We start from the raw sequence: 68,919 nt of genomic DNA, 5'->3' as shown, positions 1-68,919 counted from the left end.
CTGGCACCAATCATATTTCATTGTGTAGTCAGCAGCATCCTTAAATAACGAAGGCCAGAAGAATCCACTTTGTAAAACTTTGGCTGCAGTACGTTGTCCTCCAAAGTGCCCTCCATAAGGTGAATCGTGGCATTGTGACAATATGCGTTGTTGAGCAGCATCTGGCATGCATAATCGAATGATTTGGTCTGCACCTCTTTTATACAGATTCGACTTATCCCAATAGTAGTGTCTGCATTCATTCTTGAGCTTCTTCCGTTGATGGTAGGTGTAATCTTCAGGAAATTGTTCACAGACCAAATAATTAACGATGTTCGCATACCATGGCATTTCTTCTATGCGAAGCAGCTGCTCGTCCGGGAACACGACACTCACTTCAGATTCATTGCAGTTAGCCTCGGGATTTTCCAATCTGGACAAGTGATCTACAACTTGATTCTCTGTCCCCTTTCGACTAATTATCTCGATATCAAATTCTTGAAGGAGGAGAACCCATCTGATCAATCTCGGCTTTGCGTCCTTCTTTGTCATCAAATATTTGATTGTCAAGTGATTAGTATGAATGAGTACCTTGGTTCCCAACAAGTATGCTAGAATTTTTCCAACGCAAAAATTACAGCCAGGAGCTCTTTTTCGGTGGTGGTATAATTAAGTTGAGCAGGGTTCAGGGTTTTACTCACATATGCGATAGGGTGTAAAGTTGTTTTCCTCTTTTACGCTAATGCAGCTCCTATCGCATACCCGCTTATGTCACACATGATTTCGAACGACAGTATCCAATCCGGCGCAATTAAGACAGGTGTGGTAATCAGCACATCCTTTAAAATTCGAAATGCGTCGAGGCAATTGTTGACAAATTTAAACTTTCTGTCTGCCTCTAGTAATGCACTCAATGGTCTTGCTATCTTAGAAAAGTCTTTAAAGAATCGTCTGTAGAATCTGGCATGCCCCAGGAAGCTTCGTACTACCTTCACATTGGTTGGAGGTGGAAGCTTTTCAATTGCGTCAATCTTTGCTTTGTCCACCTCCAACCCTTCTCGAGAGACTTTGTGCCCCAACACTATACCTTCTGTCACCATGAAGTGAAATTTTTCCCAGTTAAGCACCAGGTTCGTCTCTTCACATTTTTTCAGAATTTTCTCCAAATTGGCCAGACAGACTTCATAAGTGTTCCCATAAACGGAGAAGTCATCCATAAATATTTCTACTGAGTCCTCGAGATAATCTTAAACGATTACCATCATGCACCTCTGGAACGTGCTTGGCGCATTGCAGAGGTCGAATGGCATGCGGCGGAAAGCGAATGTCCCATATGGGCAGGTGATTGTGGTCTTGTCTTGGTCTTCAAGAACTATCATGATCTGGTTATACCCGGCGTATCCATCCAAGAAATAGTAAAAATCATTCCCTACCAATCTATCCAGCATTTGATCGATGAATGGCAGAGGGAAGTGATCCTTCTTTGTGGCTGCATTCAATTTGCGATAGTCCATACAAATGTGTCATCCAGTGATGGTCCTCTGCGGTATTAATTCATTGTTCTCATTGGGGACTACCATCATTCTGCCCTTCTTCGGCATATATTGCACGGGGCTTACCCACGTGGTATCTGCAATGGGATAGATAATGCCCGCATCCAGCCACTTGATAATCTTCTTTTTTACGACCTCCTTCATTGCAGGGTTAAGTCTGCTTTGATTCTTAATGGTTGTTTTGTGGTCGTCCTCAAGATGCATGCAGTACGCGGAGCTATTTCCTCTGATATTAGCGAGCGTCCAGCCGATTGCTCGCACATGCTTTTTGAGAATGCTAATCAACGCATTCTTTTGATCTGCGTTAAGTGCGGAGGAAATTATCACTGGCAGCTTCTCATTCTGCCCTAGAAATTCGTACTTCAAATGTATTGGTAGGGTTTTTAGTTCAAGGGTTGGTGGCACCATGAGAGAAGGTTGTGTTATTTTTCTTTCTTCTTTCAGCTCTTCTTCTTGCATTGTGATCGATCCTTCTTCTTTGTTTGTTTTTGCACGATTGCATTGCAGGCAGCTACAGATGCGTCGGCATCCTCTTCTTCATACTCTTCATCAGACTTTTCTTCTTCTATCAAATTCAAGTCATCTTCCGAATCTGGCAGGTCTTCCTTATCAGGAAATTTCATGGCACGAATTATATTAAATTTGAGCTTCTGTTCGTTTATGCTCAAAGTTATCTCGCCCTTGTGCACATCAATTTGAGCACGACCTGTTGATAGGAAAGGTCACCTCAAAATGATGGGCACATCTTTATCGGCCTCATAATCCAGGATGATGAAGTCAGTTGGCAAAATAAATTTATCAATTGTGATCAACACGTCCTTCACCTTACCCTCTGCAAAATTCTGTCGGCCAGTTGGAGAGTCACGAATGTGGGCACAAGTTGCCCCACATTTAGTTGTCGAAAGATTGACAACGACATCAAATTTATGTTGGCCCCCAAGTCACACAGGGCTTGCCCAATATAGAGTCCTCCTATGGAGCAAGGAATAGTGAAGTTCCCAGGATCGCTCATCTTTGGTGGGATAATAGATTTGGAACTTTACGTTAGTGCCACCATGGTAAATTTTTCAGCGCCTCTTTTCTTGGTTACCATGTCCATCAGAAACTTGGCATAGGCAGACATCCTCAATCGCTTCACTGAAAGGAATGTTAACATGTAATTTCTTTAACATAGATAGAAAGTGTTGGTACTGTACCTCTTCGTTTTTCTTCTTCTTTAGCCTCTGAAGGAAAGTGGTAACTAGACTTTCACAGTTTCCATTTCGTTTGACTTTGAGGTTAACGCAACCTCGGGTTCTACTGCTTCATTTTCTTTTTCTTCTTCTTGCGTTGCCGCAATCTCAGGCTCAGCTGAGATAGAGGTTGAACTGTTCTACTTCTTCTTTTCTCCCTCCACAGTCTTTCCACTGTGCAATGTCACAACCTGACATTGCTCCATACCTGAACCCCCTGGGTTGCATGAAAGCTCGGTTGAACGTGGCAGTGCCCCTTCCAGTCTACTTTTGAGCTCATTTGCAATCTGGCTCATTTGCAATTCAAGGTTGCGGATGGATGTAGCCTGACTTTGAAGCACCGTCTCATTTTTCTCTATATATTGCTTCAATAGGCCTTCTAGGCAATAAGGTTGCGGTGGTGAGCTACTTGCTTGGTTGCTCTGTTGACCGTTGTTGCATTGAAAGATCCCTGGTGGCCCTTCTTTTTGTGCCACAGATTGAAAATTTTGTTGTTGATTCTTCCAAGCAAAGTTTGGGTGATTTTTCTACCCGGGGTTGTAGGTATTGGAAAAGGGGTTGTTCTTTACAAAATATACAGACTGTGGGTTTTGTGGACAATCTTCCATCGCATGCCCATCACCACAAGTCACACACCTTGCGGTGTTTTGACTTATTGCATTGATTTGCCCTCCTTGTGGTGTTGGGCTGCTGATCGTCATTCCTTGAATCAAATTCATCATTGCGGTCATTTGGTTTTACAATAAAACAATAGCACCATTATTTGCGTCATAATTTTTTAGTCTTAATCTCTAGTCACTCTCCCTTCAGTCTTCATGATTCTTGGAGATGCGATCCAGGATATTCTTCGCCTCATCATAAGTCTTGTCAAGCAGACCACCAACTGCTGCCGCATTGGCAACGGTCTGCGAAGCAGGATTCAAACCGTGGTAGAAAATTTCCATTTAAAGGCAGTCTAGCAGCCCATTATGCGGCCGATCTCAAACCAACCTTTTAAACCTCGCCCAGGAATCGTTGAGCGATTCATCCATATCTTGTTCAAAATTAGTCCATATCTCGTGTTCTCGTGTTCAAAATACTTCTTCATAAACTTCTCCACCACCTGCTCCCAAGAAGTTATCTCTCCTGGTTTGAGCAAGTAGGCCCATTTCCTAGCCTAATCATAGAGAGAAAATAGAAATAGCGTTAGTCGAACCTCTTCAGCAGAGATATTCGGGAACACAAAAGTATTACAGATTTAAATAAAACTTCGGAGGTGGGCATGTGGATCCTCGCTATGCCTTCCTACGAATTGACCTGCAGCTTGGATCATCTGCAGCATCACCGGTTTCATTTCAAATCTACTTCCGTCTAAGGCAGGCCTCATGATTCCCGGAGAGAAATCATAGAGGTTTGGCGATGCATAGTCCCTAATGGGCCTATTGCGATCGTTGGCCAAAAGAATTGGATTTGCCATGACATTGTTGTTGTTTGGTGCTTCATTCCTAGGTTGCTCTGCCATCTCTTCTTTATCGGATTGTGGTTGCTGTTGGCGGTTCCTTAGTCTCCTTTGAAATGTTCTCTCAATCTCCGGGTCGTAGTTCGCCAAAGATTGAGAGTTATGCAAAGAATTCACAAAAATTACCGTTAACAACTATTTTGCCGAAGTCCCCGGAAACGGTGCCAAAAACTTGATGCGTTATTTTATTAAGTGTAGAATATGGATGATATGTGTTGATGGATAGTGTTGTGCACTCAAATTTCCCCAGTGGAATCCAAGTATAAATTTCTCTGAGTTTCCTAGTAAGTCCAGGGTCGATCACAAGGACTTGTGAAAAGAGTTTGCGTTGATAATTTTCTTATGAAAAATTTGTGGTAACCGGTAAAATAAATAACGTGGTTGGTTTGTTGTTGCGTTAATGAAAACAATAATAAATGCGGCAGAGTTTGAAAAGAGTTGACAACGGAAAATACGATGAACATGCGGTGAATGGGTTAAGAAGAGTTCGGCTAACACTCCCTAGGTTACGTTCATGCCTTGCGATCATGCAACATGCATACAATAGTAAACCACCTCTCAACGTGAATGCCACAGCTTCTAAGGCTAGAACGCATGTGATAAATATGCAATAAGTCTACAGGGTTTACATATAAACCTTTATTTCTATTTATTTCAAATCCTATATACTAGAATTATGCAATGACAACCTGACATTCACACAAATATGCGATCGCATAATATCATTCCTATTCCTAGGATGCATGCGATGCAAGTTGACAAATAGAGCTTATCTCTAAGTCCCTATTTCTTGTTTATGCAGGCCTAATCTTGCTCTTTCAAGTTAGAATCTAACCTAGCTCTCTCAAGATATTAGGTACTTTCTTTAGATTCTCTCTCGACAACTCTAAAGGGATGTTTCGCACAGCATAAAACAAGACAATCGCAAGAAATGAACTTCCTAGATCATGTTAGCTTAGTTCTTCTCAACCTATTCAACTAGTATAGTTACTCATGCATATTAAGAGAGTGAGCAGATGTAGAAATAGAACTTCCATTGAATAGATAAAAGATGAAGTACAAAATAACAATGCAAGTATAGTAAAGAGCCTGGAGCAATTTCTTGCCACCAGGTGTTACACTGTTCTACTCGTGCTCTAAAGATATTCTCGATTTCGCGAGAGTCAACCCGCTCTCTGCTCTTATGCCCCAAGGTTCTCTCTTGAGCCGCCTTGGATGATCTCCGGCATCACTACTCTTCTTTAGCTCCACCGTGAAATGGAAAAGAAAACTATGAACAGAGGTGTGAACTTGTAAAGTGATGAAGTAATCGACTGCTCAACCCCTTTTCTGAAGAATGCACTTGGCATTTATAGGGCATCAAAGGTGAACGGCGGCTTCTCTCTCCTGGTTGTACAGATGGGATAGCTTTAATTCCTGACTGATGTGCCGGATAGTTGTCACCGATAAAGCTAGATGTACTATGTGACCGTTATCGGCTGTCAACTTAATTTGGATCCGACTGCTGTCAGTTTTCTGTCCCATCGATCTTAATTGTCCTTTCGTCCGAATGCGCCCACCATGTTGCGGTGATTCTTCTTGGGTGGATTTTTGTGAGCATGATCAATGCAAAGTCTTGTAGTGAAGTTGCGCTCGATCGATGTATTCCTATGATCGCATTCTTTGCATTGCGTTAACGCATTATTCTGCACAAAAATATAGAGATCAACTGCCCTAATGCATTGGACGCATGCGACCGCAATATTGTAGAATTTAACACAATCCAACATTGTTTAAGAACTTAGTACTATGATAATATGCATTTTTTCCTGTTATCACTCATCAGGGTCGTGTTGGAGGAGGTTGTAGGAGCGAAAAAGCAGCTGGGGACGACCGATGGGAAGAAGAAAAGAAAAAGTAAAGAAAAATGGGTGGAAGGAGATGAAGCCGCCTGGCCGAAGAAGGAAAAGAAAGAAAAAGAGAAAAGTGAAAAGAAGCGCTTGAAGAAAGAGGAGAAAAGGAAGAGGGCGGAAAGCCCAGATCTTGACGGAGAATCAACCACCACAAAGGTGGAAGAGGAGATGTCAACGCAATTTAGAGCATTAGCACAACCATAAGTTTCATCAACGCATATCAGAATGGTTGCGACTAAAGATAGAGAAGATCCTGACATCACCCTCTTATGCGGCGTTGCAAGGAGAATGTGCCGCAAGGGTCTACCAGTGACCCATTATTCTTTCAACGCATAGTAGAAGAAGAGGAGAGAAGAAAAAAGAGAAGTAGAGGAGAAGCAAGAAAAGATGTCACGTGCATGCCAAATCATCGCATCAGGCAATTTGGCCAGGAAACTGCACGATGAGGAAGTGCGTCGTGACAATGTAAGGGTGGCAGAAGAAGAAAGGAGAAGGCTCGAGGATGAGCAATGCATTTTGCTTGCATCGAAGCAGTTTAAGAGAGAAATGAGAGAAGAAGAAGAAGAAGAAGAAGGAGAAAAGAAGAAAAAGGAGAAGAAGGAAAAATGACGCAAAGAAAATGTGCAGCGTGTCAGAGAGAGAAAGAGAAAAGAAGTGGAAAACTAGAAAAGGGAATAAGAAGAGCAACGCAAGGTAAGGGAATGCAAACAAAAACAAAAATCCCACCTTGTGTTCGCTCAAGACAAGGGCAAAGCTAAAGTTAAGAGTAATGAGCTTGCGTCGACCAGGAGGCGCCCATCAACAAAGAAAGAAAATGATGATATGATGATGGAAATGGGTTTCTTCCCTGCGTCGACACTACTACCAAATCTGATCACGAATGTAGTGTTGGAACATGGGTGGGAAACTTTCTGCCAATGTCCTTCCATTGTTATTCCTATGGTAGTGAGGGCCTTTTATCACGGCCAGCTCCATGACACCAAAGATACAGTGATCATTTAAAGGTGCACAGTGCCATTTAGCGTAAAGGACATCAATGAGCTCTACAAGTTGAAGAACATCTCGGAAGCACCGGGTAACAAGTTAATTGATGATCTTGAAGAAGAACACATGGAGGATGCGCTGAAGGTATTAACGCAACCGGGCACCAAGTGGTCAGTATCTTTAACAGGCATTAGGACCCTTGCCTCCAACAAGACCACTACTTCTTTTCGTGAACAATTTCGAGCATGTGCCTCTTTGTGAGCGTAGGCATTGACGAAGAGCCCATGCCTAAAGTCCACGGCATCATCCACAAGAAGATCCTGAGAATGCTTCTCAAGGATTCCCCACATTGCACCGAGCTTCCAACCAAAAGGCCCCTCATATATCTGAATGCGCCGCAACAACCCAAACCAAAGAAACAGCACCGCAATGATAAAGGAAAGGAAAAAGTCCAAGAACAATCATCGCAAAAGCAAACCCAACTACCCTTGGACCCTTTTCCTTTAATCATTTACCAACCAAGCCCTCCAATTAAGCCCCTTTCCTCTCTTCTAGAACAATTTACAAACCTCCTCCTTACTCCAGATTCTAACCCTGCATCTTCAGCAGTGTCCCCCAGCCATCCATCTCCACCTCACTTTTCACCACCATCGCTGCATGTTGATGACCCACACGATTTGGGAGCAGGCCCTTCCGCTCAACCTCAAACCGATGTTGGTGAAACATCGACGGCACAACCCACCATCGCATCCCTTACTACTGACTTAGCAGAAATGCAGTCCCTCTTTTCTCATCAGCTCAACTTCTTCCGCCAAGCAATAACGGAGTTGCAGGAGAACAACGCAGCAATACAATGGTGCGATAGGCGATGGCTAATATTCAACGCAATATCTTTACCATCCATCTGAACCAAAGACAGATGGTAGAGCACAACCATGAGTATTTCAATTTCCTAACAGCATATCTACATGGTCCCATGGTGCCTCCCCATCTACAGCAACCTCTACAATTTCAAGATGCGCCTCAATGAGCTCCTCTACAACATCCTCCTCAAAATCCTGTACCGCAACTCTAAATTTGAGGGTGTGCCATCTTCTCTGCAATTTTGCTATTTTTTCTTTACAGCCATTCATTCAATTTCTTTTATAGAAGCTATACCTTAAATTCTTTTGTACATACTTACAATTTTGTGTTGCGATATTTATAATTCTTTGTATACTTAGACAAATTTTATACAACTAAGTAATTATTCTTTCCATATGCATTAGTCTCTTTACTTTTATCATCCTTTGTCAATTATTGCGGTAATTCTTGTCTTTTATTTTGCATTGTTAATTGCACTGCCATGATGAGTAGTATGCATACCCTTAGCAAACTTTCTTTATACATTACATTTTCTGCCTAACACTTAGACAATTCATCGCAATAGCTCTACTTTACCTTCTCTATTTCAAGACTCTACTCAAACCTTCTTTTCAAAATTTTGACTAAGTGTTTTGTCTTTTATGTCCAAAACAACGAAATGAGGACCTTGTGTATCTCTAAATTTGGGGGTGGGGAAGGTCTAAGCAGATGCGATCAAGCGGATGTGGTAATATCAAGCAATGCATTCATTATCATTAAAAAAATCATCATAAAACTCCGATGTCAGCGCAAGGGAAAATCCCAACCTGATAAGAGTTTAGTCATGAAAGGAACCTGCTCGTAGTTAGATGTTCGCATGACACCCATGGGAGCAAGCCAAAACGAAGGTAGGTTTCCAGGATCGACGCAATAGAAAAAAAAAGAGAAAATAAGGATAAAAGAGACAACTCCTCTGACCAACAAAAGTAAAACTTGGCTGAGAATCAAGAGTTGAAGTTGAGATTGGTACACAACCGAAGTTGGATGCTCGCTTGACACCCGTGGGAGCAAGCCAAAACGAAGGATGTAACCATGATCAACATTCTTTATACGATGATGCAAACCAGGCCATCGCATAAAGATGCACTTCGTTGTTTTTACAAGAAGAGGTAAAATAATCTTCTCAAAACTAGAAGGGAAGTTTGGGTAGAGGTTTATTTTAGATAAGAATAAAGTAGAGCATGTGAAGAAATGTTAAAGGATAGAAGGAACTTGCGGTGTTGAGTAATTTTGTAGAGGTGGAGCATTCGGAGTAGCCGATCGACGCAAAGTTAGGATGGGAATTGAGCGAAATTGCCTTAGTCAAAGATATGCTTGAGGACAAACATATATCTAAATTTGGGGGTGTGATAATTTGTAGAAATACAAGTTATTTATATCGTTTTATTTAGATTATGCGGCAAAAAGAAAGAAAAATTGCATCGACAGTATAGAAATTGGCTTAGAAATACAAAAATTATAAAGTGTCGTGAACACACCCACTAACCCCATTGCGATGACGAAATGGAATGTCCAAGTCTTTGTTTTGCAAGAAATAGGTCACCGCATGCGTTAATTTCTTGAGGACAAAATGTACAATGCATCTACACAGCATGCGGTAATCGATCAAGAACAAAAAAGATCAACGCAATTGCAACACATGCGACGATCGATCATGGATTCAAACAATCAATGCATTTCCACCGCATGCGGTAATCAAAACAACTACACCGCATGCGGCGATCGATCAAAGATGTGAAGAGCAACGCATTCGCATGGACTTCTGACGTGTACAGCTTTTCTATTGTACGATTCTGACAAATTGATCGTGGAGCAAAGTGAACATTTCCACTATGCCATGGCAGGAATTATCAGAATTACAAAGTGGGACCACTGATACAGAAAGCCAAGGTCTATAAATAGCTTCCTTGAATTCAATGTAGAGGAGGCTGGTCTAAAGAGACAATACAGAGAAAATCTGGGAGAACGTCTAGACAAGGCTGAAAGGTGAGTCTCTGAGCAAGAAATTCTTTCCATTCTCGAAGAAGGAGCTCTGTGCAAGAGGTCATTTCTACCTGGAAAGCAAGCCTGAGAGGGAAGCTTTCCACTCCATTTCATCCACACGCCGGCAAGCACAACGTCTTCGATCGGGATCTATGTCAAGACATTGACACTCTTTTCGTATTTGTTTCTATACTTTCATTCATCTACTGTGTTCATCTTTCTTTAATCTTTCATTCACAATCATGTATCAAACGATGATCTTTAGATTTAAATATCATTATTGTAATCAGTATAATCTCTCTGCTCTTTTCCACACATTTATCATCCATTTTCTCCATCATGTGTAATTAATCCCCTGGGTAAAGGGGAGAGATTAAGCGAGTGAGTTAATCCTTGTTAAGGGAATCGACTGAGTTTAGCTAAAGCATGCTCGACGGCATCTTCACCTGTGAGAGTAGAAGTGAAGATGTCATTCTACCTATCGAGAGAAGGTTAGAAGAATGCGTTAACTAAAGCGACAAGTATTTCTAGAGATGGAAACAACCTTGCGTTCATTACGTTCATCTCTGTTTGATCATAGACATATGGGAACGCGGCCGATCACTAAAAGGTGTAAGCTAAGGGAAATCGGAACCTTAGTTGCATCCTTAACGAGATTGTTGCGATGTCCTTTCTCTCAACCCATTCTCTTTCTGATTCATTCATAAGACTTGCCACCACATTCATTAGATTCTTTTGTACAACTTCACAGCCAGTCCTCACCTTGTATCATTAGTAGTTTAATCATTTACTTATCACCGCAATTTACTTTCTCGCACTTTATTTACCATCACAATTTACTTTTCTACAAAAACAATTCATTATTCTTTATTTTAAACCGGTTTCTTATACCACATTAGTATCGCAAAAACAACAACAATCCCCGTGTTCGACCTCAGATCAATCTGAGAAACTTGCGTTGGAATTATACTTGGTTCCAGTGCAAGAAAACTTGTGACACGCACTACACGAACGCATACTACGAAGCATTTGCATCATCGCATACATTCAGAACGTAGTATCGTGCATATCTTTATTGCAAAGTACTTGAGTGCATAGAGCATCATCAATTTCATTCATTAGCGCATAATACATATAGATAAAGATAAAATACAAAACAAATTTAGTGATCAAGTTTTTGGCGCCGTTGCCGGGGACAAGAACTTGAATCATTCATTCATTCATCAGTAGTGCATAAAGCGATATAGCAAAACATTATATTTTTTTTGTTATCAAAGACCTTATGAACCTTAGCTTGAAGCTCCAACGGTATGTGAATAGCTAACTAAACTCTTGAGTCACGAGATCAACCATCTGTTAACTGTCAAGCACTCCACTAAAGACCAACAGTTGCACTCTTCTCACCACAGATATATTTTTGTATCCATCGGATATAACCAGTCAATAGTACGGTAACCCTTCACAGATGCTTGCAAGTACAGCTGGACCAATTTATCATTTTGCCCCTGTAGTTACATCTAACTTTTTAAGTACCACTGATCCCTCTAATGAATAATATATATATCATAGACATATTATGAGTGGACACCTCTCGGGCCATGAGAAGGTATGTGGCACCACATCATTTAAGCCCCGAAATTAGCCCTTAAGGGAGCAATCTATCTATTTACCCTTACTTCGGGGAATGAGAGAATTCCATCTTATGTAGCTGAGTTCCCAGCTCCTCAATCAGACGAATCCCCAAAGTGGGAGGTTTGAGTCGGCAATCTGGCCACTCGCACCTATGCAAAGAAAAGGACCGCCCTCATAGGCAGAAGTTTCCAACTCACTCAGGATTGAGGTCATGTTACCTATGGTCATCCTAGTGAAGTGAAGTCTCTATCATGAACAGCGTTATATAACGGGACTATACACTTCGTGGTCTGATCTTATACAAACTCCTTTGTATAGGACACCCCGCTCGCATGTCTTCTCATGAATGATTAGGATCAGACCATCTGTAACACGTCACAACACTTGTAACTAGCTATAAAGCAGGTCGTATCCATAGTGTCACCAGGATAAGGTTTTCCTCCTATATCCATATACTGCAAACCATTTTGTTATCACTTAAGGCATGATCCACTTGTATGTCTCCACATACATGTGTAAGTTACAACGATAACCAGTGATCTTAGTTTATTAGATTGTGGTAAAACAAATAAAACATCTCATGTTTCATAGACAACAGTGAAGAAAATATCTTATATTATTACATCACAAGCGTTTGTTTAATACAGGTGTTTACAAACTACAGGACCCAACGAGAGTTTAGGGTATCATCCCCAACATATTCAGCCAGCGCTATTGAACCAACCTTCACCTATGCAAATCAAAGAATATTTTTGAATAAACAGGAGTTCATAGTTAGCTCAGGATTAAGATCGAGTTACCTAGGTCATCTAAGCGAAACAGTCAGTCTTAAATAGTAAACAACATTATAAAGTAAAAGTGACTCATTTCTTGATTCGATCTTACACAAACTCATTGCATAGACGCCCTCACTCCTCATGTCAATACAGGAACGAATCAGGATTACTTCGTTTATAGCACTTCACAACAAATTGTAACAACTATAGAGTGGGCCGCATCCGATAGTGTTACCAAAATAAGATACCCAACCTTATTCGTATACTATAGATCATTTTGACTATTTACTCGAACTTGATCTGCTTTTATATCTCAACATAAAGTTCAAGTATTCATATAATAGTCATGGATCTTAGTTTATTGGAATTAGTCTTTGCAAGTGCAATTTACAAATTCAATAACAACTTTATTGAAGAAATGTTGAATAACATCTTTATTGATGATAGAAAATGTTTAACTCTACAAACTGTGAGTTTTAGGACATACAATCCAATAGTAAAGTTGTTGCATCCTCATGTGCCAACTTAGGGTGGGACACAGTAGCCCATCCTTTGTTGTGAGACCCCAGCACCAACTCTGATGTACCACCTTGGGATACGACACACTAGCCCATGCTTTATTGTGAAGTTATTGCATCCCCATATATCAACTTAGGGTGTGACACACTAGCTCATCCTTTGTTGTGAGGTCATTGCACGAAATTAGGGTGTGACACACTAGTTCATCTTTTTTTATGATGTTACAGCATCCCCATATGTCAACTTAGGGCGGGACACATGAATCCATCCTTTGTTTTGAGGTCATTCCACCAACTCCGATGTACTAACTTAGGGTGTGACACACTAGTCCATTCTTTGTGTGAAGTTGCTGAAGGAATCAAGTTCCTCATGGAAGCGTGTGAACACTGTGCATTTGACAATCAATTTGAAAAACACAAAATAACAGAGAAGAACATATAGAATTACGTATTGCAGGATAAACAATTTTTAAATCCTATAAGCATGCATTTCTACAGAGGAAGAAGGAAGAGGAAAACTCACCCTTGTAGGACTATTCTACATGAATTTCCTCTCCACAAATCACGAACATTTCTCATAATATAAAGATCCCACCAAGAACACAAACTCAATAAGTAGGGACACTACCAACCTGTTTTCTCGCTATTCTCAAGAACAAGTACCAAAGGATGTATAGGCTCCTTTGCTTTGGAAGGGAAGATTAATTTGTAGGATTGTATCAACAGTAGTGGAAGTACAAGGATCATCTAAGAAATCAAATTCACTAATTTTGGCAAAATATAAAGCATGCTTTTGCAAAAACAAGTGAGTTTTAAGACATATCTTTAGTAGAACTTCTTCAAAGCTCCTTCACCAGCTGCTATGTTCTTCAAATCTTGTTGTAGACCACCTCAAGATCTTCCCCACTATTCTTTTGGTGCTCTAAATTGAGTTGTAGGACTCAAAACAAGCTTGAATCAAGGGTAGAAGGAGAAATGCTCACTGTAGAAAATCAGCTGAAGAACTCTTTCTTCAAACCAAATTTTCTCTCAAAATCTCTATAGATTGCATGCGCGATTTTCACTCCACTCTCTTCATTATATTGCATATCAAAATGCAAACAGAATAGTTGCATGAGTTGCAGCTCATGCTTGGAGGAGACAAGGCCAAGATAATGCCATTTGAGTGAGCTACTTAAGTGATAGATAATGGAAAAATCTTTTTTTCATTTTGTGTGTTTTTGGTTTTTACTTTTCCAATTTTATCTAAAAATAAAATTTTAATTTTATAAAATCTATTTTGATTTTAAAAGATGAAAAAATTAATTAATTTAATAAATTAATAAAATTTAATATCAAATATTAAATTAATTTTAACACATATCCATCTTTATATATTTAAATCATTTTTAAATATATATATTCTCCTATTCCATTTAATTCTAAAATTAAACATGTAATTATATCTCATATAATTACCAATTCCCTTAATTCTAATTTGAACGATTCAAATTAACTTATCACGCTATTTTCTAGAGCTAGTCCATTACAAGCTAGTAGGGGGACCTCGCGGACCTACAGATCATAGGCTCCAACAATCCGAGATTAATTGGTTAAACTCATTAGACCAAATTAATCTCCATTCGTTAACTAATGGGTCACTCCACTAAAGCCCATAGTTGCACTCCCCTCACATTAGATATATTATATCTACATGATTTAACCATAATCAGTAAGCCGACCCTTCACAGGTTGTTCGTAATAATGGCTAGGTCAAATATCTATTTTACCCCGAGATTACGTCTTATTTCTCAATTCCCTATTGATCCTCTAATGAACAACTAATTTGTTATCCAATAACTAAACCAAACTCTCTCAGCCTAGTGAGAGGGTGGGGCCCCTTGTTCAAGACCTGGGTTCAGTACTTGAATGAAGAACTTTTCTTCTATCCCTAAATCGGGTAGGCGTGAACTCCGTCTTGCACCATATGTCCCCAGCTATCTATTCGGTCTTACCCCTGAAATGGGAGTCTTATTGAGCCGGCGCTGTTGAGCCAACCCTCAATGAAAATCTAAGGGCAATCCTGAATAAACAGAAGTTCATAGTTAGCTTAGGATTAAGATCGAGTTACCTAGGTCATTTAGGTGAAATAGTCAGTCTTGAATAGTAAACAACATTGTAAAGTAAGAGTGACATATTTTTTGGTCCTGATCTTATGCAAACTCATTGCATAGGACGCCCCCACTCCTCATGTCATAACATGTATGAATTAGGATCACATCGTATATAGCACTTTACAACTCTTTGTAACAACTACAGAGTAGGCCGCATCCAATGGTGTTACTAGAATAAGGTACCCAACCTCATTCATGTACCATAGATGATTTTGACTATTTACTCGAACCTGATCCACTCTTATGTCTCCACATAAAGTTCAAGTATTCATACAATAGTCATGGGTCTTAGTTTATTGGATTTAGACTTTCATACAACTTATGAGATCAATAACAAGTATATTGATAATAGAAAATGTTTATTATTTTACAAACTGCGAGTTTTTAAGACATAAAACTCAACAATACTCCCACTTGGACTAAAACTCCAGTGGATCAATATATACAAATATATAAAATGTTGAGTTTACATGGAGAGAATAAAAAGTACAAATACAATAAACTAGGGCATTACAATACCCATAAATTCTTTCACTTACCCTAGTGATACAAAACTCGTAGACCTAGTCCTACTAGGTGACCCTCGAACACTTTAGCCGAGAGGACCTTCGTAAATGGATCAACTAAGTTGTCTTGGGAAGCAATCTGAGTGACAATGACGTTTCCTCTATGTACAATCTCCCTGATGAGATGATACTTTCATTCGATATGCTTTCCCCTTTTATGGCTTTATGGTTCCTTTGAATTTGCAACTGCTCCACTGTTATCACAATAAATAGTGACAGGCAAGTGCATATTAGGAACTTCTTCCAGATCTATCAAGAACTTTCTGAGCCATACTGCTTCTTTTGCTGCTTCGCTTGCAGCTACATACTCAGCTTCCATTGTGGAGTCTGCAATACAACTCTGCTTGATGCTCCTCCACACAACTGCCCCTCCATTAAGAGTGAATACTAACCCCAAAATTGATTTCCTTGAATTAATATTGGTCTAAAAGTCAGAATCAGTGTATCTAGTAAGATCAGATCCTTAGGACCATACACGAGCATATAATCTCTCGTTCTCCAAAGATACTTGAGAATGTTTTTAACAACAGTCCAATGGTCATGATCAGGATTGGACTGAAATCTGCTGACAATTCCTATGGCATAGCATATATCGAGACGAGTACACAGCATTGCATACATCAAACTCCCAACTGCATATGCATATGGAATTTGATTCATCTCCTCAACTTCTTGAGGTGTCTTAGGACTCTATTCCTTAGACAAGTGAATTACATGCCTGAAAGGTAAAGATCCTTTCTTGGAATTTTGCATTTTATACCTAGACAACATCTTGTCTATATAAATGCTTGAGATAAAGCTAATGTTCTATTCTTGCGATTCCGAACTATTTGGATTCCAAGAACATACTATTCTTCTCCCAAATCTTTCATTTGGAATTGTGAAGCCAGCCATCTCTTAATGTCAGCTAGATATTCTAACTCATTCCCAACGAGTAGAATATCATCAACATACAACACTATAAAAGCGACGACGATTTTCTTGTAGACACAGGTTTCGACAATATTTTGTTTAAAGCCATAAGATTTGATCGTAGCGTCAAATCTCATATTCCAGGATCTAGAAGCTTGTTTTAATCCATAAATGGATCAATTAAGCTTACAAATCTTTTGCTTTGTTTTATTTAGATATTGCGGCAAAAAGAAAGAAAAGTTGCATCGATAGTATAGAAATTGGCTAAGAAATGCGAGAATTATAAAATGTCATCGATACATCCACTAACACCATTGCAATGGTAGAATAGAGTATTTTAATTTCCATTTTGCAGGAAATCAATCATCGCATGCGTTAATGGCTCAAAGATAAAAAGAAACAACGCATCTACGTCGCATTGCGCCCATCATTCAGGAATGAAGAGATGATCAATGCAATGATGGCGCATGCGACAATCGATCAAGAGCTTAGCGATCAACGCAATTTCAATCACATGCGGTAATAAAAAATAACACCGCATGCGGCGATCGATCGAAAATGTAAAGAGCAACGCATTTGCGGAGGATTCGGATAAATGTACAGCTTTCAGTTGTGCATTTCTAATGGGTTGATTGCGTAACAGAAGGAATATTCACTCCGCCATTTCAGGAACTACCATAACCATAAAGTGGGGACCACGAAGTCAAAGAGCCAAGCTTCACCTATAAATAGCTTCTGCAAATTCACTGAAAGATATACTTGAATACATAGAGACATGTATATACTGATATGAGAGAAAGACTGGTCTGAAGTGATTTCCAGAGTAGATCCGGGATAATCAAGAGACAAGGCCGAGAGGTGAGTCTTCGAGCAAAGAATCCTTCTGATCCCCATCGTTGAAGCTCTGTACGAAGGTCACTTCTACCAGAAGAGTAAGCCTGAGAGGGAAGTTCTCCTCCCCATTACTTCCACACGCTGGTAAGCAAAACTTCCATCCATGATCTGTGTCAAGACGTTGACACTTTTCTGTATTTGTTTCTAATCTTTATTACATCATCTGTATTCATCTTCTTAATATTTCGTTCACACCATGTATCGATCGCTTAATCTTAGTATTAAATGTTATGTTCATTTCCATTGTCATCTCTCTGTCTATTTTCGCTCATCTATAATCTATTTTCTCCATGATGTTTTCCTAATTCCTTGGGTAAATAGTAAGAATTAAGCAAGTAAATTAATTTGTATTAAGAAAATAATTATGTTTAGTTAAAGCATGCTCGATGACATCTTCATCTGTGAGAGCAGAAGTGAAGATGTTATTCCGCCTATCGAGAGAGGGTTGGAAGAATGCGTTAACTAAAGCGAGAAGTACTTTTAGAGATGGAAGCAACCTTGCATTCATCACGTTAATCCCTATTTCGCCATAGAGATATGGGAATGCGGCCGATCACCGAGAGGTGTACGCCAAGAGAAAGTGGAACCTTAGTTGCATCTTTAATGCGATTAACAAACTTGCCATCGCATACCATGATCCTTTGTATAACTTCACAGTTAGTCTCGAACTCAGTTTCATGTATCATGTTTATTGTATCTTGTATCATATTAGTTTAGGATTTTATTTTCAACGCAATTTATTTTATCAACACAATTTTATTTTCATTGCACTTTAGATTCTTGTATAAACCAATTCTTTATTAATTGTAAAAACCGGTCGCACGTATCACAAAAGTAACGCATTAACGAAAACAATCCCTGTGTTTGACCTCGAATTATTCTGAGAAACTTGCATTGGAATTATACTTGGTTTCAGTGCAAGGAAACTTGTGACACGCATTACTGTATCGCATACTACAAGCCTATCATTAACAACACATATTTAGAAGTAGTGTGCATAAGCGATAACACAGCATAACATTCCATCTACATTTCATTTCTATGTCATCAAGTTTATGGCAACATGAGCTTGCAAAATTCATTCATTCACATTCATGTTTGTTCACATGTTGTAAGATAAATCTTTAGCGTACCACTCTGCTGTATAAACCCTTATGGTTGAGACATAGATACTCTCTTCAAGATAGCCATTCAAAAAAGTTGCTTGATATCCATTTGCCATATTTCATAATCATAAAATGTGGCTATGGATAAGAGTATTCTAATAGACTTTATCATGGCAACTGGAGAGAAGGTTTCTTCAAGATCTAACCCCTCTCTTTGGGTAAACCCTTTTGCCACAAGTCTAGCTTTGTAGGTCTATACCTTACCAACTTGGTCTCATTTTCTCTTGTAGATCCATTTGCAACCGATGGGTTTTACCCCTTCAGGTTGATCTACAAGATCCCAAAAAGAATTGAAATACATAGATTCCATTTTAAGGTCTATGGCTTTAATCCATTGGTCTTTATCCACATCGTTCATTGCTTGATTAAAAGACAATGGATCCTCTAAACCATCATCTGGTATGATGACTTGAGTTTCAATTGAACCAATGTACAGGTCAGGCTGTTGCACAACCCTCCTACTACGACGAGGAATTCTCAACTCTTGAGAAGGATCTGAAGCATCTGTTTCATCAACAACTCTTGTTGATGGACCTACTCTATCAACAACTCTTGTTGAAGAACCGCTCAATCAACAACTCTTGTTGATGCATTTGTTGTTTCTCTGGACATTTCTTCAATTACTAGCTTACTGCGAGGTTGATGGTTCTTTATCTAATCTTCCTCTAGGAAGGTTGCATTTGTCGATACAAATATCTTATCTTCCTGAGGATCATAAACGAGACCACCTTTAGTTTCTTTTGGGTAGCCTACAAATAGGCATACTTTTGAACAATGTTCCAACTTTTTAGGATTTTGCACCAACACATGTGTTGGACAATCCCAAATTCTAAAGTGATATAAATTTTCTTTACGTCCTCTCCAAAGCTCGTAAGGTGTTTCAAAACACTTTTCAAGGGAACCATGTTCAAAATATACACCGCAGTCTCAACTGTGTGTCTCCAAAAAGAATTTGGTAACTAAGCGTAACTCACCATGGAACGAACCATGTCCAACAAGGTTCTGTTTCACCTTTCTGCCACACCGTTTTGCTGAGGTATGCCAGGGGCTGTGAGTTGAGACTGAATTCCATGTTCTATCAAATAGTTCTAGAATTCTATGTCCATATACTCACCACCTCGATCTGATCGAAGTGTTTTAATCTTTTTACCTAATTGGTTCTCAACCTCAGCCTTATACTCTTTAAACGTTTCAAAAGTTTCATACTTTTGGTGCATTAGGTAAATATGCCCATACCTTGAATAATCATCTATAAAACTGATGAAATATTCAAACCCTCCTCTTGCTCTAACATTTAGAGGCCCACAAAGGTCTGAGTGAATCAGCTCTAAGGTATCTTTGCTCTAAGACCTTTTCCAGAAAAAAAAAAAAAAAAATCTTTTTGTCATTTTACCCTCAAGACAGGACTCATATGGTGGTAATGAACTATCTTCCAACTTGTTTAAAAGATCATTCTTAACCAATCTCTTAATCTTGTTGAGATTTATGTGACCCAGTCTCAAGTGCCAAAGATAGGCATTTGGAGAAATCTTCCTTTTCTTAGGAGTCCCAGCAGTTTTAAACATCTCTATGTTCAAAACAACTTTGACTTCAGTTGGCTTTAACATGTACAAGTTATTTTCTAATTTTGCAGAGCAAATCTGTTTATTTCCCATTTTAATGAACACTTCACCATTTTCGAAATAAACATTATAATTTTGTTCTAGCAAAAGGAGACAGAAATTAGATTCATTTTCATAGAAGGAATATAATATATATTTTCAAAAAAATGTACTTATCTCCTATAAATAACTTCATGCTGTCCACTGCTTTGGCTAAACAATCTCCCCGGTCCCTACCTTAAAGATTGTTTCACCTTCTATCAACTGTCTCCAGGAACTTGTTTCCTATGAGATAGTACATACATGATTAGCGTTACCTGAATCAAGCATCCAGATTTTATCGTTTTCCACTAAACATGCTTCGATAAACAAGTAAATCATATTTATCTTGTTGTTCGAATTCAGCATTCTCATCTACATAATTCATAATTTTAGATGAGTTGGGAGATAGAGAACAATCCTCTGTTAAATCTCTGTTGGTGTAATCAACCGCTAGCAACTGCTAGTAATTTGTTTGTTGATTTGATTTTACTGTTAATAATATCGAAAGTGAGTATTCTAGAATTCGACATGCTGATAAAATTCAAACAAATTCTAATTAGCAAATTGTAACTAAATCCAAAATCAAATTTTAGCAAAAAGTAATAATGTATCCATAATAATTATTTATTTGCAACGATATTTTAGTGACTCAGAATATGTGCTACCGAAGGGCAGTCAGATATTCCTTCACTAAAACAAACAATTTTAACCAAACACTATCTCTAGAATAACTCCTATACCTATAGTCGTTTAGTTATCGTTTTCAGTCAAGATCTTTACTAATAACTTAGTAATTCTTGTAAGTGTGACTCGCCATTTTCAGATCCTATAGAACAGTATGAACTTGCCTCTGAAATAGAAGACAATATCCAAAACAAAACTATAAGACCCTATTCATTTTACTGAAGCTTTTGTTGTTCCGAATCCTATGTTACAACCCTCCGAGGGGATAGTCCTCACTAAACAACTAGCAAAAGGCCGCCTAAAGCAAACTAGCAGGCGCAACATAGGAATCTCACGATTCAAACTAATGAAGGAGACCGTAGGATATATTGACACATATCCTTCACCTACTTACTATGAACTACTTCCTCTGTTTACCTTGATATTGACTCATACAAAACACTCTCCGAAGGGAAGTCACTCTCAGGGTGACTCGAAACGTCATATGAATCTCACGGTGTAAACTATGTGGAGACGTGGTAGTTGAAATCTATTTATCGTATAATAGACTTATATTTGAACAACTTCTTCTTATTTATCAAAATCTAGATTTAAACTAAAAAATACTTTCCGAAGGGATGTCACTCCAAGTGTGACATGAAGTACCGCTTAAATTTGGATTGTGAACTCTTAGAGACGTGAGAGCTAAAAATAACGTATCGTATATGTTATTAATCTCCCACTGAAGTTTTCTAATAACTCTATCATATAAAAGTTATTAAACTGCCATTGAAGTGTTTTATTTGGGTATATTTATACTTAGATTCTTTTCGGCTAATAAAACAACCCTAAGTTTATGTGGTTTATCCAAGTAAAACTCTTATAATTGGATTTTAACCTACGATGTCCAGGTGATAAACTATTTTATTACCTCACATCACTCAAATATACTCATAAAATCAATTACCAACACTCAATAATTCGGCCATAATCCCCAGGTAGGATGTGTTCCGTAAACCGTCAACTTAAGTACCCCCAGTCTTAGACAGGATTATATACTGGTTGAGTTTGTAACCTAGGTTTTATAAGTTTTAACATTTAAAACAGGTGGTCAACCTACGTGAGCATGCAACTGTTGATTATGGATTTTAAATGTCTAACCCAATTTTATAACAACTTATAAAACTTTAGACATACTATTCATCCATAACATACATGAGGCATTCAAATTTAATATAACATTTATATTAAATACAAGAAACCCTAACATGCATACTATATATTATAACAACTATAACATACTTTCATTGCATGTAACATGCTTCCTATGGTGGGATTTTAAATCTAAATGGCATACTATATGCACATACAAGATTTATTTAATTATAACATACATCAAATGCATAAATAATTAAACACAGATTGATATGGTTTTAGTTTTGGCAAAAACAAGCAAATAGAGGGATTTGGTTTATAGGTTGGACCTTAAACCAATTGTTCATTAGAGGATTAGTAGAACTTAAGGAATAAGATATAGTCTCAGGGGTAAAATGGTTTTTATGACCCAGCCGAGATTACGAATAACCTGTGAAGGATTAGCTTACTAATTATGGTTATATCAAATGAACACAAATATATCTATAGTGAGGGGAGTGCAACTATGGGACTATAGTAGAATGACCCATTAGTTAACGAACATTGATTAGCTTCGTCTAAAGAGTTTAGCCAGCTGATCATTGGAGCTCATGATCTATAGGTCCATTAAGTTCCCCTACTAGCTCATATGGAATAAACTTAGAATAGTATGATAGAATAATTCAAATTATTCGAATTAGGTGAAGAGAGAGAAACCGACAAGTATATGTGATATAGTGGTCGATTTTTCAGTTTAGAGATACAGCTTTAATATTTAAATGTGATTTAAATATCAAGAATATGAATATGTTCATATTCGGAAGCTCGAAAATAATGGAAATGGTCAAAGATGTAACAAGTCAAAGAATTGACTGTTGACTTTGAAAATTCAAACTTTGACCGACCTTATATTCAAATGTGATTTGAATTTCGAGAAAATGAATGTGGATTCATGCTCGGGAGGTCAAAATTAGTCAACACGAAAAAATCATAAAAGTCAAAATATTGATTTTTTGGTCAAAGTTTGACTTTGATAAAATGACTATTGTGAACCTTTGACCCCAATAATAAATTATATTGATAATTGATCCATTATTAATGAGAATTCGACTAACCCTCTGTTCTCAAAAGTATCCGAAGACGAATAAAGGCCTATTGTGAACCTTTGACCCCAATAATAAATCTTCATTTGAAAAGACTATGGTCGTGTAGCAAGAAGCGCATGTACGCACCACAGAGGCTGGGGCATTTGAGCTTGCTACTCCTGAATCTAACAACACGTCAATAAGGCCGCTCTTGGTTGATTGAGGGAGTGATTAAAAGTCATTTATATCGAATAACAACAAGTCTTTTGATTCTACCTCATTCTCTAGTGAACTTGAAGGAGCGTATTCACTCTATGTTGCACTGATAGCATGACATGCAACAACTTCTTATACTTTATTTAAATAGTCGTTGCAGAAGTTTCTTGGGAGGAAGTCTGCCAAAGTTACTAGACGTCAAGGTTGAGGAAAATCCTCGTCTTCCTCCTGCACAAGCTTGGGCTTCCATGCCTTTTTTTTTTCTTTCTTTTTCTGAATCTTGCTCACTCTTCTATAATTTTGATAGAAGTGCAACTTTTTTTTGGTTGAATTTGACTCTCTTCTTATTCAATAAGTTACAACTATCCATTCTTTATCCTTCTCCTCGATCGGTTCTTTATTTTCTTGGAAATCTTTCATCACGATCCTTTGTTGGAACAGAACAATTATGGGCTCGAAGGTCCCAAATTGGATTAATCTTTTCCTTTGATCATAAAATGGTGTTGATGGTGAAGCATTTGAAGTCATTACCACTATGGCATGATTTGTTTGAGCTACTTCGTCAAGATCTAACTCAATCTTCTTTTCACAAGCCAACTTTAGAGTCAGCTTCTTTAGCATAAAACATTTTTCAATGGGGTGACTAATGATCGGGTGATACTTGCAGTAATTAGTGTTGTCTACTTTACCTGACTGTTTTGATCGCTTTCGGTAGTTGGATAAGTTGCTTCTCTAGTAGTTTCTCTCACATGTCTGCAACATCAAAGTCATGAAATGGATAAACCTTTTCCTGTCTTTCTTTTAAGGTTAGGTGACGTCTTCCACCTCTATCATCTTTCTTTTCAACTTTTGTTTATTTTCCTTTGGAGGAAAATTTTAGTGGAGTTGCATGAACGATCATAGATTCTTTTGTGGAACTATTCATGGTCATTTCAGTGCCCTTAGTTTCATTATTTTCTTTCCTCACTTCAGAAACTAAGAAGTCCTTAGTTCCCCTATTGATGATGCTTAACTCTATGTCATGGGCATGAGTCACCAATTCTTCAAATATACGAGGTTTTACGCCCTATAGGATGTAAAAAGCCCCTAGTGCATACCTTGGGTACATGTTTCCACCACAGATAATTCAGTGAGTCTATCTTTGCAATCCAGACTCAGAGCTTTCCATCGATTGATATGTCAATGATTGGCTCTCCCTTCTACTGTCTAGCGTTTGTCAGCTCCATCATACTAATGGTGTGTTTGGTGTCGTAAAAGCGGTTCAGGGACTCCTTTTCTAACTGTTACCAATTGTCAATCACCTCAAGCTATAGATCAGTGTACTGATCAAAAGCATTTTCTTTCAAGGTTCGGACGAACAAGTTGACTAGCAGGTCTTTTTTGGTTCTTACATTTTTGCAGGTTTCAATAAAGTGAGCAATTCCCTTTCCATCGAACTGTTGAAACTTTGGAGGTTGATACCCAGCTGATATGCTCAAGTTGTTGATCCTCTTTGTGTACAGCATGGAGTACTTAAAAGAGGTTTGTGATGGTCCTCCATACTGAGCCCTTATGGGGCTTGTAATCATTTCCTACAGTTGTTGAACTGACAGGGAGACCATAGAGGTGGATTGTTGCGGTTGGTTTTCCTGCAAGACAGTCTTTCCTTTGTCATAGGCTTTGGTAGCTAGAGCTTGATTCGTCTCAGTAGTTTCTCGAGCTGCATTTGGACTCTTAAAGCGACAATTTCATGATCTCGTTCCTTAACAACTTTCATTAGGAGATCTATTTTTCTCTCCATATCTGCCATGGCTGCTTCGGTTGTTATATCAGTCATCATGTCAGAAATCACATCAAGGAGTGATTCTTTCCTTGATCAGTCAGAAGGAGAGTTACCAAATAAGGGATTTTCTTTGATGATAAACCCACCTTTAGGAGATTCCATTAACTATCCAGAGATTTTCTTTTTGAGGACAGAACTTTGTTCTTATTCCTGCATGATCTCCTTTGGACGACTGTGGATGACAGGTCCTGTGTAGGCATCGCTCACAACGGAAGTTCTAGATGCGACTTTCTTTGGTTCCACTGCTTGATTTGATTGTTGAGAGAGAGATGAGAGGTAGAGATATCCCATTGGACGTGCCATTTGTTTGCACGATGTTTCTAGAGAAATATGTTTCATTGAGTTGAACTTGTGTTGATGTAGATTTGATGTGGATGTGATTCGATCTCTAGAACTTGATCTTTTGATTCTCTTTCAATTGAATGTATACTCTTGATTTGAGGAAGTAGAGTGCGTGGTGTTCTTGAAGTTGAAGTCCTGGAAGAATGTTTATATTTCCGAAGAACTTCAAATGTGGTCAACTTTAGGAGTTAGGAGAGTCTTCTGAGTGTTGGAAAAATTCTCCCTAGGTTCTCTGGAGTGTAAAATTTTCGACTCTTACAAATGAAGATAACTCCTCTATTTATAAAGTTCTCAAGTAGACTTTGTGGGCTTTGGCTTTATTGGTCTCTGGACTTGACCCTTGGGTCAAACTAATTAAATTTTAGCTTTGTTTGATATTTAGGTCAAATTAAGCATATTATTGAGCTCAATTTGACTTTAACCCAAACCTTAATATTTAATTATACCAAATTAATTAATTTAATCGAATGGATAAGACAAAACACATGACATCATCGGGATTCGTCAATTTATATCTTCAATTTCAATTTAGGACACACGTCAATTTTTAATTGGTCCAAAATTCAATTATTTGTAATTTCGTCATAATTTGATAAATGACATGGCAATTTAATTGGTCCAAAATTCTCATTCAACAATAATAATTAAATCTTCTTAAAGAAGAATGAAAAGAAAAGATGTTACTATTAACAAAAAAAAATTTAAAATGAATGCTACAACAAAATTTCTAAAAAAAATAAAAAACAAAAGAGTTGAGAGAGCATGGTAATAAAATTAAAAAGAAAAAGAAAGAAAAGGGAGAAGAGATACTAGAGATGAGATACCTTATGGAAAATAAAAGGTTGAATTACGCTATTTATATTAAAAAAATAGATTTCAAATCATTATTTGATTTGATTTTAGATTAATGTGATATAAAATGAGATGTAGATAGACTATAGGATAAATTTTGTTTTTTCTCTCTTTTATAGGTGGTGCTAAAAAAGATAGGAACCTATGATCTTTTTCAATTTGCCAAACATATTATCAAATTTTGATTTTTTTGATTTTTTTTATTTTTACATGTATAAATTTTGAAATAGAGATAAAATGTGACTTTTTTTTTTTTTTTTTTAATGTATTGTTCTATCTAAAAGATACCAGGATAAATGTGGTCTTTTTAATTTGCCAAAAATAGTTCGCTTATAAGTGATGCTAAAGAATTAAGGATAAAATGTGATCTTTTTAATTTGCCAAAAATAGTATCATATTTTGTTTTTTTTTTCTAAAAGATGAGTTTTACGGTACTCAAAGTTAGAAAAATATTTAATGATTTAATAATTAAGTTAGGAAGAAAAATATTTAATGATTTAAAGAGAAAATCAAAAGTTTCTCCCTATAAATCCATCTAAATAATATAGATAGATATAAATATATATAGATAGATTAACTTAGACTCTCTATTTAAATTTTCTTTTAGAGAATCAACAACAATAAAGTAATAATAGAGACGGAGGACATTTGGGATAAGGAGTTGGGTTATAATAGTTTGTGTTTGGCGGGTAGATTATTTTATTTTGGATTATAATAGTATGTGTTTGAGGTGTAAACTATTTTAGTTTGAGAATAAAATAATATATAATGTAGCAAAGAATAAAAAAAATGATAAATGTAAAATAATAAAAATGGTAGCAAATAATAAATCTAACTACAAATGAGGATTTTAAAATAGTGTTGATATAATTGAGGAATACAAACTAGTATTTATTAGAGCAGAAGTGGTATAGGATATTGGTGGCCCAAATACACCGTATTTTGACTTTTTTGTTTTCTGTTTGATGAAGAAAACGAATATTTTAAAAGTGATTTTACTTTCACTCTCGAGGTTTGACCTTGTCTCAACAATGGAGTGGAGAAGAAGAAGCAAGCAGAACAGAAACAGTTCCTCATTGACCCATAAAATCAAATATTTTTTTTCTTCTTCTTCTTCTTAGTTACTTACTTACTTGACCAACACTCCACCACATTTCATCCTCAGATTCTTCGGTATTTAAGGACCATGGCATTGATGTCCTCAACTTTCCCTTTTCCCCTTCCTCTTTCTCCCATTCCCTCTTCCAAACGCCATCAATTTCCCCTTTCTCTTAAAGCCCTAATTCCCAAATCCAACCCTAATCGTTCCGCCAAGATGGTGGTCCGAGCCGAGAGTTTTCAGACCCTTGTATCGGGTGCTGTCAATCTCGTTCAATCCAATCCCCCCACTTGGCAGTCGGCCCTACTCAGCAACCTCCTCATTTTCGTCGTGGGTTCCCCGATTCTCGTCTCGGGCTTGTCTCTTTCTGGCATTGCTTCTGCTTTCTTGCTTGGTACTCTCACATGGCGTGCTTTTGGGCCCTCTGGTTTCCTTCTTGTTGCTACCTACTTCGTTATTGTTCGTCTATGTCCCCTCCTTCTGTAATTCCGTTTAAGTTTTGTGTTTGATTGGTCGGTTGAGTGATTGAATGGTGCAGTTTCATTCTTTAGCATTTTCTTGGATTGAATTGGTTGTTTTATTGATTTTGATGTTTGTGTTCTGGCATTGGAATGATTAGTGGTTTGGATTAGTTTGTCTGTTTTTCTGTGATTGAATAATTCTAGTGTGTTTTCACCCTTCTGTTAGATGATCAATTTGTTAACAAATAGTTCAAACTCAGAAAGTTGGGTTGGATGTTTACTCTTTCAGAATTGCTTCAGATTATTGTAATGGAATTCTTGGAATCTTTGCAGCCGTGAATTGATTCTCAAAGTACTGGTATTTGAATCTTCATATCAGAAGCAGAGCTTATGAGGTTGCTTGTTAATTGTAGTACTATAATCGCTTCTATTTCTCATAAAATTTTCATCTTCCTCAAAGGGCTTGTCTCAAACCATGATATACCCACACTTGAAACTGAGATGAATTCTTAAAATTTTCTTAATCCTGTTTGCTCTGTGTTTGATGAAGTCTTTATTCCAATACAAGTATTATAGTACATTTTCTCCCCTATTCTTTACATCTGCTTTGGCGACTGGGAGCTACAGAACTGTCTCTTTCAGCAATAGTAATAATCCTCCTGCCAAATGCTGAATTTTGTTTCTTAGGGAACGGCTGCAACAAAGGTCAAGATGGCCCAAAAGGAGGCCCAGGGGGTGGCTGAAAAGAGAAAAGGGAGAAGAGGACCTGGTAGTGTTGTAGGATCCAGTGCTGCTGGTTGTGTTTGTGCTCTGCTTATGATAAATAAAGTTGGGGGAGAAGCATTTGCTCAACTCTGGCGACTTGGTTTTGTTGCCAGTTTCTGTACTAAATTGAGTGATACTGTCTCAAGTGAAATAGGGAAGGCATATGGTAGGATAACGTAAGTAATACATTTTCTCTTAAACTTTCAATCTTGTGGAGTTTCAGTAGTCTCATCTTTTGTTCTTTGAAATCTTAATACCATTTTGATGTTATTTTCCTTTTTCTTCCCCTCATTTTGTCTCTCTTTTTCTTCTACTAATTATCATTTTTCTTGAGTTTGTAGTATTCAGGAGAATTTTCTTAGTCTTCTTTATATTTCTAATGAACTGTATTTTATACGTTGAAACGAGAATCTAAAATCTATTTGAACTTTTTCAAATCTAGTTATATGAGGGGGGTTTTCTTTCTTCTGTTTCATTGATTTCTTCTTGGAGAACATGCAATATGTTGCACTAATGCTTCATTTATAATCAGGTACCTGGTAACAACTTTTAAAGTAGTTCCTCGGGGAACCGAAGGGGCTGTCAGTCTCGAGGGAACCTTTGCTGGACTCTTAGCAGCAATTGCTCTTGCATTTGTTGCCTGTCTTTTGGGTGATGTAATTATTTTTTATTGTTCTACTCCTATGCTGTAGCTTTATCTTTTAAGGAATATTGTGTCATGTCGTAATCCTTCCCTGCTCATTTGGTATTGGTTGTGTTTCTAGTTTCTATTAATAATTTTTTGTTCCCTTTTTTCTTTCTGTGATCTTTTTCATAGACTAGTCATGCCTGAAATTTCCTAATCATCCTTTGTGTTTCTGCTCCTTTTGTTTATTTTTTCCTGAGACATACTACCAAATCCTTTCTTTCCAAAGTACTAAATTCCTACTTGTTATGCACATAGAGACATGATTTTATTATCATATAAAAAATGAAGCAGATTGTACTAAAGTAGGATATATATATATATATAAAAAGTTGATGCACCTCCATGGCTCCATATTTTCTCCTCATCCAACCTCATTAAAGAGCTTAACTTAAGCATGGCTAGAAATCTTATCGAACCTGTGTATTTGAATGTGTTTTCCATATTTTAAGAACTCTACTGGCTAATTAAAGGTGCCTTTCAAAATTCTAATGAGGCCCTCCCTCCATTATGTTTTTATAAAATTACACTTGTTCTTGTTTCTCGGAGATACAATTCGATTTCTCTTTTGTTGTTGATGCAGGTAACTGCACCTGAAGTTATTGTATGTGTTATAGCCTCACAGATAGCTAATCTTGGTGAAAGCATCATCGGTGCTGTACTTCAAGAGAAGGAGGGATTTCAGTGGGTAAGTAACTGAAGTTTGTGATCTCACTGATTGCTCTAATTTGATTATGTTGTTTGTTTATGAGTTAAACTCTTCTACCATTATTGGCTGCTCTCGTAATTGTCAGCATAGTCACCACGAATGTTGGGTTCAAGTCTGAACACAGTTTGGCCGAAGGCCTTGATGATTTAAATCTTAAAGCAACTGGAAAATTATTAGGTAGATAAAAAGCATTCTGAAATGAGTTGAAAAACCACCTAGATCAACAATAGTCAATGCACTGACCCATCGATTTGGAAAAGGCTATTTTTTCTTTAATCAGTGATGAATCTCTTTCCTCTCCCTATTATGATATGGTTTAATGCTACGATATGTCCTAACAAGGAAACATTCGAGAACAAAAAGAAAACCAAAGAACACTCAAACATGAAAATATATAAAAGTATGATGAAATATCATAATAAAAGTTACAAGATAACGTAGACTTTCGAGAAGGCTCTCCCAAATTTCCCAAAGGAAATTCCATAAAATTCTTAACACCTTCCTCCCAACCCCATTCCCTTTATTTATAACTAAAAGCCCTAACAAATTTACTAGCTATTTACTAATCTACCTTTTCTAATAACCGCACTAATATTCTACTAATAATCCTACTATCTCTCTAATTAGGACTCTCACATCTTACTTCTTCGATCTGCCCGGATCTGGAAGACTACTGTTCTGACTCATACGTATTCTGTGTGCAGCTCAATAATGATGTTGTTAATGTCATCAACATATCCATGGGCAGCATTTTAGCTGTCTTGATGCAGCAACTCATACTTGGTCATTGACATTCATAAACGGATGGAATTCTTTCACCTTCAAGAGTTCAGTTGATGTTCTCTTGACAGAAAAATTATATGAAACTGCAATGGGTGGATGAGAACACCAGTCGTACCCTCGGAATCGTGACAACTCAATTATTGCTTTAAGAATGGCCACTGGGATTTAACAGCAGTGAGCTATTTGTGGATTCTAAGGTGGGGACTGTAAATTCTCAATTTTTAACCTCTAGTATCACTTTGTAGCTAAATGACCCTTCTTTTAATGTAAGAATCAAATCATACATAAATATATTTGTAGGTGATGGAAAAGTTGCACTTCCTTTTCATATTTATTGTTGTTTCTTTGAAGTATAGAGCGAAGTGATTGATAACAAGTTCCAGCAGTTGATTCATTTGGGAACACCACTAATTTTAGATGCAAGGTATTGAGGTATTCGGAATATTTGGTCCAAGGAACTAGAATTAGAGTTGGAAGAGTGGAGTTGTGAACTCTATTGAGTTCGTGAGCATTATTAAACACAATTAATCTGGTAACGAATTAAGAGTCATATATTTTTGGTGGTTTGAGTGTTTTGTTCTATTCATTTTTTCAGAAACAATAATCTTCAAAAGAAACAATAAATCAATTACAAAATTTTCCAAATCAGTTATGAAATTATTTCTACTGTTCACATGGATGACCTAAAATAATCCTCCATAGCTTTCCAAAAGAAGGGATCGATGGAAATGGATTAGATGAAGCGAGAAGGCTAGATGAATGTAGATGAGGTATAACTTTTACCTTCACTTCAGTGAAATTTAAGGAAGTTTTTTGACACGTAAGTTTGGAATGCTAAGTCAGGCTAAGAGAGTTAGGTAACCTGAATTTAAGAAAATGTTTAGGTAGATTGAGTTTAAGAAAATTGTGTTTAGGGTGCATGAAGTTTTAGTTTAAAAATCTTGAGTTTGTGAAATATTTTCTTGTATTTAATCAGTAGTTAGATTTTAGATTAAATTAAATTTGTCATCTTAATTATTTTAATATAGTTAAGTTTAAAATAACTAAAACAATTAGAAGAATATTTGTTTTTTTTTTTAATTTTGAAATAGAGTTTTGACTAAAATTATAATTTTATTTAATTTATTATTTTAATAATTTGATATTTTGATTTTACTAGGTTTTGAAATAAAATTTCATTTAGACTTTTTTCACTTTAGCTAATTTAAATCACGGTTGTTTTTACACATATAACCTAAATAAATATATTAACTTAAGTACAAATGCAGTCTAATGGGTTATTATTTTACCCAATAATCTAGTCCAATTTACTTTTTAGCCCTCTATACTATCTAATTTATATATATATATATATGAAAGGTGTCTATATAATAATAATATAAATAGAAGCATGTAAGGGATGTTTCATAGTGATCGATTTACATATAGGAGAAATATAAGAAAATAAATGAAATCTTGAAAAATAAAGAAAATATATAAACAAAGAAGGAAAGAAAGATAATTAAAAAGGATAATCTAATAAATAATAATGATTAAAAAGGAAAAAACCCCACATGAAAAAAGAATTAGAAGAAGGAGAATTAATCTAATAAATAATAATAATTAAAAAAAGAAAAAACCCCCAATGAAAAAAAATAATTAGAAGAAGGAAAATGTGTATTTAAAAAAAAAAAAAGAATTATTGTAATTAAACTAAGAGCCTGTTTGGAATGACTTAGAAAAACTGTTTTTAAAAATATCAATTTTATTTTAACATTTTTTATTAAAAAAAAATTAAAAATAAAAACACATGTATTTGACAATTCTTTCTTAGAAGTATTTTTTATATATAAGTTTGTTTGGTTTGTTATATATAAAAGTGTTTTTATTAATGTTTTTCAAAGTTGGTAGGTAGCGACCGAAGTTTGACCAAAGTCGGTTGCCGAAAGTTTGCTGGCAGAGTCGCTGGAAGTGGCGACTGAAGGTTGGCCGGCGGCGATCATCAGAGTTGACCAACGGCGGTCACTAGAGGTGGTGTTTGGAAATTGGCTGATAAACTTTCTAAATTAAATTAGAAAAAGAAAGAAAAAGTGTAACTCATGTATTTAAATAATATTTACTATTAAATTCCATGGAAAAAATTGTAGAAAGTCTACTTCCTAAACTCTTGCTCCAAATAAGGATTAGGTTTGGGATGGCTAACTCATCCCAAGTCTAATTCTTGAAACAAATACCTCATAAGCTTTTAGAGATTCATCTCCTCTCCCACTTCTCTCTCTCCACCCTACGACTCTCTCACCAAATTAACAGAAAGACCAAAACAATCTATATATAATAAAAAAGAATATTAAACCGATTTTGATTAATAAAAAAATATGTTTTTAATTTTCAAATTCATTCAAAAAAAAATATTATCTTCAATAAAGTTTCAAGTAGTTATGCTCAATCGAACATAACTCTTGGCATATGAATACATTAATAATCCTGAGATATATAGTTTTAATCCCCTACCTCTAATTATACTTAAAAAAATTAATTAATTATTGTTTTCAAATTTTTCAAAAAATATTGGTGTGGATTGACAGATTCCTAAAAGTGGAAAATACAGAACTCAATTGACATATGCATTAGTAACCCTAAGATATGTAGTTTTAATCCCCACATCCAATTGTACTAAAAAAGAAGTCAAGTAGTTATTTTCAAATTTTCAAAAAAAAATATTGGTGTTAGATTTGCAAATTCCTAATCTGACAACTACCTTTGCCAACCAACTCCAACAACCCCTTCTGGCAATCACTATGGCAACCAACTCCAATGAAGACCATTGATTACCTCGTACGATCAACTACAATGATCATCCTCGATGCTCAGCTTTGACGACTTGCTCCAATTGATTACCTACGGCGACCAACTTTGACGATCATCTCTGACGATTAATTTTAATGACAAACTCTATCAACTGATATATGTTAAAAATAACTTGATCGATGGAAGTGCCTTTAAATATATATTTACAACTATTAGGTCATAGTATTTAATAGTTTTAAGTAATTTATTGTTTTTGTTTTTTTTACTCGACGAGCTTCGAAAATGAAGATTCGAATTTCATCGGTGATGTAATGCAGAAGGGGTTGTTTATAGTTTTCTTTTCCCAACAGAAAAAGAGGAGAGAATAAAGTACGAATTAAACCGTTTTCATCATAACTGCAGGAAACAAACGGATACAAAGGATAGAATAAAGCCAAAATTACCAAACCAATACCAATGAATTTTGAGCAAATCTTGCCATAGTTGGATTCCACTTATTAAGATAAATGCATAGTTTTCAACGCCCATAACCATTAAAACTTGCAGCCTCCTACTTTATCAAATTCTTCACTTTCATACCTTTCGCATGACTATGCCATTTTCTCAACAAGAAGTTGTCCTTGCCAGCTCTCCTGATGGCCCCATTGTTGCCTATGATGCCTCCACAGGCACCCCTCTAGCCAGCTTCAGCGGCAGCTGTTCGCCTCGTCGTGGCATCACTCGAGCCGGGAAAAGTTTCATAGCCGTCTCCCACATCAGCCCGGTCACTGCTTTGGGTTCGATCCACATTTATAATTGGTGGACTTCATCTGCCTTCCAAAGCCTCACTGTCCCTGAACCCGTTGCCCCTCTCACAGCCACTACTGATGGTTTTTATCTGTTTGCTGGTGGCCTTTCAGGCTACATACATACTCTCTCTCTTCCATCAGGGGATGTTCTCAACTCTCTACCTGCACACAAAAAACCAGTCTCTTGCCTTAAGCTTAGTGCTGATGGGTCACTTCTCATTTCAGGTGGGGATGATGGCACAATCGTTGTCATCCCAATCTTTCAACTTGTACAAGCCAAACCACAAGAAAATGCAACCACGCACATTCTGCATCAGTTTTTAGCACATACTGATTCAGTGACTTCTATTTACTCTGGCATGGGCATATCCAGTTCCCAAATAGTCTCCTGCTCATTGGATGGCAGATGCAAATTCTGGAGCTTGCTCTCAGGAACAATCTTGCACACTGTGGTGTTCCCTTGTGCCATTTTCAGTGTGGTCTTAGAACCAACAGAGACAGAGTTTTTCGCTGCAGGATCTGATGGCTTGGTGTACAAGGCCTCGTTGAGACATAACAACAAACACCTTATGGGCACAGACTATGAACCAATTCCACCAATCTCCAACGACTTGGGGTATAAGCGCCCATTGAGGCGTAAAAACAAACACCTTACAGGCACAAGCTATGAACTAATTCCATGGTCGCCGAAGCACGAGGCTGCAGTTATCTCTATAGTCATAATCAACGAAGGAAAGCACTTAATATCTGCAGCAGAAGATGGGAGCATCTGGGTTTGGGAAGTGAAGAAAGGGCAGGTCATAATGGCCCTTGAAAATGAGATGGGAAGCATAAGCGATTTGGTAATGGCCACAGAAAAAAGCCATGGAAAAGAACAGAGTACAGGCAGCCATGGAAGAGCAATGGAAATAAGTGAGAGCTTTAGATTACCCATTAAGATGTTGGGGTTGTCAATAAATCAAACAGTTGATATGCAAGAGGCGGTGGCGGCGGCCGGAAGCGACGTGAGGAGAGCCATTGAGATGCTGGAATCTGCCATTGCTGTGTATGAGAAGATGTTGGAGTTAATCCTTAAGGAAGCCAAAGCAAGCTACAATCAAAGAGAAGAAAAACAAGGATAAAGATAATATAAGGTGAAGTTCATGCAAATTTTGGCTTGTATGCATCAATACTATTTAGAATTCAAACAAAACTTACATTTAGAGTATTAGTAACCTTTCTTATAGGTTAGAAATTTCGAATCCTCTATCTTGGAAGTTCAATTTCAATTCTTGATCCAAATTTTTTCAATCTCGAGATTGATCATTTAAATTTATGTCAGTTGAACTATATTCGTGTTATACTCTCAAAATTATTTTGATAGAACAATTAGTAATTTACTCACTTATAAAATTGTTAATGTTCTTGTTTATATAGTTATTAAAACTAAGGAACATTTATCTTTCAAAAGAAAAAAGAAAAACAACATTATGATTATTTGTGCTTAAATGTATTATAGAGGTACTTATTCATTTTAAAATGAACTATAGAAGTAATTTAGAGTAAGTTTGGAATACATTTTCAAGTGTCTAATTTTAAAAAATAAATCATTTTGGAAGGAGTTGAAGTATTTAACAATCACTCAAAATAACTTTTCAAGTGTATTTTAATCAGTTTTTATCAAATGTGTTTAAATAAAAAATATCTTTTGAAAAACATTTATTTCTCAAGTAAATCTAAATGTGTCCTTACTATCCAGCTCGAGATTCTATGAGTATAATTTATGAAATTCATATATAGAGAAATTAACACAATTGAAATACCATTAATTTGACCCATAGTTCAATAGATAAGACACGAACTACCATTATATAGGTCAACGATTCAATCCTCACTCCAACAATTATTGAAGTCCTAAAAATTGAAAAAAGAAAAAGAACAAAAAAATTATGTTATTTGTCACTTCACCAAAAATTATCAAATAAGCATAGCAATGACAATCTATTTCAACACTTTGAAGAGATTTTATAGAAGAATGATTTGATTTCAGAAGTTTGAATCTCCATCTCAAACTATCGAATGAATTAAAGAAATAATAATAACAATAATAAGCATTGCACACGTCATAACAATAGTTTATTCAGCATCAATTATCTGCCATCCCTGCAAAAGCGACCTAAAAGCATATCATAGAAATTGTGAGCTCAAGTTCCAATCTGAGAGAGACCAAGAAAGCAAACTATCTCTAACGCCTGTTGAATTGACTTTCAATGTGAGTGTTTTCAAGTGTAAAAAAGGCGTTTTTTAGCACTTACAAAATCAATCTAAAGAATCCCTCATTTAGAGAAGTTCATCTCAAATAAAATCAAGCTTCAATTATAACACAACGTTGAAGAATAAATTCATACTATCGTCTTCAACATTTTATTTTTAAAAAAATTAAAAAAAAAAAAAAAAAAACTTACTGGTCTCTCCATTTTCATTTTCACTAATATCGATGGTTATTTATTATTAAACCTTCATCTACTATTTTTATAAAATAAAATTAAATTAAAAAATTTAGTCTAGAGATTTGTATATCTTTCTCATCCATGAGTAGCCTAGATTTTTGTGTATCCATGCATGAGGGCTTATCCCTCTTCCTTCTCCATTCTTGGTTCTCATCCCCATCTTCTTATTCATCCTTTTATCCATCAAATTTCTCACATTCTCTCCAACCCACTTCTCTAAATTTCCCCTTTTCATTCTCCTTCCCTGTTATTCATGGTTATTTTTAAATATTTATTAGAACATTGTATTATATGTTTACAAGTATCCTAACCAATATATAAAATGTATCGGTAAGTATATTTGAAATGTATTCAAATAGATGGCTGTACCATCCAAAAGTTCTACAATTAATATGAGTTTTTTTCCAATTTTACGTATGAGATTTTCTTCAATTTTCTCAATTGAGATTTTCTTCGTTTTCGAGTAAATTCATGGTTATTTTCAGGAAAATTTGCACAAACTACCCCTGAACTATGAGGGTTACAATCACATTCATTAGCTTTAAATTTGAGCAATTATTCCCCTGTATTTTTTAAATGGTTGCAATTAGCCTCTTTATTTAATTAATATTTATTTATGGACAAGTCACACATAGATAAGAGGGCAATATTGTCATGTCCTTTTAAAAATAAATAAATAAATAAATAAAACTGCTGATGAGGATTGTCGATTCTCTCTCTTCTCTCCATTTCCTCCCCCTCTCTTTCTGTCAACCCAATACTTAACCAAAATGCAATCAATTAGGGTTTTAAGGACAGCGTTTACCCTTGTTTCAATCTTAGAATTCTTTTCTCTCAAAAAAATTATCTTCTTGTAAATAAAAATAAACCCCATGCAAGCAAAAAACAGAGCTCGAAAAGGTGTTCGTCACTGCTACAGGATCACGTGCATTTCTTCTCTCTATGGATACAGGCCAAAAAGTAGCAGCTTTTTGAAGCTTTGCACTGGTTTATGAGCTCCCCTCTAATGGAGATTTCATAGGAAGGAGAAAAGACGGAGCCTTTTTATCTTTTCACCTCTTCTGTCATTCTATGATTTGGAAGTCACTTGAAGGGGGGAAATCAGTGGTATTTGGGATTGCAAAATCATTGTTCCAATACCCTGCTTCTATTGTTAAAATTGTCATGTTGTTTGGTTCTGATAAAAGCATTAGCTTTGAGCCCCAATCTGAGTCATTTTCATTGTTCCTTCTTAAATCTCGAGTGATTCTTCCTCCAATCAAAAAATGGTTTCTGCCCCACATGGTTTTCCATTCAGATTTTTGTGAAAGTCATTTGCTCAATTCAAGTAACCGTTGTAGTTAATGGGTTTTGGGGGGCTAATAATCCTCCTCTCAACGTTTTTTTTAAGTCCCATGTTTAAACTCTAGGATGCGTAAGGAAAATCATTCAACTCCATCACCTTTATTTTGAGGGTTTAGGTTCGCCATAGATAGGGTTTTTCGTATGGATGACCTCTTTTCAATAGCATGTTCGATTTTTAACTCATCCCCTGCAAAAGTATGTTTTGTAACCTTCCACTAATGTCATATGCCTTTTCCGCATTGAAGATGACCTCGTGTTCGGGCTGATATGCCCAACCCGACGGTGAATCGTTCCTAGTCCGATGACACTTCCAACCGCGAACTTCACATTTTGATGGATGTTTCCACCAACCGTCACTCGCGATAGGAATATTTGCGTGAGCCTGACGCATTTAGTGAAGCCCTGTCTTGATTCTCCGATGCAGCTCAATGTTTAAATTTGTTCACCGCTGAAACCTGACACTTCTTCCGATCGCGATAGGAATACTCCACTTAGCCTAATAAAACCTATAAAGTGTTGACCCGAATTCAAAGAGATATCACAAATGGGATTTTGAGCCCTATACAATAAGATATATTCAAATAACGATTGGTAACCCTTTACCTTCCAATCACGATAAGGACGCCCAATCCAGCCGATCAAACCTGCAAATCCCTACCCCGATTTTAAACAGAAGCACAATTTAAAGAAACTTGGATATACTATTTTACGATTATTACCTCTATCCTTGTTGGTCAGTATTTGTATTATAAGTTAAAGGTTGGGTGCATGTTGACCTATTGTGTCATGGCTGCCTACACCTACTGCACTTTTGGGTTGGGCAGTGTTCTCCGGCAAATAGAATCCTATTTATACGTGGCCTACTAACACATATTGCTATCTTCAATGGTAGGATCACACACATCACGTACCCTGGTAGCTTTTTTCCATTCAGACACATGTCCAACATGGAATATTGATTCTGCATAGGATAGGATTGTTGGAATGGTATGACAACTTTAGAGTGGGTTGAATAGAGTTTAGTTAAACTTTTTCCTAAAGTATGCTCAAATTGATCTAATTAGATATTCTTAAATTAAATTAATAAAAACTCTAATTTTTGCTAAATAACATGATAAAAATTATGTGACAATATACTCAATCAATCTCAACCAATAAAATCATGCAATTAAAATTAAATGTGAAATAATAAGTAAAGAGTTGGAGAAGAAGCCACCGTAATTTTTATAGTGGTTCGGTCAAACTTGACCTACATCCACTTTTCCTAATGCCTCTTGCGATTTGATTAAAAAAATCTTCTTTAACTCTTTTCGTCGAACCGCTACCATGCTCCTTTTATGGGTTCAAGAGCAAGTTCGATCCTTTCCACAGGTTAGGATCCAACCATTACAATATTTTTTAAGCTTTAAATCAAACAATAAAACTCTCTTGAAAGAGTGAGTATACAAGTTTGAGCTTACACACTTTAATCCTCACAATACAATAGAAATTTCTCTCAATAAGATGGAAAGAAGAAAATTGGAAGCTTATAGAGGGAGTAATAATGATGGCCTTTTTGCTAATTTTGAGGATTGTAAAGTTGTAAAATGTTGAAATAATCCTAGAGAATACGAAGAGTTTAAAAAGAGATGGGTAGGTGAAAACCAAATTCAATTTGGGTCATTGGATGTTGGTAAAACAAAATTGAATAATTGAGATTTAAACTCAACTAGCTATTAGACATAAACAAAAAAATAATATAATAGTATATATTTTAAAATAATTTCTTTTAAAATTCAACAAAAAACAAGAGTCTACCATTTGTCAAAAACTAACCGTTAGATACAAACATAAAATAATATTAAATTCATATTTTTTTAAAAAAATCATTTTCTCTTTTTTTAAAACAATCTAAAAATAAACACACCATGTGTCACTCCTCCATTGCTCCAAGTGACTTTTTATGATTAGTCCAATTTGATGATTTTGCCGACACGTCACCATCTCGGGTATTTTTTCGTTACACTTCTTTTTGCTATATTTTCTTTGTTTGAACTCCGCCTTGGGTGAATCAAGAGGCATTGAAATCGTTATTCCGAGCTCTACGCTATAAAATATTCAAAATAATAAAATTGTTAGTAAACAAAATCAGATTTGTCAGCATCAAAATATTAATTAATTAATTAATTTGAGATTAAGGGTCAAAAGCCAACAAGGATCAGGACTCCACGTTATACGCTCTATTACAAAGAGTATATGGGTTAATGTTTCTTGACCTTGCAGCAACTATTGCATGAGAGCAAGGAATTTCCAAATAGTCGAATGATTTGCATGTGAATTGACGCGTGTTAATGTCGACTATCTTGTCCAATTGACCATCCCCCACGATGAATGTATAACAGTCAATTGGGCTTATTTGGTACGTTGATCTTTCTCGAACTCATCAACTACATGTTTTTTCACATAGTCCGAATATTGAGACATGTAGGCGGACCACTTGTTTCTTCGTTGAAGAACCATTACTCGAGATTCTCTCCGACAAATTCAAGCAATGGTATAATTGGTAGTTTCCTGGCTTCAACAATAAGTGAGTTGAAGTACTCGGTACCGTTGCTTTTCATGTTATCATTGTTGAGGTTGATGCACTAAATTTCATAGGGTCATGTAGTTTGTAATTGTATTGTACAAACATTTTGTTTATTTAATAAAATATGGGTTTTTTTTTTTTTTTTTTTACATTTAGTAACAGTGAACCCATAAACCAATAAATTAACATCCAAGGTTATTTTTGTAGCTTAAACTGTTGGGGTTGATGCCCTAAATCTCTTAGGGTCCTACAGTTTGTAAACATTGTATGAACAAACTTTTTATGTGATTAATAAAATATATGATATTTTATTCACTTTGTCTATAAAATATGTAATATTTTAGTTACATTAACCACAAACCAATAAATCATCCAAGGTTATCTTTGTAACTTAAACATGTATGTAGAGACATACGGGCAGATCATGTTTAAATGATAACTTAAATAGTCTGTAGTAGATGGATAAGGTTGGGTACCTTATTCTTGTGACACTACGAGTATGGCCCGCTTTATAGGTGTTACATGTTGGGTTTTATGTCCTAAAAACTCGTAGTTTGTAAAATGATAAACATTTTTTGTAATCAATATACTTGTTATTGATCTCATAAATTGTATGAAAGTCTAAATCCAATAAACTAAGACCCATGACTATTGTATGAGTACTTAAACTTTATGTGGAGACATAAGAGTGGATCGGGTTCGAGTAAATAGTCAAAATGATCTATGGTACATGAATGAGGTTAGGTACCTTATTCTGGTAACACCATTGGAGCGGCCTACTCTGTAGTTGTTACAAAGATTTGTAAAGTGCTACATACGATGTGATCCTAATTCGTACGTGTTATGACATGAGGAGTGGGGGCGTCCTATGCAATGAGTTTGCATAAGATCAGGACCAAGAAATAAGTCACTTTTACTTTATAACGCTATTTACTATTTAAGACTGACTATTTCACGTAGATGACCTAGGTAACTCGATCTTAATCCTGAGTTAACTATGAACTCTTGTTTATTCAGGATTTCCCTTAGATTTGCATAGTTGAGGGTTGGCTCAACAGCGTTGGCTCAATAAGACTCCCATTTCAAGGGTAAGACCAGATAGATAGCTGGGGACATAGGGTGCAAGACAGAGTTCATGCCTACCCAATTTAGGGTTAGGAGAAAGGTTGTTCTCTCAAGTACTGAATCCAGGTCTTGAACAAGAGGCCCCACTCTCTCACTAGGCTGAGAGAGTTTGGTTTGGTGATTGGATCACAAACTAGTTGTTCATTAGAGGATCAGTAGGGACTTGAGGAATAAGACGTAATCTCGGGGGTAAACAGATATTTGACCCAATCGTTATTATGAACAACCTGTGAAGGGTTGACTTGTTGATTATGGTTAAATCATGTGGACATAATATATCTACAGTGAGAGTTTAGCCAATTAATCTCAGATCGTTGGGGCCCATGATCTGTAGGTTCGCAGGTCCCCCTACTAGCTCGTAACATACTAGCTCTAGAATAGCATGATAAGTTAATTTGAAATGTTCAAATTAGAATTAAGGGATTTAGTAATTATATGAGATATAATTATATGTTTAATTTTAGAATTAAATGGAATAGGAGAATTTATATATTTAAATATGATTTAAATATATAAAGATGGATATGTGTTAAAATAATTTAATATTTGTTATTAAATTAATTAAGTTTTATTTAATAATTAATTTATGAAATTAATTATTTTTTTCATTTTTAAAATCAAATAGATTTTTTAAATCAAAATTTGATTTTTAGATAAAATTGAAAAATTGGAAAACTAAAACACAAAACGGAAAAATGGATTTTTTCCATTATCCATCACCTAAGTAGCTCACACATGAAGCAATTTTTTGTCTTTGTCTTCTCCAAGCATGATCTGCAATTCATGCAACTCTTCTCTTTGCATGTTGATTTGCAATATAATGAAGAAATTGGAGTGAAAATCGGGCATGCAATCCATAGAGTTTTTAAGAGAAAAACTGGTTTGAAGAATGGTTCTTCAACAAGGTTGCAACAATGAGCTTTTCTCCTTCATCTCATGATTCAAGCTTGTTTTGAGTCCTAAAACTCAAGCTAGAGCACCAAGAGAATAGTGAGAAAGATCTTGAGGTGATCTGCAACAAGATATGGAGAAGATTGCAGCTGGAGAAGGTGCTTTGAAGAAGTTCTACAAGAGGTATATCTTGAAACCCATTTTTCTGCAAAAGCATGTTTTATATTATGCCAAAATTAGTGAATTTGAGTGCTTAGATGATCCTTGTGCTTCCGATCCTAATCATTCATGCATTAGATGTTGGGATTGGTGTCCTAATTCTCTCGAAGTCTCGTTGTTTGTAATTTTACACATTGTTTTATGAATAAAGTAATTGTTATTTCATTCTGGCATTTACTTATATCCAATAAACAAAGCTCCATGGTTATCTTATGTAAACTTAAGCATGTATATGTGATATACAAGTGGATCATGCCTTAAGTGATAACCTAAATAGGTCTGTAGTATAAGGGTTAAGGTAGGATACCTGATCCTGTTGACACTACGGATACGACCCGCTTTATAGAGGTTTGCAAGTATTGTAAACTATTACAGATGGTAGATCCTGACCATTCATATGGAGACATGCGAGCGGGGGTGTCCTATACAAAGAGTTTGTATAAGACCGAACCACAATATGACTAAACTTCATATATAACGCCGTTGATAAAGGAGATTTACATCTCACCTAAATGACCATAGGTGGCATGACCTCAATCCTGAGTATTTTGGAAACTCCTGCCTTTGAGGGCGGTTCTTTGATTAGTATGAATGAGAGTGGTCAGATTGCCAACTCAACATACCTACCTTTTTGGGGACTTGTCTAAAGTTGGGAACTCACTTGCACAAGATGGAATTCATTCCTTCCCCGAAGCAGAGGTAAATAGATAGATTGCTCCCTTACGGGCTGATTCCGAGGCTTGAACATAGTGGCCACAGCTTCTCTTTGGAAGAGAGAACTCAGTCATAGTAGGACTATGACTTATGTTCATTAGAGGATTTAGTGGTACTTAAGGAGTTAGATGTAACTATATGAGCTAAACAACCGCATAGCTTTTACTAGACGATCACATAGCATTTCCCAAAATGATTGGGCATCGACCTATATGATAGGTTATTCCATCTCCCACTTGCTCAATCGTTTACACGATTGTAGTTCCTCCGGTTTTCTGCCTCAAACCAAGTCCACACAGAGCCCACCCTCTGGATTCTCACACTGAGAATACCAAGGTAACCTTCTTGGTAGTGTCATACTCAACTCGACACTGTCGAGGTTTTGTGGAGATTGTTCGCAGTATTCGGGGTGTTTGTGACCTTGGCGATCACTTAGTTCGAGTGCGCGATGTTCGTGCAGTGTAGCGGTCATGTTGGATGAACGTTCGTGTGTTGTTGTGTTGTTGTGATCAAGTGTTCGTGATCAAGGAACTTGAAGATGAGTCTACAAAGGTTTGTCGATTTTTCCCTTGATCTATAGTAAAGCATGCTATAATTTCTGTATTTTATATAACTATATGTTTCCGTTTGTGATTGTAATTGTAAAGCTCATATAGTTTGAAATTTGGAAAGATCCTTCCGCTGCTCATGGAAATCCTCGTGTTCGATTTTCTTCAATTGGTATCAGAGCCAGGTTTGGTGCACGATGGTTGGAGACGCGTTGCTTCGCCTGGACGGTTCAAGAACTGGTTTGCCTGTTTGAACCGGAGACTCCTTGTTTTTGTAATACTTAGCTTTATTTTGTGGTTTTAAGGCAATTCTAAACGGTTCATCAACATTTTTTTATTATACATGTGATATATGGTGTTTATATGGCAAAGTGTTTGACATATAGTTTAAAACTCACCTTAGATTGTGTAATTATTCATGCATCATATATTATAAATGTTATAATCTAGCATAAAGAATTTACATAGAAGCATGTGCTTGTATCATGAAATATAAGAGTTATATTTTGCATGCAGTGAACATTATCATGCATCATCCTTTTATTATAAGTGTTATAGTCTAAGGGTGAATGGAAGCATGTTGTGCTTTTTTCATTGTTGTTTTTATATAAGCGTTATATAAAAGAAGTAACAATGAATGAACAATGCATTGAGCATGACACTTAGGCTGTTTGTAATCATTATGAATGCCTTGCGTGTCTTAGCTTTGCATTGTGGTTTTGGTTGTTTCTGTTTATAAGTGTTATAAAGGAAATTAGAACTAAAATCGATGAGGAAGAGTTGCATGCAGACTTAGGGTGAACTCAAGTTTTTTAAAAATGTTTTAAAATTGGATTGAGATAGACCTAAGTTCAAATGGTTCTAAAGAGTTTAGTAACCTAGATTAATATTTTAAAATTGGTTTAATAGGATTAAATTGATTGGCATAAAAGATTAAATTTGTTTTAAATCTATCCCTAAGGGACCTTTTGTCTATGGGGGGTTCTGTCTAGGTTGAGGTTCTTAAGCTGATGGAAACGGAATACCCCTATCTGGGAACCTACCTGGAAAGGTGAATTAGATAGATTTTCTACACGCATGCGATAATTGATTAAAGACTTCATTAAAGAGTTTAATGGATGATGACCAAAAGTTATTTAACTATTCAAGGTAAAAGTTACTCTTGGGCAGACCTAAAAGTCACTTAGTTAAAATCCTTAGCCGCTTTTTTTCTAAGTAAACTAAACCCTATGTTACTACTCAGTGGGAGGAAGAGATGTATCTGATATGTCTATGATTCCACTCACGTTTCTCCCTGTTTGTCCACACCGTGAGATTCATGCTTGGCCTCGTGGTGCCCTGGGAGCATCCCCCTTCAGATGGTGTTTGCATGAGTCAATATCAAGGTGGACGGAGAGAGTATTTATAGTAAGTGGGTGAAGGGTGTATGTCAACACGTCCTATGGTCTCTGTCATTGGTTCACACCGTGAGATCATTTTGTACTCCCTCTTGGCACTCTGGGAGCGTCCCCCTTCGGATGGGTTTTATGTAGTTGGTCAAAATCAAGATGAACTCCATAAATGGATAGGGTCGCTTTAGGTTTTGCCCCAATCAGATTTTTCCCTTCAGATTGGCTACTTGGGGCGGATCTCTAGGGCCTAAAATGGCGGGTCACACTTATGGAAGATTGTTAAGTAAGTTAATGATCTCTTGACCAAATCAATGATGGCTAGCCGTTATAGGAGCAAAATTTGTTCTGGTATTAATGACTGGTTGAGACCTTCTCAATTCAGAGGAGGGATAATTGACCTCCCTTCGGTGGCTTTTGTCCTAAACCTTTGAAGTGTCATTGTGAAACTAGATGTCACACGGGGTTCATATTAGTTTTGCTAAGATCTTATTGGATGCTGTTTGTTTTACAACGGGTATTTGCTTAAAACCTAATATAGGTCAATGTGTTTTTCTTTTCAGCAACTCGTTAGTATTTCCGTTTAGTGCTTTTAATATGATCAATTACATACAGTGGAAAGAATCGTGTGAAACATATTTTATGGGAAATGACCTCGAATTTTTCATGGTTAAGGAATGTCCTCAAGTCTCGACTCTTGATGCACCGTGAAGTGTCTACAATGCATATGAGTTGTGGATGAAGGCTAATTCGTTGGCCTGACTTCACATTTTGGCTAACATACCTGATGTTTTGGCCAAAAGGGTTGAAAACATGGTCATTGCATACGAGATCATGGACTCGTTGCAAGATTTGTTTGAACGTCAGTTCTTACTTGTCGAGCACAAAGGGATGGATGACGAAACCAGTAGTGTCAGTTGTTCTGACACTGATCCCACTACTCTCCAAAAGAGGAGGAAAGACAGTAAATTTCATTTATTGGTCTTGAAGATGTGTTTGGTAGAGAATGATGATCCTACTTGGATCTTAGATTCGGGTGCTACCAATCATGTCAATTCCTCTTACCAAGGATTTCGTTCCTGGAAAACGTTGCCACAGGGAGCGATGACTCTATGAGTCGATACTGGTGAGGTTATGTCAGTTGTTGTTGTAGGCAGGCTGAAGTTATTTGTTGACAAGAAACGTTATTTGTTACTAGATAATGTTTTCGTAGTTCCTCATATTAAGAGGAACTTAATCTCGGCTTCTTGTCTCATTGAACAAGGGTATATTGTCTTCTTTTCTGAGAATAAAGTGTTTATTTTCAAGAATGGACAGAGATTGGTTATGGTTCAATGGAAAGTAACTTATATGTATTAAGGCCGTTAGTCATAAAAGCTTTGTTTAACACTGAAATGTTAAGTACGGCAACAACAGCTAAAATACCAAAGGTTTCTCCTAAGAAAAATGCACATCTTTGGCATCTATGGTTAGGTCACATCAACCTCAATAGGATTGAGAAGTTGGTGAAAAGTGGACTTCTAAAGCGTTTACAAGAAAACTCCTTGTCGGCATGTGAATCATGTCTCAAAGGCAAGATGACCAAACAACCTTTTATTGGAAAATGTTACAGAGCCAAGGAAACCTTGGAGCTTGTACATTTAGACCTTTGTGGTCCGATGAATGTTAGAGCTCAGGGTGGGTATGAATATTCCATCCCTTTCATAGATGATTATTCAAGATGCGGGTATCTCTACCTAATGCAATGTAAGTCTGAAGCCCTTGACAAGTTCAAGGAGTATAAGGCTGAAGTTGAAAAATTGTTAGGTAAGAAGATAAAAACACTACGATCTGATCGTGGTGAAAAGTATATGGACCTCAAATTCTAGAATTATATGATAGAACATGGGATTGCTTCCCAATTCTTGGCCTCTGGTACACCTCAGCAGAATAGTGTATCAGAAAGGAGAAACAGAACTCTATTGGACATGATTTAGTTCCTGGAAAATGTTGCCACAGGGAGCGATGACTCTACGAGTCGATACTAGTGAGGTTATGTCAGCTGTTGTTGTAGGCAGGCTGAAGTTATTTGTTGAGAAGAAACGTTATCTGTTACTAGATAATATTTTCGTAGTTCCTTATATTAAGAGGAACTTAATCTCGGTTTCTTGTCTCATTGAACAAGGGTATATCGTCTTCTTTTCTGAGAATAAAGTGTTTATTTTCAAGAATGAAATGGGGATTGGTTATGGTTCAATGGAAAGTAACTTATATGTATTAAGGTTGTTAGTCATAAAAGCCTTGTTTAACACTGAAATGTTCAGTACGGCAACAACAACTAAAAGACCAAAGGTTTCTCCTAAGGAAAATTCCCATCTTTGGCATCTATGGTTAGGTCACATCAACCTCAATAGGATTGAAAAGTTGATGAAAAGTGGACTTCTAAAGAGTTTAGAAGAAAACTCCTTGCCAGTATGTGAATCATGCCTCGAAGGCAAGATGCTCAAATGACCTTTTACTGGAAAAGGTTACAGAGCCAAGGAAACCTTAGAGCTTGTACATTCAAACCTTTGTGGTCCGATGAATGTTAGAGCTCATGGTGGGTATGAATATTTCATCCATTTCATAGATGATTATTCACGATACGGGTATCTCTACCTAATGTAACGTAAGTCTGAAGCCCTTGACAAGTTTAAGAAGTATAAGGTTGAAGTTGAAAACTTGTTAGGTAAGAAGATAAAAACACTACGATCTAATCGTGGTGGAGAGTATATGGATCTCCAATTCCAAAACTATATAATAGAACATGGGATTGTTTCCCAACTCTCGGCCCTTGGTACACCTCAGCAGAATAATGTATCAGAAAGGAGAAACAAGACCCTGTTGGCATGGTTCGGTCTATGATGAGTTATGCTCATCTTCCAGACTCGTTTTGGGATTTTATAGTGTAGATTGTATATTATATCCTGAATAATGTTCCCTCGAAAAATGTTTATGAAACACCTTTTGAGTTGTGGAGAGGTCATAAAAGTAGTTTATGCCACTTTAAGATTTAGGGTTGTCCGACACATGTGCTTGTGACTAACCCAAACAAGTTGGAACCGCATTCGAAGGTTTGCCTCTTTGTAGGCTACTCCAAGGAAACGAGAGGTAGATACTTCTATAATCTGAGTGACAACAAAGTGTTTATTTCTACAAATGCTATCTTCTTGGAAAAAGACCACATGAGAGATCATAAGCCACAAAGTAAGCTCATTTTGCATGAGATTTCTAATGAGACTGAAACTGCTGAGGGTTCAACGAGAGTTGTTGAACAGGCCGACAGATCAACAAGAGTTGTTGAGGTCAGAACATCTAGTCAACCAGCTCAAGAGTTGAGACTGCCTCGATGTAGTGGAAGGGTTATGAACCCACCAGATTGCTACATGTGTTTGACTGAAGCCCAAAACATCATTTCGAATGATGGGGTCGAGGATCCATTGTCTTTTAAGAAAGAGATGGAGGATGTTGACAAATATGAATGGGTTAAAGCCATGAACCAGGAAATGGAGTCTTTGTACTTCAATAACATCTGAGAGCTTGTTGATCCGCCTGATGGGGTAAGACCTATTGGGTGTAAGTGGATCTATAAGCGAAAGAGGGGTGTAGTTGGAAAGGTGCAAACCTTTAAGGCTCGACTCGTGGGAAAAGGTTATACCTAGGTTGAGGGAGTTGACTATGAGGAAACTTTCTCACCTGTTGTCATACTCAAGTCTATCAGGATCTCCTGTCAATAGCCACATTTTATGATTATGAAATATGGTAAAGGACGTCAAAACTTCCTTTCCTAATGGTAATCTTGAGAAGACCATCTATATGACTCAACCAGAGGGGCTCATAATTCTAGATCAAAAGCAAAAAGTTTGCAAGCTTAATAGGTCCATTTATGGGCCAAAACAAGCATCTAGATAATGGAACATTAGATTTGACACTGCAGTCAAGTTGTCTGTCTTTGATCAGAATGTTGATGAGCTTTGTGTCTACAAGAAGATCATCAACAGCTCAGTAGCTTTCCTAGTACTGTATGTGGATGATATCCTACTCATTGGAAATGATGTAGGGTATCTTACTAACATTAAGAAATGGCTAGTTGCCCAGTTTCAAATGAAAGATTTGGGTGAGACATAGTATGTTTTAAGGATCTAGATCATTCAAGATCGTAAGAATAAACGATTAGCCTTGTCTCAGGCATCGTACATCGATCAAATGTTGATCAGGTATAGGATACAGGATTTCAAGAGGGGTTTGTTACCCTTCAGGCATAGAATCGTTTTGTCTAAGGATCAATGTCCTAAGACACCTCAAGAGGTTGAGGAGATGAGACGGATTCCCTATGCTTTAGTTGTAGGAAGCTTAATGTATATGTTGTGTACCAAACCCAACATTTGTTATGCAGTAGGGATTGTTAGTCGGTATTAGTCCAATCTAGGATTTGATCACTGGACAGAGGTCAAGACGATCCTCAAGTATCTTCAGAGAACGAGGAACTAAATGCTCGTGTATGGAGATAAGAATCTGATCCTTACAGGATACACAGACTCTGACTTTCAGACCGATAGAGATTCTTGCAAATCGACATCGGGGTCAGTTTTCACTCTGAATGGAGGAGCTATAGTATGACGAAACATCAAGCAAGGATGCATCACAGACTCCACCATGGAAGCTAAATACGTAGCTGCTTGTGAAGCTGCTAAGGAAGCTATTTGGGTGAGGAAATTCCTTTCAAATTTGGAAGTTGTTTCAAATATAGATTTGCCTATCACTCTATATTGTGATAACAGCAAGGATATGGCAAATTCGTAGCAGCCTCAGAGTCATCGTCGGGGTAAGCATATAAACGAAAATATCACCTGATCAAGGAGATTGCATTGTGGTGATGTGATAGTCATGAAGATCGTGTCAGAGCACAACATTGTTGATCCCTTTACAAAGGCTCTCACGACTAAAGTGTTTGAGGGTCATCTGGAGAGTCTGGGTCTGCGGGACATGTGGCACCTTGTCTAGGGCAAGTGGGAGATGATATTAGGGTATGCCNGGACATGTGGCACCTTGTCTAGGGCAAGTGGGAGATGATATTAGGGTATGCCCTAGTTTATTGTATATTGTATTGTACATTAGTCTCCCGAGGCATTAGGACAAGTGGGAGATTGTTGGGATTGGTGTTCTAATTCTCCCGAAGTCTCGTTGTTTGTAATTTTACACATTATTTTAAAAATAAAATAATTGTTATTTCATCCTGCCATTTACTCATGTCCAATAAACAAAGCTCCATGGTTATCTTATGTAAATTTAAGCATGTATATGTGATATACAAGTGGATCATGCCTTAAGTGATAACCTAAATAAGTCTGTAGTATAAGGGTTAAGGTGGGATACCTAAACCTGGTGACACTATGGATACGACCCGCTTTATAGAGGTTTGCAAGTGTTGTAAACTACTACAGATGTTAGATCCTGATCATTCATGTGGAGACATGCGAGCGGGGGTTTCCTATACAAAGAGTTTGTATAAGATCGGACCACGAGATAACTATAATCTATATATAACGTCGTTGATACTGGAGACTTACATCTCACCTAAACGACCATAGGTGACATGACCTCAATCCTGAGTGTTTTGGGAACTCCTGCCTTTGAGGGCGGTCCTTTGATTAGTATGGGTGAGAGTGGCCAGATTGCCAACTCAAAATGCCTACCTTTTTAGGGACTTGTCTGATCTAGGAGCTAGGAACTCACTTGCACAAGATGGAATTCACTCCTTCCCCGAAGCAGGGGTAAGTAGATAGATTGCTCCTTTAATTCCAGGGCTTAAACATAGAGGCCACAGCTTCTCTTTGGAAGAGAGGACTCAGTCATAGTATGACTATGACTTCTGTTCATTAGAGGATTCACTGGTACTTAAGGAGTTAGATGTACCTACAAGGGCATAACAGTTATTGGTCGAGCTGTACTTACGAGCGATCTGTGAAGGGTTGTCGCACTGTTGATTGGTTCAGATGGACACATAATATATTTGTAGTAAGGAGAGTTTAGATGTCGGTCTTTAGTGGAGTGCCTAGCAATTAATGGATGGTGGATCTCATGACTAAAGAGTTTAGTCAATTATTCACGTAGCATTGGAGCTTCGAGTTACAGGTCCATAAGGTCCCCTTGGTAGCTCAATGGATTCAAGTTGAGGATCAGTTCTTGGTGTTGATTTGAAATGTTCAAATTGACAAGAGGTATTTCAATTATATACGATATGATCGGTATGGTATATGAGATACATCAAGTAGAGGATTAATGTAAATGAGATTTACATTAAGAGCCATGGAATAAAAAAAAAAGCTATGGTTTGTATGTTTCATGAGATGAAATATTAAAACTATATGTTATAAATATATTATGGTAAGTTAGTTATCATTTATATTTATAATAATATTGATTATTGGATAATTATCTCTTTTTCTCTAATAATCAATTGAGTGGGAGGTTATTGGTGTTTTCATGGTAACTGTGAGATAAAAGGAAAAATGTTTTCCTAATTTTGTTAAGAAAAAAATGTTGATATGAGATTTTCCAATATCGGAAATTACTCATGGAAAAGTTGTCAAGTAAATTAGATTTACTAAGCGACAGCTTGGAGTTAGTTAAATGATCGTGGAGTGTTCTTACACGATAGACACTCAGCTCAACAATGAGCTAAATGATCGCATAACTTTTGCTAGACGATCGCATAGCTTTTCCTAAACGATTGAGCATCGATCTATACAATAGTTTATTCCATCTCCCACTTGCTCAATCATTTACAAGATTGTAGTTCCTCCGGTTTTCTGCCTCAAACCAAGTCCACATAGAGCCCACCCTCTGGATTCTCACACCGAGAATACCAAGGTAACCTTTTTGGTGGTGTCATACTCAACTCGACATTGTCGAGATTCTGTAGAGGCTATTTGCGGTATTCGGGGTGTTCGTGACCTTGGCGATCGCTTAGTTCGAGTGCGCAGTGTTCATGTAGTGTAGCGGTCGTGTTGGACGGTAATTTGTGAAGAGTCATCGTACTGTTGATTGGTTATATCCAATGGACACAGAAATATATCTGTAGTGCGAAGAGTGCAGTTATTGGTCTTTAGTAGAGTGCCCGACCGTTAACGGATGGTGAATAATGTAATTAAAGAGTTTAATTAATTATTCACAAACTGTTGGAGCTTCATGCTACAGGTCCATGAGGTTCCCTTGGTAGCACAAGGATTTAGTTGAGAATAAGTTTTTGGATTAATTTGAATTGTTCAAATTAATAAAGTGATTTAATTATATATAATATAATTATTTCAATTATATGTAATATAATTGTCATAATGTATTTGATACATTATAGCTTAATGGGAGGAAATAAATATTTGAATGAGATTCAAATATATTTTCTATGAATGCGATTCATAGTTGTTAAATTTAATATAAATATGATTTATATTAAATGTCATAAAATAGAGAAAAGAAACTATAGTTTATATTGTATGTGATACAATATTAAAACTATAGGTTATACATTATATTTGATATAACATATAATTTAATATAAATATGATATGATAAGTTAGTTATTATATTATTATTATTTGAATAATACTATCTTCTCTCTCTATCTATTTTAGTGGGTGGTTATGTTTTATGGCAAGAGGAATAAAAGAAAAAGTTTTTTTTTTCCTTCCTCAACAAATTTGCAATTTGGCTAAATGATTGAGAGGTTGTTACAGAAAAGTTCTGTGACTTTGTCTTGTGAGAAAGCTCTCAATCTTCTTCCTCCACCTTAAGACTTTTCTCTCCTAACCAAAATAGTCAGAGCCCACCACTCCTGGGTGCTGGGATTAGTGTCCTAAATCTCCTTATAATCTCGTAGTTTGAAAACTCTGTATAAACATATTGTTATTAATAAAATAAGTGTTATTTTATAAGCATATACTCAATCCAATAAACTAAGCTCCAAGGTTATTTTATGTAAATTTAAACAAGTATGTAGAGACATACAGGTGGATCTTGTTTAAATAATAACCTAAATGGTCTGTAGTAGATGGATAAGATTGGATACCTTATCCTGGTGATACTACGGATATGACCTACTTTTAGGTGTTACAGATATTGTAAAAATGCTACAAATGATCTGATCCTGATCATTCATGTGGTGACATGCGAGCAAGGGTATCCTATACAAAGAGTGTATAAGACGGGACCACGAAATGGTTAGTCTCTTTATAATAACACCATTGATAATAGAGACTTACATTTCACTAGGATGATCATAGGTGACATGACTTGAATCCTGAGTGAGTTATGAACTCTTGCACATGAAGGCGGTCCTTTGATTTGTATGAGTGAGAGTGGCCAGATTACCAACTCAACAAGCCTACCATTTAGGGGATTCGTCTAATTGAGGAGCTGGGAACTCAGCTACACAAGACGGAATTCACTTCTTCCCTGATGCAGGGGCAAGTAAATAAATTGTTCCCTTAAGGGCTGATTCTAGGTCTTAAACATAGTGGTCACACCCTCTCTTAGCCAGAGAGAACTCAATCGTAGTGGGACTAGGACTTATTGTTCATTAGAGAAAGCAATGGTACTTAAGGAGTTAGATGTAACTACAAGGACAAAACGGTAATTTGGCCCAGCTATACTTACAAGCAATTTGTGAAGGGTCATCATACTGTTGATTGGTTATATCCAATGGACACAAAAATATATCTGTAGTGCAAAGAGTGCAACTATCGGTCTTTAGTGGAGTGCTCGACAGTTAACGGATGGTGGATAATGTAATTAAAGAGTTTAATTAATTATTCACGTATTGTTGGAGCTTCAAGCTATAGGTCCATAACGTCCCCTTGGTAGCTCAAAAGGATTATGTTGAGAATCAGTTTTTGGGTTAATTTGAATTGTTCAAATTAATAAGAGGAAATTTAATTATATATGATATAATTCAATTAATTCAATTATATATGATATAATTGATATAATGTATTTAATACATTAATTGGAGGAATAAATATTTGAATGAGATTCAAATAGTTGTTAATTTAATATAAATATGATTTATATTAAATGCCATAAAATAGAGAAAAAGAACTATAGTTTATATTGTATGTGATGCAATATTAAAACTATAGGTTATAAATATAATATGATAAGTTGGTTATCATATTTATTTATATTATTTATTATTTTGAATAATAATAATTTTTTCTCAAAAACTGCCTTAGTGGGTGGTTTGGAAATTTTATGACAATTGGAATAAAATGAAAAAGTGTTTTTCATTTTACTTCAAAGGCTAATATACAAAAGAGAACAACAAGATCCCAAATAGAGATTATACGATAGTCTACATGACAAACATGGAGCATATACGATAGGCTCTCTTTGTCTATGCAACAACCTATGTGAGGTAGTTTTGCTATGCGATAGCTAAACGATCAAGAAGCTTGCTATGCGACAGTGTTTCTTCTTTGATCGTCTTCCTCCTCCAAACTCACAATATCCTCTTAACCAAAATAGTCAGAGCCCACCACTCTTGGGTTCTCACCCTGAGTATACTGAGGAATCTTAGTGGTAATGTCCCTGTTGGTTCGAGGATCAAGATGTTGTTTGCTACTTGTTCGAGAGAAATGTTCGTGGCTTGTTCGAAGCGTTCAAGAACAACTTGGATCGAGAGATTACTTGAAGAACGATTCTTCAAATGTATAATCTCTCAACCTCTGTTTTACTTAAGAAGCATGTTGTAATTTACTTTGATTGCATAATCTTCTTATATGACTGTACAATGAAATATGGACGATCCGCTTCCGCTCAAGAAAATCCTCATGTTGAGTTTCCCTTCAATAGGTTCTCACCCCGAGAATACCAAGGTAGCATTGTATAAGACCTGACCACGAAGTGTTAACGTCTCGTTATATAACACCATTCATGACAGAGACTTCACTTCACTAGGATGACCATAAGTAACATGACCTCAATCCTGAGTGAGTTGGGAACTCCTATCATTGAGGGCGGTCCTTTGATTTGTATGGGTGCGAGTGGCCAGGTCGCCGATTCAAACCTGCCATTTTGGGGATTCATCTGATTTGGGAGTTGGGAACTCAGCTACACAAGATGGAATTCACTCCTTCCCCAAGGTAGGGGTAAGTAGATAGATGGCTCTCTTAAGGGTTGATTCCGGGGCTTGAACGATGTGGCGTCACACACCTTCTCTTGGCCCGAGAGGTGTTCACACATAGTTGGACTATGTTGTATTATTCATTATAGGAATCAGTGGTACTTAAGGAATGAGATGTAACTACAGGGGAAAAAACAGTAAATTGGCCCAACTGTACTTACGAGCATCTGTGAAGGGTCATCGTACTCATGATTGGTTATATCCGATGGACACAGAAATATATCTGTGGTAAGAAGAGTTCACGCTGTTGGTCTTTAGCAGAATGTCTGACAGTTAACGGATGGTGGATCTTGTGGCTAAGAGAGTTTAGTTAGCTATTCACGTACTGTTGGAGCTTCGAGCCACGGGTCCATTAGGTCCCCTGGGTAGCTTGGATAAAGTCGGGAACCAGTATTTGGGTTAATTTGAAATGTTCAAATTGACAAAAGGAAGTTCGATTATATATGAATATAATTGGACTGGTTAATTAATATATATAATTGGCTAAATATATGAGATGCATTATTATGGAGGAAATTAGATATAAATATGATTTATATTAAGTAGAAGAGAAAATACTATAGTAGATATGTGATATCAAACTATAGGATATAAATATAATATGATTATATTTATTAATTAATTAGTTGGTTAATTATAAGATAATTATGCCAAGTTTCACGTTCGGACGTGGGTTAGTGGGCAATGTCGCTTATGGTAACCGATGGGTTAAAATGAAAAATATTTTTTCATTTTTGAATCGTGCAATCGATATTCGATTATTCGTCCAAAAATTTTTCGTGAAGCATGCATTGATGAAAGAAAACAATCGCTCGAGAGCCTATACGATAGTCGTTCCTCGGCTAGACGATCGTCTACCTCGCACTAAATGATCGCACGTTATTTCCTACACGATCGGATAGCTTCTCTAAACAATCGTATAGTGTGCCAGTTTTGCTAAACGGTCGTATACCTTTTCCTAAACGATCGTTAAGCAAATCCTGCACGATCATGTAGCTCCTCTATGCGATAAGCACTTCTGCTATAGGATAGCGTTGTTTTCTCTCCTACTTGCTTATCACCTACACGACTCGTTTCTCCTCCGTCCTCTACCAAAATCACCAAAGCCCACCCTTTGGGTTTTCACTCCGAGAATACCCGAGGCTCATAGTGGTAGTGTCGTCCCCGTTGCGGCGTTCGTGTTCACGTTGATCGTGTTGTTGCAGTCAACATTCCCGTCAAGCATTGGTAGATCTGTTGGAGGGTTTCCGCTACGTAGGAGCTCTAAAGTTTGAAGATAGTCTTCAACTTGTATGGAACTCTTTCCCTTATGATTTTTTTGTTAGTAGCATGTCGTTAATTAGAATTTATTTGCATAACTGAATTTATTGAATGTATATTATTGTATTTCGATCATGATGAGATCAGAGCGATCCGAACACGCTCATGGAACTCTCAGTATGAGATCCTTCAATCGGTCATGGTGAGATTAGAGCGATCCTTCAATGGTCACAGGTTCTAATACTCCAATTTCATTTGTTGCAACGAAATGACTTTTACATTCATGGTGGGTGCATTTCTACGCTGTTTAATTGTTTAAGATCCTTTTCATGTGCGGTTATTTGTAAAGGCCCCTGCGTTAGGGCATTAATAATTGTTATCGAGTTTGTATTCAAAGTTTGTTTGAAGTTTTGAGTCATTCGTCGAAGTTATGGGCAAGAGTTGCAAATCTTTGAGGAAGTAGGCGATCTAAGGTTGATCGCATCGTGCAGAAGAAGTTCTATGTAATCACTGTCCATCGCATCGTAAAGATGAAGGAGTACGCGATCGCTGATGAACACATCGGTTAAACAATGGTGAATGCGATCAAGATTTGGTCGCATCGGGTTGACGATCAAGTACGCAATTGCTTAGTATCGCATCGTGTAAACGATGAGATGCTTGCGGATCGCTTAACACATGGGCACGCTAGACGGTTGTTTAGGTCAGCAAGCTTCATCGCTTCATAACTAACTAAACGATCGCTTAGTATCGTAAGGTAAATCGTTTACCTGGCTGCACGCATCGTGTAGACGATGAGACACTCGCGTATCGTTTAAATAGCACGTGCTAGACGATCGTTTAGGTCAGCAAGCTTCATCGCTTAGTAACTGACTAAACAATTGCTTAGTAACTCAAATCGTTTACCTGTTGTCGCATGATAACAGGCAGAAATGCACGTTATCATAGTACTAAGTTTTTAAATAATGTTGGATTGCGTTGATGAAATATGTTAAATTGCGTCCATTAAGCATAAATTCTATAATATTGCGGTCGCATGCATCCAACGCATTAGAGCAGTTGATCTTTACATTTTTGTGCAGAATATGCGTTAACGCAATGTAGAGATTGCGCTCATAGGAATACATTGGTCGAGCGCAACTTCATCGCGAGACTTTGCATTGATCGTGCTCGCAAACATTCGTCCAAGAAGAATCACCGCAACTTGGTCAGCGCAACATGGTGGGCGCATCCAGGTGAAAGGATAATTAAGAGCGATGGGACAGAAAGCTGACGGCAGTCGAATCCAAATTAAGTTGACAATCGATAACGGTCACGAAGTACATTTAGCTTTATCGGTGACAATTATCCGGCGCATCAGTCAGGAATTAAAGCTATCCCATCTGTACAACCGGGAGAGAGAAGCCTCCTTTCACCATGGAAACTCTATAAATACCAAGTGCATTCTTCAGAAGAGGGGTTAAGCAGTTGATTACTTCATCACTTTACAAGTTCACGCCTCTGTCCATAGTTTTCTTACATTTTAAGGCAGACGCGAGGAAGAAGGTATGTCGGTAGATCGTTCCGGTAAGCTTGGGAAAGCACCGAAAGCTCCAAGACAGAGAGAAGGCTGACGCCTGCGAAAGCAGGAACATTTGTAGATCAGAATAGAGATTTGGTGTAAAAAATCCTCGGTCAACAAGGAATTGCTACCAGGCTCTCTACCTTTACTTTCCATTGTCATTTTGTACTCAACTCAGTTATAAGAATGGAATGTCTTTATCTATATCTGTTCACTCTCTGTTATTTATGCATGAGTAGCTAAATTAGTTGAATGGGTTGAGAAGTAGTTAGCTAACATAACGAGGGAATCTTCATCTTTGTGATTATCTTGAAATACTCGGGAGGGTAGTCTAAGGACAGGATCTAGACTTGGAAAGGTCAGGTTAGAATCTAGGTTTCGAAGAACCAGATTAGAAAGCATAAACGAGAGATAGGTGCTTAGGGATGAGCACTATTTGTTATTAACGCATCGCATGCATATTAGAAATAAGGTATGATTGTATGCGGTCACCTTGTTTTCATGCATTTTGCATCAACGTATAGGACAAGAGTAGAGACTTAAGGATAAGCTCTATGGACATTTTGCATTCAACACATGCGTCCTAGACTTAGGAGCATCACATTTACATTGGGAAATGACTTGCTGTGCATGGTTGTAGCATAATCGCAAAGTTTGACGCATTCCCAAGTAACACTAGCTAAAGGTCTTCTCAACCCGTTCATCGTATACTCATTGCATCTATCAACGTAACTATCTTTCTCAAATCAGCCGCCTTTATTTACTTCTTTTTCATCAACGCAACAACACACCCACACTTTATTTATTTACTTGGTTACCACAAAGTTTTCATAAACATTACCAACGCAACTATTTTCACAAGTCCCTGTGTTCGATCCTGGACTTACCAGGAAACTCAAAGGAATTTACACTTGAATTCAGCTGGGGAAACTTGAGTGCACAATGGAATCCATCAACACATATCATCCATATTTCCATTCATAAAATAACGCATCATCGCGCTACACGATCGCATAGACGATCAGGCTTCGCAGCCTAGTCGTCGTCTACGCGATCATTTACTTATGTTTCTATCGTCTAATGCGCGCTGAACGATCGTCTACCTACAGATTTTGCTACGTGATGAAGACCTCCTGGCGGTTCAAGACCCAGTTCACCTGTGAACCAATTTGCTCGATGAAAAATGTAATAGATAGGGTTTTTTTCATTCTAGTTTTTGTAAAGGCTCATCTCGGTCTATTAATCCTTTGTTTATTACATGCGATGTATGTTTTTTATATGCCATATGGTATGTACATATAGTAAATCCCACCTTAGATTATGCAATGGTCATGCATCATCTCTTTATTGTAATTGTTATAATTTAGAGAAGCACGATTTAATTATGTAAGAGCATGCTCATGCATCATATAATATAAGAGTTATATTTATGCATGCATAAAAAGCATTGACATGCATCATCTTTATATTATAATTGTTATAGTATAAGGGTGAATGATAGCATGTTTGCTTTGGTTGTTACACGTTATATAAAAGTTATATATATAGTAATGACCGGACATTGCATGAAGCATGATACATATGTCATTTTATAAATGTTATAAACACCTCGTTGTGCGCTATGGTTTTAGTTTTTTTTCTTTTTAAAAGTTAAAGAGAAATTAGAACTAAAAGAAATAAGAAAGACATGCATGCTCACTTAGGTTTAATTCATGGTTTTAAAATGTTTAAAACTTGGATCACATAGACCTAAGATCACGGTTCTAATATGATTAGCAACCCTAAGGCTTTATTCTTTTAATTAGTTTAATAGGATTAAATTGGCTAATAAAAGGTTAAAGTGTAGCAAATCTATCTATAAGGGACCTTTTGTCTAAGGCGAGTTATGTCTAGGCTGGAGTATTTAAGTTGACAGAAACGTAACACCCCTACCTGGGAACTTACCTGGAAAGGTGAATTAGATAGATTTGATGCATGCATGCAAGTTAAGGACAGTTTATTAAAGTGTTTAAATGTGACTACTTGAATGGTTCATATTTCATAGACAAACGTTGTTTATGAGCAAAGTTTAAAAAGACAACTTAGACTAAAATCCCTAGGCAGAACATATAGTGGGAGGTACTTGGGGCATAAGATGCTTCACTTAAACCTTTCACGTCTCTCCTAAATAGTCCACACTGTGGGATCTATCCTCGGCCTCGCGACACCTTTGGCATGTCCCCCCCAACGGATGGTATTTGGGCAGGTCAATATCAAGGTGGATGGAGAGAATGTTCATAGTAAGTGGGAGCGGAAAGTGCGACAGCATATCCCTCGGTCTCCCTCGTTAGGTTGAATAAAGTTACTGCGCATCGCCTCGAGGCAGCCTAGGAGTGTCCCCCTAAAGGATGGCAGTTTTGCGCATTTCTTTATTTGATCTCCTGTAAGAGGATAAAGTAACTTAGTCTCTTGTCCTAATCTGTCTTTTCCCTATGGTAAACGCATTAGGGTGGGACTCTGGCATCGAAAGCGAGGGGTTACACTTAGGAGAAATAGTTAAAAGTTAACGATTCTGCACCGAAAAATGGTGGTTGTTAGATTTAGTTCCAAGAGTTGGTTCTGCCTGATGGTTGAGAATGTCTTATGCTAGCGAAGGGGCAACTGATCGTCCCACCGGTGGCGTTTGTCCTGCCTCACTTGGGCATCATTGCAAAATTGAAGTCTATAACTTAGGGTACTTGAAACTGTTTTGCAAAACTGATTGGTTTAAAAGTGGTTTAGCAAAATCTAATAAAGTTTTATTTGTATTTTCAGCAACATTTTCAAATGGCAACAACCATGTTATCGTTGTTAAGCACCAAAAAACTTACTGGCAATAATTTCGCAACATGGAAACACATGATCACGACGATCCTAATCATTGAGGATCTCATGTTCACTCTCACGAAGGCTTATCCTCCTATTCCAGCTTCAAATGTCGCTCGAAATATTCGGGAGGCATACGAACGATGGACAAGGGCAAATGAGAAGGCCCGAGGCTACATCTTGGCAAGTCTTTCTAAAGTCTTGGCCAAGAAACATGAGCCTATGGTCTCAGCGCGTAAGATCATGGAGTCCCTGCGGGGATGTTTAGACAACCGTCTAAACAGCTTATGTATGAGGCTCTTAAATACATATTCAACTTCAAAATGCAAGAAGGCACCTCTGTTCGTGAACATGTGCTAAACATGATGGTCCACTTTAATATGGCGGAGTTGAATGGGTCTACGATCGATGAGGGCAGCCAGGTTAGCATAATCCTGCATTCTTTGCTGGAGAGTTTCCTGTACTTTAACAAAGTGAAGTATAACCTTACAACTCTCCTCAACGAGTTGCAGACATACCAATCTTTACTGAAAAGTAAGGAGAGGTGAAAGGGTGAGGCAAATGTTGCTTCATCCTCTAATACATTCCATAGAGGTTCGACCTCGAGAACAAAGTTTGCACCTTCTGCTTCTAACTTCACAAAGAGGAAGAAGAAGAAGTGTGGTAAGGGAAAAAGGAAGGCATCTGCTAACCCACCGCCTGTCGCCCCAAAGGCATCCACAAGTTGCTAAAGAAATTGTTTCCACTGCAACCAAGATGGACACTGGAAGAGAAACTGCCCTCGGTATCTGAAAGAGAAGAAAGCAGCCAAGGCTAAGGCCAAGGCTGATAAAGGTAAATATGATTTACTTGTGCTTGAAACTTGTTTAGTGGAAAATGATGATTCTGCCTGGATAATTGATTCAGGTGCCATCATGTTTGTTCTTCTTTTCAGGGGATTAGATCTTGGCGACAGTTGGAAGCTGGTGAGATGACAATGCGAGTAGGCACTGGGCACGTCATCTCAGCTGTGGAAGTCGGAGGACTTCAGTTAGCTTTATAAAATAGGTTTCTTGTTTTAAATGATGTATATATTGTTCCTGAACATAAAAGAAACCTTATTTCTGTAAAGTATTTATTGCAATGTAAATATACTCTCTTTTGATGTGAATAAAGCATTTATTTATAAAGATGATGTTTTTATTTGCACAGCAAATCTGGAATTGAATTTATATGTGCTAAGGTTGTTAGCCATTAATTCCCTCCATAATACTGAAATGTTCAAAACTGCCGTAACTCGATCAAAACATCGATGAATTTCTCCAAAATAAAATGCCCAAATTTGGCATCTATGTTTAGGGCACATCAATCTCAATAGGATTGAGAGATTGATGAAGAATGGACTTCTAAGTGAGTTAGAAGAAAATTCTTTACCTATGTGTGAATCTTGCCTTGAGGGTAAGATGACTAAAGAACATTTTACTGGAAAAGATTATAGAGCCAAGGAGCCTCTTGAGTTAGTACATTCTGACCTTTTTGGTCCTATGAATGTGCGAGCCCGAGGTGGCTATGAGTATTTTATCAATTTTACTGATGATTACTCCAGGTACGGGTATGTTTATTGATAACTTGTAGAAATACAAGTTATTTATGCTGCCTTATCTAGATATTGCGGCCAAAAGAGAAGGAATATGTGTCGATTGTAAGAAAATTAGCTCAGAAATACAATAATTATGAATTATCGCAATTACACCCACTAACATCATCAAGATGGTAGAATAGGACATTTTCTATTCTGTTTTGCAGGAAACCAAGACACCGCTTGCGATCAATGCTTAACGAGAAATTGAATAACGCATCTCTGTCACATTGCGACTGTCAAACCACAATGAAGAGACGATCAATGCAATGACGGCACAATGCGACAGTCGATCCACAACTGAATTTTAACCGTATGCGGTAATAAAAACAACCCCGCATGCGAGCACTTGATCGAAAGATGCAGCTGAGCAACGTAAACGCGGAGGATTGAGACACGTGTACAACTAACCGTTGTGTAGATTTGACGGTCTGATTGCATAATAGAAGGAATAATTATCCCACCATCTTTGGGAATTCCATATACAAAAAATGTCCACAAGCCAAGAGTCAAAGCTTTTCACCCATAAAACCCCATAGAATTCAGAAAAGATATACTTGATACGAAGGCGAATTGATGCTAGATTACTGAGAGAGATGATGAGTGAGTACTGATCGGGAAGAAATTTGGGAAGAAAAGAGACAAGGTCGAGGAGGTGAGTCTCAGTGTTATTCTGCCAAATCCCCACCGCGAACTCTTATAACTCATATCCTGCTACCCGTTGAGCAAGCCTGAGAGGGAAGCTCATCCTTTCGCACGATCCATCCATGCCGACAAGCAACTTCTCATCCAGATCGGCGCCAAGACGTTGGCCTTATTTGTATTTGTTTCTAACTCTATTCATGATTGTATTTCATCTTCTTTATTCTCTCGTTCACAAACCATGTATCAGGCGCTATAGAAATATTGAATGTTCTCGATCGCTTTCATATCCTCTTCTCTGTCTATTTCCGTTCCCCCATTAATCGTTTTCTTCATGAAGTTTTTCTTAATCCCTTGGTAATTAATATGGAATAAACAAGCAACTTAATCTGTGCTAAAGAGATAAATGCATTTGGCTAAGCCCATGCTAGAACGGCATCTTCACCTGCGAGAGCAGAAAGTGAAGATGTCATTCTGATCTGTCGAGAGAAGCGTTAGAAGAATCGCAATTAACTAAAGCGAGAAGTACTTCCAGAAATGGAAGCGACCTTGCGTTCATTACGTTCGTCCCTATTTCAGCACAGAAATGTGGGAATGCGGCATGATCATTAACGCAATTAAGGAACTTGCACTGTTTATATTAGTTATCTTTTCTTTTCTACTTCACACATAAGACTTTTGCCACCACATCACACGATCTTTGTATAATCTTCAACAGTCCAGCCTCAACCTCGGTATATTGTATCATGAAACCTGTATCTTGTATCATCATAGCTTAGGTTTATTTTATTGCACTTTATTTTATTATCTCAAATTTATCGCTTTACTTTACTTTCTCGCACATTTAATTACTTGTACACAAAACTCTTTTCTAAATTGGAAAAAACCTTTGGTCGCATGTATCACAAACATAACGCAATAACCTCAAACAGTCCCTGTGTTCGACCTCGGATCACACCGAGAAACTTATGGTGGAATTATACTTGGTTCCAACTCAAGGAAACTTGTGACAACGTATAGTATACTACAAGGTTCTCATAATTAACGCATATCTAGAAGTAGTATCGCACAGACTTATCTCTTATATCATATATCGCTATGCGTATGACTAAGATAGAAACATTCATCAAGTTTATGTCAACATTTATCTTATGCAACGGAATTCTGAATCCTTTAAAAAGTTCAAAGAGTTTAAGGCTGAAGTTGAAAACTAATTAGATAGACGGATTAAAAGACTTCGATTGGATCGAGGTGAAGAGTTTTTGGACACGGCATTCCAGAACTATTTGATAGAACATAGAATCGTTTCCCAACTCTCAGCATCAGGTACACCTCAGAAAAATGGTGTAGTGGAGAGGAGAAATAGAACCTTGTTAGACATGGTTCGCTCGATGATGAGTTATGCTTCCTTAACGAACTCGTTTTGGGGTTTTACAGTGGATACTGCAGTTTACATACTCAACTGTGTTCCCTCCAAGAATGTTGCCAGAACACCTCTAGAGTTGTGGAACGGGCGTAAAGCTAGTTTATGTCACCTCCTCATTTGGGGTTGCCCTGCACATGTGCTTGAGGCTAATCCCAAGAAGTTGGAACCACGGTCGAGGTTGTGCCTTTTTGTAGGCTGCCCCAAAGGTACAAAAGGGGGTTATTTTTATGATTCGATGGAAAATAGGGTGTTTGTTTCAACAAACACTACTTTCTTAGAGGAGGATCATATAAGGGAGTACAGTCCACGAAGCAAAGTCGTGTTATGTGAGCTTTCCAATGAAACTACTGAAACTTCAACAAGAGTTGTTGAACAGCCTGCTACATCAACAAAAGTTGTTGATGGGAGTTCATCAAGTAGGTCGATTCTACCTCAAGAGTTTAGGGAACCTCGACGTAGTGGGAGGGTTGTGAACCCACCCGTTCGCTATCTGGGTTTCACGGAAATCCTTGCTATGGTAGTAGATGGCGACGTTGAGGATCTGTTATCTTATAAGAAGGCAATGGAGGAAGTTGACCGAGATGAATGGGTCAAGGCCATGGATCTCGAAATGGAGTCGATGTACTTCAACTCAGTATGGGATCTTGTAGATCAACCTGATGGGGTTCGCCCTATAGGTTGTAAATGGATCTACAAGCACAAATGGGGTGCTGATGGGAAGGTACAGACCTTCAAGGCTCGACTTATGGCAAAGGGTTATACCCAGGTAGAGGGAGTCGAATATGAGGAGACTTTCTCACCTGTTACCATGTTAAAGTCGATCTGCATCCTCCTATCCATTACAACTTATTATAACTATGAGATCTGGTAAATGGACGTCAAGACGGCGTTTCTGAATGGCAATCTTCAAGAGACCATTTATATGGTGCAGCCCGAGGGATTCATAGCCCAAGTCAAGAGCAAAAGGTTTGAACACTAAATCAATCCATTTATGGACTGAAACAGGCGTCTCGATCTTGGAACATACGGTTTGATACTGCGATCAAGTCGTATGGCTTTGACCAAAGCATTGATGAACCTTGTATTTACAAGAAGATCATCAACGCTTCAATAGTCTTCTTAGTGTTGTATGTAGACGATATCCCTACTCAGTGGGATGATGTAGGTCTACTGACTGTAGTTAAGAACTGGCTAGCGACCGAAAATTCCAAATGAAAGATTTGGGGAGGGCTCAATTTGTTCTAGGTATACAGATCTTTCGGGATCGTACGAAACAAAGTGCTAGCATTGTCTCAGGCATCGTACATTGACAAGGTTTGCTCAAGTACTCAATGCAGGACTCCAAGAGGGGGCCTACTACCAATTAGGCATAGAGTCACTTTGTCTAAGGAAATGTGTCCTAAAGACGTCTCAATATGGATCAGTCTAACCCAGCCATTTTAATGTGCCTGACAACGTTTACGAAAAGCTCTCAAAGGCTACAAAGTGTTTGAGGGTTCACTATGGAAGATGGGTTCTAACAAGAATAGCCGCGGGTTGGACTAGGGCCAAGTGGGAGATTTTCCTTGTACTGGCTTTTATATTCTAGTTTATTGTTTTTGTACTAGTTTTTTGTACACCCCACTTCGCTTTAGGATAAGTGGGAGATTGTTGGGGTTGATGCCTAAAGTCTCGTGCCCTGTAGTTTGTAAACAACTTGTACGAATGCTTGTATTGTTAATATATGATATTTACTTCACATCTTATATTTTTGCTTCATTTTAACTTGTTTTTATTGGCTTTACCACAAACCAATAAACATAAATCCCTGGCTATCTATATATGACTCACACATGTATGTGGTGACATATCACAGTGGATCATATCTTGAGTGATAACCAAAAATGGTTCTGTAGTATATGGATAAGGAGGAAAACCTTAATCCTAATAACGGCTACAGACGCGGCCCCCACTTTGGTGGGAATTTTCACAAGTGTCCGTGACTTGTCACAAATGGTTCTGAATCCTGATCATTCGTGTTAGAGACATGCGAGCGGGGGCGTCCTAATACAAAGAATTTTGTATAAGAACCTGACCACGAAGTGTTAACGTCTCGTTATATAACACCGTTCATGACAAAGACTTCACTTCACTAGGATGACCATAGGTAAATGAGTTGGGAACTCCTACCATTGAGGGCGATCCTTTGATTTGTATGGTTGCGAGTGGCCAGGTCACCGATTCAAACCTACCATTTTGGGGATTCGTCTGATTTGGGAGCTGGGAACTCAACTACACAAGATGGAATTCACTCTTCCCCGAGGCAAGGGGTAAGTAAGATAGATGGCTCCCTTAAGGGCTGATTCCGGAGCTTGAACCAATGTGGCGCCACACACATTTTTCTTGGCCCGAGAGGTGTTCACACATAGTTGGACTATGTTGTATTGTTCATTAAAGGAATCAGTGGTATTTAAGGAGTGAGATGTAACTACAGGGGAAAAAGGGTAAATTGGCCCAGTTGTACTTAGAGCATCTGTGAAGGTTCATCGTACTCATGATTGGTTATATCCGATGGACACAGAAATATTATCTATGGTAAGAAGAAGTTTTAACCTATTGGTCTTTAGTGGAATTCCCTGACAGTTAACGGATGGTGGATCTCGTGGCTAAAGAGTTTTAGTCAGCTATTCACGTACCGTTGGAGCTTCGAGCCACAGGTCCATTAGGTCCCCTGGTAGCTTTGGATAAAGTCGAGAACCAGTATTTGGGTTAATTTGAAATGTTCAAATTGAACAGAGGAAGTTCGATTATATATAATATAATTGGACTGGTTAATTATATATGATATAATTAGCTAAATGTATGAGATACATTATTATAGAGAAAATTAGATATAAATATGATTTATATCAAGTAGAGGAGAAAATACTATAGTAGATATGTGATATCAAACTATAGGATATAAATATAATACAATTATATTTATTAATTAATTAGTTGGTTAATTATAAATAATTATGCCAAGTTTCACGTTCGGACGTGGGTTAATGGGCAACGTCGCTTATGGTAACCGATGGGTTAAAATGAAAAATGTTTTTTCATTTTTGAATCGGGTAATCGATATTCGGTTATTCGCCCAAAAAGTTTTCATGAAGCACGCGTTGATGAAAGAAAACGATCGCTCAAGAGCCTATACGATAGTCGCTCTTCGTCTAGATGATCGTCTACCTCGCGCTAAACGATCGCACGCTATTTCCTACACGATCAGATAGCTTCTCTAAACGATCATATAGTGTACCGGTTTTGCTAAACGATCGTATACCTTTTCCTAAACGATTGTTAAGCAAATCCTACACGATCATGTAGCTCCTCTATGCGATAAGCACTTCTGCTATGCGATAGTGTTGTTTTATCTCCCACTTGCTTATCGCCTACACGACTCATTTCTCCTCCGTCCTCTATCAAATTCACCAAAGCCCACCCTTTGGGTTTTCACTCCGAGAATACCCAGGGGTTATTAGTGGTGGTGTCATCCCCGTTGCAGCGTTCGTGTTCCCGTTGATCGTGTTGTTGCAGTCGACGTTCCCACTGAGCGTTGGTAGATCTGTTGGAGGGTTTTCGCTACGTAAGAG

The 68,919-nt window shown here is 37.3% G+C and overlaps 2 protein-coding genes across 2 annotated transcripts; both read left to right on the top strand.

Moving 5' to 3' along the window:
• Positions 1-27,400: 27,400 nt before the first annotated feature.
• Positions 27,401-31,230, top strand: LOC120069136 (protein VTE6, chloroplastic). Its single transcript, XM_039020822.1, has 5 exons — positions 27,401-27,956; positions 28,646-28,899; positions 29,256-29,379; positions 29,992-30,096; positions 30,822-31,230. Exons 1-5 carry the CDS (start codon positions 27,585-27,587, stop codon positions 30,906-30,908), a joined length of 942 nt encoding a protein of 313 aa, XP_038876750.1. The 5' UTR covers positions 27,401-27,584; the 3' UTR covers positions 30,909-31,230.
• A 3,049-nt stretch (positions 31,231-34,279) lies between these two features.
• On the top strand, positions 34,280-35,596 carry LOC120079517 (protein ROOT INITIATION DEFECTIVE 3-like). Its single transcript, XM_039033729.1, has one exon. It carries the CDS (start codon positions 34,280-34,282, stop codon positions 35,594-35,596), a length of 1,317 nt encoding a protein of 438 aa, XP_038889657.1.
• The last annotated feature ends 33,323 nt before the right edge of the window (positions 35,597-68,919 follow it).

The sequence above is a fragment of the Benincasa hispida genome, chromosome 1 (assembly GCF_009727055.1).
Source record: "Benincasa hispida cultivar B227 chromosome 1, ASM972705v1, whole genome shotgun sequence".
NCBI lineage: Eukaryota > Viridiplantae > Streptophyta > Magnoliopsida > Cucurbitales > Cucurbitaceae > Benincasa > Benincasa hispida.
The sequence above is the reverse complement of the archived record's forward strand: the minus strand, read 5'-3'. Positions and strand labels throughout refer to the sequence as shown.

What these genes read in the sequence shown, in the direction of transcription:
- LOC120069136 (XM_039020822.1), top strand. Translation starts at nt 27,585, where the DNA reads ATGGCATTGATGTCCTCAACTTTCCCTTTTCCCCTTCCTCTTTCTCCC. An exon ending in TTGCCTGTCTTTTGGGTGAT is followed by an intron (nt 29,380 to 29,991) that starts GTAATTATTTTT and finishes TTGTTGATGCAG; the next exon opens with GTAACTGCACCTGAAGTTAT. An exon ending in AGAAGGAGGGATTTCAGTGG is followed by an intron (nt 30,097 to 30,821) that starts GTAAGTAACTGA and finishes TTCTGTGTGCAG; the next exon opens with CTCAATAATGATGTTGTTAA.
- LOC120079517 (XM_039033729.1), top strand. Translation starts at nt 34,280, where the DNA reads ATGCCATTTTCTCAACAAGAAGTTGTCCTTGCCAGCTCTCCTGATGGC.